The following is a 72,089-nucleotide window of genomic DNA, read 5'->3' as shown; positions in this document are numbered from 1 at the left end:
GTCAGGAAAGATATAAAAAAGCCAGATCAGGGCACCTAGGTGGCTCAGTCAGTTAAGGGTCTGCCTTCAGCTCAAGTCATGATCCCAGGACCCTGGGATTGAGCCCAGCATACTAGCCTTGGGCTCCCTGCTCAGCGGGGAGTCTGCTTCTCCCTCTCCCTATGCCCCTCCCCTGGCTTGTGCTTTCTCTCTCTCAAATAAATAAATAAAATCTTAAAAAGCCAGATCTTTCTAGAGATGAAAGCTTTAAGGCCTGAGGTAAAAAATACAGAGTGGGATTAAAAGAAGATTCTATATATTACAAATGAAAATATAATTAAACTTGAATACATAGCTGTGGAAAATATTCAAAATGAAGAAGGGCATCGGAGAACTAAAACTTTTACACCATACCACTACATTAAAAATGCATATGGCTTTAATAGATACATGACTAGCTTTTAATTTTATAACTATAGTACATATATAGACAAATCAGGAAGAATCCATTTATTTACTTATTTTTAATGTGTAATAGGCTGAATTTGTTCAACTTAGGCTCTCCTTTATAAAAATGAGACCCAGAAGGATTTTCTAAATCCCTTTTTTGTTTTGAATCATTTTAAGCTCATTATGATTGTTTTTCCTGCTCAGAAACTGTTTACCTGAGCCTATGTTAACAACCCTTTCTTCTCTGAAAACAGTCTAATTACTGTAGTGAGGATTTTTCACCAGCCACCACATACTGCATCTAGAAGTGCTAGAACAATAATTCAAGGCGACTGATTGGCAGTAACTGCTATCAAATTAGCATTTCCATGGGAGTCAGCATCAGTTATCCTCATTAGACATTATCCTCATCTGAGAGTTTCTGAACTGTTTTTCAATACAAGCCAAAGCACTCAGAATGCAATAAAACAAAAGAAACTTTGTCTGAATACTGTATTAAGACAGAAGCAAAGATCTTACTTGTATTTTTTCACCCTGTACAGTTCTTTAAACTGTAAGAGGTGAAACAGAACAGATTCTTTGTGTGTTAGACATTACCTCTTCTAGAGGGATGATTTAAATTCAGCATATTTAATAACACATACATTGAATTGAGAAAAAATAAGTTTTGAAGGTGATTAATGAATTGTCAATACATCTGTCATAAGAAAACACATCTTGTTAGGGTTAGATAAGAGCATACATTAAATGGCAAGAAGTAACACCTTATGATAAGAAATGAAAGTAGACTGCTTGTATTTTAAAATTTTTGTAATTCAAAACAAAAATGTGTCAATATTTTAACGCTGAGTGTAAAAGTGAAAATGGAATTTAGATACAATCTAGTGAAAATATTTAGTTTTGGGAAACTAAAACCAGAGATATTCTTGATTTATCCAGTGTTATATCATCACATACAAAGAAATTAGGACTATAAAGTGGGTATCTAAACTTATATCTTAGTGTTCCTCTCATTTCCAAGCATACCCCTAGCCCCACATCCAGTGGTCTTCACAATGCCTAGTATTCTCTTCTATTTGTTTTGGCTTCTTTTAAACTGGGTTTAATAATAAACTGCAGAATCACCTGATTTAAGATTTTGAGTCAATTAGTGTTTAGAACTTCCCCACTCTTCAAAATCAGTTTTATGTGATGTCAAACATCTTGATGAACTGTTTTTTTAATCTTCTAACTATATAGTACATGGCCATACTGTAACCCCTAAACATACATCATGTAGTTAATATCTGACTACAAATATTAAGTATTTGTAGTAACCAAAGTTGCAATTCAGTATAGGGAAGAGAATTCTGAATCAAATATAACTATAATAAGAGTTTATGAAATTTGATTGCAATTTTTATATGTTATCTTGGACAGTGACACTTTGTCCATTAAATAGATACATTGACCTGAATTGTATTCAAATGAAGCTAACATGTATTACATACATATACCATATATACCACACACTGAGTTAGTTTCAAAACCACTGAAAGTAACCACAATGTTTCTGATATACACCTTATATTATAAAATAACAAGAGAAAAATTATACTTGAAAAATTGCCTAGACTAATTGCTCCAGTTTTTTGGGTTTTTTTTAAACTGGAAATTTCCAACTTAGATTATTGGAGGTCTTAGTGTCACCTCAAGAGTAACACATCCATATTAAATATTTGCTTGGAAATACTTCATTTTAACCTGTTTAAATAATAAATGGAAATTCCTCTACTTCGATCACTGTATCTAGAATTCTGATTTTTTTTTTTTTTAATTTTATTTATTTATTTGAGAGAGAGAATGAGATACAGAGAGCATGAGAGGGGGGAGGGTCAGAGGGAGAAGCAGACTCCCTGCCGAGCAGGGAGCCCGATGTGGGACTCGATCCCGGGACTCCGGGATCATGACCTGAGCCGAAGGCAGTCGCTTAACCAACTGAGCCACCCAGGCGCCCCTAGAATTCTGATTTTTAAATAACATTTTTCTCACTTTTATAGTAATTTTCTTTAACCACCAAGTTCAAAAACCTCCCTAATATGTCATAATATGTGAAATATTTTTTTCTTCTTAAAGCAAAATACACATAATTTTATCTATGCTGTAATCATTTTCTTATCACATGTATGTATAGATAACCACTGAAGGGGATAAATAAAAATTTCCAGAGATAGCTTACTAGAAAGATAGAAGTCTGCTTGGTGTTTTGTTTTGGTTTAATATTTTAAGTTCTCATTTTTATCACTGTGGTTCCCATTTTTATGTCCATAGTATAAAGGAAAAGAGATGTTTTTGATTCATAAGTGACTCTGCTGGTTCTTTATTACCTCCATAGTTTTCTAACCAGGCTATCCCTCCAATTGGGCTAAAATAAAGCTGAAATATTTATGTTAGTACTTCAACTGTTATGATCTAATTCACCTGATTTTGATATAAATAAATGTGGCCACCTTTTTTTTTTTCCTTTTGCAATTAATTGCTAATCACCTGCCTACTCTTAATAACAGAAAATCCATTATTGCTGCCGTAAATTGTTATACAATAATTCTTGGATTTACTCCATCAAAAGGAGTAAACCTTGTTTCTGTAAGCCAGGCGGACAGATCTTTATGTTGCTGTGACAATGGCCCTGAAAATGGATCTGGCAAATTCTGATTTGATGTCTTCTGGCCTACTGCTTCCTTGCTGTTCTTGCATCTTCACATGTCTACACCGATTATACTGACATCTCACATTTTGGCTCACAATTTTGCAACCTTTGAATATAATTTGACTGAAAGCTGAATGAGTCAAGAAAGCAGACAAACAACAAGGTAACTCCAAGAGAATTAGACTATGGAAAACAGTAAAGAAACGATAACAAATTAGAGAGACATAGGAAGGAATGTGGGATTGACACTGATATAATGAACTGCAGAGGAAAACAGTAATTAACATTTCAAAATATTTTCCTAACCCATTTATTCTCTTCATTGACTAATATGACAATTCTAGTTCAGATAGTCCAATCTCCTTTCAATTGAATCCGCTATGCTCATTTTGTTCACCAAAGAAATTCTTCCCATAGAAAATCCTTACCACCTCTACTACTTCTATGCTTTCTTAGGTGTGCAGAAGTTTTAGAAAACACTGTTCACTTAAAATTCTTAGAAAACATTAAATAGTACCATGGATTGAGAAAGTAAAAAAATAAATAAAAATTTATCCAATTTAACACAGTATTTAATTATTCTATTAGTTGAAAGAAAATGTTAATAAACACAGAAAGGAAAAGTGAGAAAAAACAAATCTCTGTGCTCAAGGAATATATAATCTGGTAAGGAAGGTAAGAAACAAATATATTACAATAATTATATTTATGGGTGTCATGATTAAAAAAACAACAAAATAATATCAATATTCAATAGAAAGGGAATTATTTCTGCTTGAATAATTATGAAACAACCATAATTTGAGGTAGTTTATGAATTAAAAAATGATTTTTATATACCAGCATAAGGATTTTTTAATGAAGAAGAAACAAGACATCTATTTAAAAGTTAGTGTGCATTCAAAGGGCACACTGATAACATACTTAATTGTTCTTGATAAAAAATGGAAGGCAAGATACATTACTTAGGATAAATATAAAAGTATACCACTGACATACAGAAGTATTTGTGGGAAACCAAAAACCTAAATTAATTAATGGGAGATTAGAAATTTATCAAGAAGATATAATTATTACAGGTGATGACTTTATACAAGGTAGTCTAAATATAAGATTACCATTTATTAGCAAGGGCTTCCAAAACAAAATACCACAGAGTGAATGGCTTAAACAACTAAAATTTATTTTTTCAAAGTTCTGGACTCTGGAAGTCCTATATCAAGGTGTCTCTAGTTTGGATTTCTTCAAAGATCTCTCTCTTTGGCTTGCAGATGACTGCTTTCAGATTTTATCCACGTTTGTCCTCTGTGTGTGTGTGTGTGTACTCTCCTACTGCCTCATTATCTTTTTATATTGACACCAGACCCATTAAATTAGGGCCCCACCTTTGTGACTTTATTTAACTTTAATTATCTCTTTAAAGGCTCTGTCTCTAAAAATAGTCACATTGGGGATTAGGGCTTTAGCCTATGATTTTAGAGGAAGGGGCACAATTCTGTCCCATGACATCTATTATACAGATTTTTCTGAAAACAGAGTGGATGGTGATATGTAGGAATACAGGGAGCAGAGGGAATGGAATTGATGTACCCCAGATTTGGTGGGAGAGTAAAAATCAGAAAAGAGAAGGGACAGCAGAATCTCAAATAATTCTTAGGCTTCTGCTTGCATGAGTAGAAGGGCCATTTATAAATGTATGAATTTTAATATGTCATCAATTGTGAAATACGATATACTATAAAGTTTCAAAAAAAAAGATGTTATATTCTTTTTTTTTTTTTAAAGATTTTATTTATTTATTTGACAGAGAGAGACACAGCGAGAGAGAGAGCACAAGCAGGGGGAGTGGGAGAGGGAGAAGCAGGCTTCCCGCCCAGCAGGGAGCCCGATGCGGGGCTCGATCCCAGGACCCTGGGATCATGACCTGAGCTGAAGGCAGACGCTTAACGACTGAGCCACCCAGGCGCCCCAAAGATGTTATATTCTTAAAATAAAAAGAACTAACTAAGGATATGTGGACACAAAGACTAGATCACTTCAGATCAACTGTATTTTCTTTTATGGAAGTTTACTGAGCTATTAGTTTGGAGAAACTTTTTGGGTACCATACATCTGGATTTCAGAAAGGCATTTCAGAAGGTCTAACATAAGGTCATAGGAACAAAGAGTCATTTTGTTGGAAGGCAGGGCATTTGTGTGGAGTTGTCAATGGTTGATCATGTTCAGAAAGAGCTATAATTACTGAAAAATCTGTCAAGAGAGAAAACAGATTCTAGTAGCATGCAACAGAGGTTTTAGCCTCTGCTCTGTTTTACATTTTTATCAATGACTTAGATGATTAAAATTGCAGACAACACAAAACTGGAAGTAATAGCTATTATGTTGGATGACAGGCAGATGCAAATAAGAAACAAAGGATATCAAATGTCCTGTGACAGTTACATCTGAAAATCAACACAATGTATCAAAGTAGATTTATACAAAGTCACCCGAAAGGCAGGCAAGGTCTTAGCCTTCCAAGACTTAGTTGTAATTTGGCTGACTGCATGATCTTATTTCAAAAAGAATATGTCCTCTTTTTGTGTATAATGAGAACTTTTAAGATTTATTCTCTTAGCAACTTTTAAATATGCAGTACAGTATTACTGACTATAATCACCATGCTGTGGCACTTGAGTGGCTCAGTCACTTAAGCATATGACTCTTGATTTCAGCTCAGGTCATGATCTCAAGGTTGTGGGATTGAGCCCTGCATCAAGCTCTGTGCTCAGCCTGAGGTCTGCTTGTCCCTTTCCCTCTGCTCCTTTCCTGTTCATGCTCTCTCTCTCTCTCTCACTCTCTCTCTCAAATAAATGATAAATAAATAAATAAATAATAAACAAAATCTTTAAAAAAATCACCATGCTGTATATTACATACCCATGACTTACTTATTTTATCATGAAGTTTGTACCTCTAGATCTCCTTTGTCCATTTTGTCTACCTCCAACCCCTACCCCTACTCAGTTTATATGAGTTTTGATTTGTTTGTTCACTTATGTTTTTAGACTGCACATGTAAGTGAAATTATATGGTATTTGTCTTTCTTTGTCTGACTTATTTCACTTAGCGTAAGACCTTCAAGGTCCATCCATATGGTTGAAAATAGCAAGATTTCATTTTTTATGGCTGAGTAGTATTCCATTATATAAAAAATTGTGATTTTGTATAATGACAGGTGGTAACTAAACTTATTGTGGTGATTATTTCTCAATGAATGCAAATATTGAATTAATATGCTGTATACCTAAGATTAATATATTATATATTATACTTTATTAAAAAATATGTCAAGTATGAAGTATCAATCATGAGTAAAAGAAGAGTCACAGAGGCAAACACTGACTGTTAGCATTCTAGCCCTGCTCAGGAGAGAATCTTAGTTAATGGGTTTCAAATATTCATATTCCATTAGCAAGATGATTATTAGTAATATGTTAATAAACATGTTATCCTGATACCACCAAGTATGAGATTCATCTATATTTGACCTTATAAAATGCTGTCAAAACAACCTTCTATTGAAACAGTTTGCTACTGTTTTCCATTATGGCTCTGCCTATAGGAAGAGACTGAGTCACTAATACCAAGTCAAAGATTCCCTTTTTAAGAGTTATATACTTTTTTGACTAAATTGTTTTTCTGATTTTATAGATCAGTTTTAAGAGCTTGATTACATTATTTCACAAGTGAAAGATGGATCTATTCTGGGTGTAATTATACAATCAGTTTTCTGACCCTGCCAATATGAGGGTCAGATCCTGTTCCATGGTAAATTCATGAATATATGAGCACCATAATGAGAGGCGTCTTGAAGACAAGCTCTGGCCATTTCCAGGAGACATACCATTCAACACAGCATTGACATTTACTATTCAAGATCAGCATTTGCTTTAGTTTTTAAATTCCAGCATGTATTCAGAATCAACTATAGAAAAAATAGTGACAGTAATCCACATCAACACACATGGAAAGGGCTTAAAGATTTTTTTGGATGACAAGATAAACAGTAACACACAACATGAAAGAGAAAAAAATATTTTTTAAGATTTTACTTTTAAGAACAGTAGAATTGATGTATACAGATAAAAGAATATAATAGATCTTATGTTTTTAATACTTGTATCATAGTATGTAGTTCTAGTGAAATATTTTTAGAAAGATAGTAAATTAAATACTATTAAGAATGGGGCAGTTAGAATGGTAAGAGAAATTTAACATATATATTTAAAATATATTGCTATAAAATAAGATTAAATACATGCAAAATGTATAAGGAATAAAACATACACATGTATACCCGTCACTTTGCTTATTTTACATTGCTAATACTGCTAAAGTCCCTTCCCTGATCTATTTCCTCTAGTTCCTTCACAGAAATTTTTTCTATCCAAATTTTATGTTTATGATTCTGATTCATCTTCCATAACCTTGCTCTATACATATGCATTTATAAGGATACAATGATGTTATTTTGTGTGTTTCTAAACTTTAAAGAAGTTAAGCCAATGATGTATATCCTCAGCAACTTAATTCATTCCAAGAAAAATTACGTTTGTAAAATTCATAAGTGTTAATACGTGCTGTGTTATTTTATTCATATTCACTTCTGTGCAGTATCTCATTATATGAACATATAATGAATATATGAATATAATCTATTTATTATTCTCTGTCAATAGATATATACGTAGGTTTCCCCACACACTTTTTTTCTTATTACAAACAATGCTACAAACACTTATGTATGTGTGTTCTGTGTGATTTAAGTTTCCCTAGTGTATACACAGGAACAGAATGGCTGGCTCACAGATTATACACATCTTTGACTTTACTACATTTTGCTAAGCATCTTCTAATGTGTATTCATAGTAGGTACTCTAACCACAAATAAATATGGTTACTGTTTGACATTTTCACCAATACTTGATATTGTATTCTGTCATTGTAAGCAGTTGTTTGAATTTGTAATTACATGATTACTAATGGGGTTGAACATCTTAAAAATGTCTTTTTTTTAATTACTATTATTTTTTATTATGTTATGTTAATCACCATACATTACATCATTAGTTTTTGATGTAGTGTTCCATGATTCATTGTTTGCATGTAACAATTTATAACTTTTAGGGAAGTAGACAGAGTAGGAGGATTTTCATCTCCCCACGGATACAATAGGTAACAGCTACATTAGTGTAAAAATGATTTGAAGACTGGCAGAACAAACTCTCCACAGCTAAATGTAGAGAAAAGGCCACATCAAAGAGGGTAGGAAGGATGGTGATGTGGTCTTGAGCTACACGGACCTTTGGAACTGTCCACAGGAGGGAGAGATGTGGAGGTGCTAGATGAGGGAAGGACAGACTCCCGTGTTAAGTACCCCAGGCACAAGGGACACATCCAGGGAAGAAAAATCCCCATAACATTTGGATTTGAAATCAGAAGGGCCTAATAATCAGTGGGACTTAACACCTGGAACTTTAAAAATCAGAGGCTCATTTTGGGAGAGCCAGAGGGCAGAGTCCCCCATCTTAAAGAGACAGCACCACAAACAGCTCAGCTGAGATACCACATAGAAGCAGCAGGTGGAAAATGCCTGGAGTATACTCAAAGCATATTTATTTACTAATTTTCAGAGATTGTGTTGGAGAGTCAGGGACTTTTGGGAGACTTCTCTAAGATGAAAAATGCTGGCAGGCACAGCTTCCCTCCCTCCCCCCCAGCAGAGATACATAGGCACCTGCAGGAACCAGCACACCACCAACACTCTCCACCTAACTTGCTAACAGTGTGTCCCACTACTGAAGTCTTCTCAGGATCCCCTACCTCCAACATAGCAGGTCTCAACAGGAGCTTTCCCAGGCAGCTCCAGGTTCCCTCCTGCAATGAACGAGCAGATCTTGCTGGCACCACTCACCGGGCCCCATGTTCTTCTGTAGAACTGCCCCCTCCAATATGCCCTTGGCTGGAGCCCATCCAGAGGGGGCCATAAGCCTGACAGTGTACAATCAGCCCTGACAGAGGCCGGCACCAGTCCAAAGTAACTCATGCTCCAGAGAGAGGGGAAGAAAACCACACACACTAGTCCAACTGTGGCTCCAGCAGTGGGCTGGACATAGATATTTGGTCTGACTGCAGGCCCTGCCCATCAATGAAAGCTTTTCATGGGACAACACAGGAAAAGCACCATGGAGTTCAGTGTTATTGCATCTCTGGCAAATGCTTGGTGTGACTAAACTCAAGCACAAGGCAGCTCCAGACTGGCCAACTAAAAACACAGGAACCAAATCCTACCTACAACAGCCAAAGACAGCCATTGCAAATGACTGGACTGAAGGCAAATGTAGCTCAGCCACAACAGTAACACACATGCAACACACATAGGAAATACCCCTAAAGTGCCAGGTTCTGGTGAACAGGGAACATTGCACTGCAGGACACTAAAGCACCTCTTCTTCAAGACCACTACTTTCAAGAGCAGGAGACATAGCTGCCTCTCCTAACACATAGAAACAGGCATAGAAAGTTAGACAAAATGAGGAGACAGAAGAATATGTCCCATGTAAAAGAACAGGAAAAAATCACAACAAGAGAGCTAAATGACATTGAGATAAGTACTATGTCTAATAAAGACTTTAAAGTAATGATCGTAAATATACTCACCAGACTTAGAAAAGACTGGAGTCTCGGGGAGACTTCCAATGGAGATAGATGATATAGAAAAGGATCAAGCACAGATGAAGAGCTCAATAACTGAAATACACTAGAATGAATAAGTAGTAGACTAGAGGAACCAGAAGAACAGATCAGCAACCTGGAAGAAGAGCATTGGAAAGCAATCAGGCTAACCTAGAGAGAGGAAAAATATAGATAGATAGAGAGATAGATAGATAGATAGATGATAGATAGATAGACAGATAGATAGATGACTGATTGATGATAGATAGATAGATAGATAGATAGATAGATAGATAGATAGACAGATAGATAGACAGACTAAGGCAACTCAGCACAACCATCAAGTGTAGTAACATTTGCATGATAGGGACCTTGCTGGCACGGAGAAGGAGAAGAGGGAGAAAAGAGGGCTAAAAATTTATTTGAAGAAGTAACAGCTGAAAACTTCTCAAATCTGGGGAAGGAAACTGAAATCCAGACCCAGGAGGCACAGAGCCCTCAACAAAATCAACCCAAGAAGGTCACTGGCCATAGCAATATTTTCCTAGGTAGGTCTCCTGAGGCAAGGGAAACAAAAGCAAAAATAAAATATTGGGACCACATCAAAATAAAACTTCTGCAAAGCAAAGGAAACAATCATCAAAACTAAAAGACAACTTACTGAATGAGAGAAGATATTTGCAAATGACACATCCAATAAAGGATTAGTACCCCAAATATATAAAGAACTGATGCATCTCATACATCTCAACACCAAAAAACCCAAATAATCCAATTAAAAATGGGCAGAAGACATGAACTGACATTTCTCTAAAGCAGATGTACAGATGACCAACAGACATATGAAAAGATGCTCAACATCAGTAATTATCAGGGAAATGCAAACCAAAACTATAATGAGTTATAACCTCACACTTTTAAGAATGGCTGAAATCAGGGGCGCCACTTGGGTGATGCAATCGGGTAAGCATCTGACTCTTGGTTTTGGCTCAGGTCATGATCTCAGGGTTGTGAGATCGAGCCCCAGGTCATCTCCATGCTCAGTGCAGAGTCTGCTTAAGTTTCTCTCTCCCTCTCCCTCTGCCCCTCCCCTCCACAGTCACTCTTTCTCACTCTCTCTCTCTCTCTCTCTAAAATAAATAAATAAATCTAAAAAAAAAAAAAAAAAGAATGGCTAAAATCAAAAACACAAACAAAAAGTGTTGGTGAGTATGTGGAGAAAAAGGAAGCCTGGTGCACTGCTGTTAAGAATGCAAACTGAGGCAGCCACTGTGGAAAATAGTATGGAGGTTCCTCAAAAATTAAAAATAGAATCACACCATATGATTTAGTAATTGCACTACTGGATATTTACCCAAAGAATGAAAAAGCACTAATTTGAAAGGATATATGCACCCTTATTTTTATTCAAGCATTATTTGAATTAACCAAATTATGGAAGCAGCCCAAGTGTCCATCAATAGATGAATGGATAAAGAAAAGGTGGTACACACACACACACACACACAGAAGAATATTAATGAGCCATAAAAAAGACTGAAAGCTTACCATTTGTAACAATGTGGATGGACCTAGAGAGTATAATGCTAAGTCAAATAAGTCAGTCAGAGAAAGACAAACACCATATGATTTTACTCTTATGTGGAATTTAAGAAACAAAGCAAATGAACAAAGAAAAAGGGGACAAACCAAAAATCAGACTCTTAACTATAGAGAACAAATTGATGGTTACCAGAGGGCAGGTAGGTGGGGAAGTATGAGTGATATAGATGAAGGAGATTAAGAGTACACTTCCCAGGATGAGCACTGAGTAAGGTATAGAATTATTGAACTAGTGTATTGCACACCTGAAACTAATATAACACTGTGAGTTAAGTATACTGGAATTAAAATTTATTTCTTTAAGTTTTTATTTAAATTCCAGTTAGTTAACATACAGTGTAATATTAGTTTCAGTTGTGCAATACAATGATTCAACACTTCCATACAACACCCAGTACTCATGACAAGTATATTCCTTAATACTGGAATTAAAATAAAAAAAAAAAATAATTTGTTTTATAAATCTTTGATGTTTTGTTTTTTTGTATAGCTTTCTTCCTTTCTGATTGTTATTTCTTAATGATATGATGTATTATTTATGCATACTATATATTACACCTTTGCCATTTTTTTACGTTATCAGGTTTAAAGTTTTTATTTTTTGTTTTTATTATTTTTCACGTTTCCATTTTTTAAAAATAAACTTTTTATATTTCAATAAACTTAGATTTACAGAAAAGCACAGAGTGTTCCTATATAACCCTCATCCAATCAACCCACTTTTAACATTTCACATTACTATGGTGTATTTGTCAAACTAGAAAACTGATATTGATGTATCACTATGCCATACATTATTTTTTTTAAGGTTTTATTGATTTTTCAGAGAGAGAGAGAGTACAAGCAGGGGGAGCAACAAGCAGAGCAGGCAGAGGGAGAAGCAGGCTCCCCGCTGAGCAAGGAGCCTGATGCAGGGATCAATCCCAGGACCCTGGGATCATGACCTGAGCCAAAGGCAGACACTTAACCACTGAGCCACCAGGCATCCCTATACCATACATTATTTAGATTTCACCAGTTTTTCTATCATTTGGATTTTACCAGTTTTTCCATCAATGCCCTCTTTCTGCATCAAGATCCAATCCAGAGTACCACCTTTGTATTTCATCATATCTCCCCAGTCTCCTCTGGCCTGTGAAAATTTCTCAGTCTTTCTTTATAGTTTCTGACTTTAACAGTCATGAAGAAAACTGATTAGGTATCTGTAGAATGTTCCTCAATATTGGTTTGTCTGTTTTTCTCATGATTAGACTAAGTTATTGACTTTTACAAAGAAATGAAGTACCCTTCTCATCACAAGATATCAGGTATATATGATATCATATGATATAGGTGTTAACTGTAGTTATTTAATTTAGTGGCATTTGCCAAATTCCTCCATTGCAAAGTTACTAATATTTCTTTTCCTTTCCCTATTCTTTTATTTCAAAGTCATTAATCTAGTCTATCCTCAAGGAGGATGAGTGAGTGAGAATTAAACTTCACCTCATATACAAGGAAGTACATAAACATAATATTTGGAATTATTATGTAAGAAGATTTATCTTTCTCCTCCATTTATTGACTCAATTATTTATTTATCATTATGGACATGAATATTTATTTTCTACTTTGGGTTATGATCCAATACTATGTTATGTTTTTTGTGCAAGCTGTTCCAGCTTTGGCCACTGACAGCTTTTCCAAGCTGGTTCCTGCGTCTCTATGGCATATATCATCCTTATGTCTTATGAACACTTCTCTAATTTCTGGTCTGACAAGATACTCCAGGGTGCCATTGTGTACTTTACTTAATCCATTATTAGATTCAGTCATTTTTCCAAGGTGTTCTGTTTTTTGACTGGAAATAGTATTTAGAAATAAAAATCTTAGTAATGATTGTGCTCATTTCCACTGCATTGCTTCTAGGTCCTCTCAGCAGAATTAGTATTATATGTATGTATACAATCCCATGAATATGCATTTGAATGCTCATTTCTGTAGCTATCTATCTCTAAATGCATTTAGTTAAATATGAGTTCAGATTTATTTCTCCAGCCCAGTACTACAGGGATCATTCTAGAATGTCTCTCTTGTTTATCTAAATTCTCCCCCCAACAGTGAGAAATCTGATTCCAGAGATTAAATTTTACTTCTTTCTAAAATGATTGTCAACTGTATTTTATGCCAAGTTTCAATATATGCTAGAGTCTGCTTCTGGGTTCCCTATTTTATTCCTTTGGTTTATTTGTTTAGCCCTTTGCCAATACCACACTGTTTTGCTTACTATAACTTTATAATAATTTGTGACATCTTACACTACAAAGTTTATGCCTTGTTATGCTTTTCTATAAATATCTTGCCTAATCCTGGTCATTGGAACCTCTGTATGAACTTTATAATTATGCATCTAGTTCTCTGAAAAAAACACATCACAATTTGTATATTTGAATACAATTGGGATGCTTAATATGTTGAGTTTTTCTATTCATGAATGCATCTTTCCTTTTATTTGAGCATTCTTTAATGTCATTTAATATTATTACATTTTTTCATAAATTGTATGCTTATTTTCTGTTGTATTTATTGTTAAATACCTTATTTTGTGTGATAAATGACAACTACTTATATATTTTCTAACTCTTGCTGGCTTATAACGAAGATTGATTTTGTTTTTATTAATCATGTGTCCAAAAACCTTGCTAAACTTGTTTATTTTTTCTCCATAGATCATTTTATATTATTCAAATAGTGACTGTCTTTAGTTTGGATTATAATGGCTACAACTTTTAGTAGAATGTTGAATAGAAAATAATATAGAATGTTAGGTTTCATTTCTGGTTTTCTAAGGTGTACTTGAAATGTCACCATTAAATATTAAAATAAGTGTATGCATGCATTTTGAATTCATGCATAGCATAATTTTGTAAAAACAAAGGTTACACATATTCTTTATCAGGTAAATGCATTATCTATCTATTGTTGGTTTGCTAATAAACCTTTTTAAAAATAATAGGATTCATTTATATAGAAATATTACACTGACATGATCATAAAGATTTTCTCCCTTACTCTATTATTTCAAAAATCACATGTGCAGGTTTTATCATTATATTAATTGATTTTCTTCCATTACTGGAATACTCACAACATGTTCATAAAGCACAATTATTTTATATAGTTGTATATTTAGTTTGCTTATGTTTAGGATTTCTTATTTAAGCATACAATTTATATTATATGGTAAAATTTATCTTATACTCATTTTCTGATTTAAGTAATAAAATATATTATAGTTTCAAAAATACATTGTAAACTATTTCTTTTTATCCTATTTTCTGGAATAATTTAAAAATAATCACTGTTACCAGTTTTTTGAATGTCTGATAAACTCTTAAAAACATCTGTGTTGTGGCGCCTGGGTGGCTCAGTCGTTAAGCGTCTGCCTTCGGCTCAGGTCATGATCCCGGAGTCCTGGGATCGAGCCCCGCATCGGGCTCCCTGCTCTGCGGGAAGCCTGCTTCTCCCTCTCCCACTCCCCCTGCTTGTGTTCTCTCTCGCGCTGTGTATCTCTCTCTGTCAAATAAATAAACAAAATCTTTAAAAAAAAAAAAAAAAAAAAAACATCTGTGTTAGTGAATTTGATGGATGGATTTTAAACTAATGATTAAATTTCTATAAGAATCACAAGACAATTCAGTGTTTCTATTTTTATACTGAGTATTATTAACTACTTATATTTTTCTAAAAGATGTTTGATTTTTCTTGATTTTCAAATGTATTATTTCTTTGATTACATTTTAATATTTGTATTATGTAATACTTGGGCCCCTATCTCATTATTATTGTTACTAATATTAATTTGTCTCAATATTTTTTTTGTCTCAATATTTCTTGATTTGAATTGCTGATGGTTTGTCTATTCAATTAGTTCTTTTCCCCCAGATACAACTTTTTATTACATTTTAACTTTCTATTTTCTTTGTTTTATACTACAATTAGAATTTGTATTTTTAAAAGTACTCTTCTCCCCAATTTTGCATTTATTATGCGAAATCAACCACACAGACAAAAAAACCTACTCTTTAATTTTGATACTTAGTCGATTAATTTTATCCTTTCTTAATTGTGAGTAAAGATACCTTAATGATTTTAATCTCTTTCCTACTGCAATGTTGTCCACATCTCTTACATTTGGTAATAATGTAAAACTTCTTATGCCTAGTGATTTTGATGAAGAGCTCTTAAACTACTGCATATGTTGCATTATAAACTTTCCTAAATATTTAAGAAATCATTTATCATTTCTTCTTTGACTCACAAGTCATTTAAAAGCAAGTTTTTATATTTCTAAATATATTTTGTTTCTATTTTTGTTGTTGTTACCATTATTGATTATTTATTTGCACTGTGAGAAAATATAGTCTGATTCTTTAAAATTTATTCAGATGTGCCTAGTAAGTAGTCAATTCTTTTAATTTCAACTTCTATAGTTGAAATGGAAGTACTCTACATGCCTTCCAAACCAAGTTCTTTTCACTTGATCTTTCAACTCTTTTATGTATTTACTGGTTTTGTATCCACTTGATCTCTAAACTACTCAGAAATATTTTTTTAAAATTCCTAATAAGTTTGTGACTATTAGAATTTCCACTTGTGTTAACCATCAGTTTTTGCTTGTGTATATATATATATTTTTTATTTTTATTTATTTATTTGAGAGAGCGAGCGAGCAAGAGAGAGTGAGAGAGCACAAGCAAGGGGAGCTGCAGAGGGAAAGGGAGAAGCAGGCTTCCCATTGAGCAGGGAGTCCAACACAGGGGCTGGATCCCACGACCCTGGGATCATGACTTGAGCTGAAGGCAGACACTTAACCTACTGAGCCACTCAGGTGCCCCTGCTTTGTATATATTTTAAGTATAATTTTTATTAAAGTAAAACAAAATATACATTTCATATGTACATACTTAAATAAACACAAAAAGTTGTTAACCGTAAACACAGAAGGGAACAGACTATACCACTACCACAGAAACCTACTCAATCATTTTAGAAAATAATCACTACCCTGATTTCCACTATCAGAGATTATTTTTATTTGTTTAATGAAAGGCACAGATTATGTTGTCTTCTGTCTCAATATAACATGTTTGTGAGACTCATCCACATGTGTTGTACCAATAACTTGTTTATTTTTAATTCTGTATATTATTCCAACAGTAAAACAGATTGATATATCACAGTGTATTTATCTATTCTTTTGTTGAGGATAACAGCTTTTGGCTTGTATGTATAATGCTGTTATAAACATTCCTTTAAATGCCCTTTTGTACACATATTAATACATTTCTGTTGGGTTTCTCTTTAGGTAGTTACTGGGCCATTGGTTATGAAAATGTTAAAATTTAATAAATAATGTCAATCAGCTTCTGAAAGTGATTTTACCAAATTACCTTTCTATCAGTAATATGTAGGGATTCTCATTATTCTCCATCTTCAGTGATAGTTGGCACCATCAATCTTTTAATTTCAAGCCTTCTGATGGGTGATTTTTGATTTCCTTTAGTTTTTCTTCTTTATTTCCCTGAAGATTAATGATGTTGAGCAATTTCCAAATATATATTAACTTCTTAGATATTACATTTAAATTTTTCATTTGTGTTTCAAATTTTTCATTTTTTCACTGATTTAAAGGAGACCTTGATACATTCTTGTTAGGAATTTTTATTGAGTAAATGTGCTACAAATAATTTATATTACTCTGTGGCCCATTTCATGCCATTTTATGATGCTCTTAGTGATATCTTTGATGAATTAATATTTCAAATAATATTTTTCTCCAGTGTCCCATATATTAAAAATCAAGTATCCTTATGTTTGTGCTTTTGTTTCTGGAAACTAATCTGTATGCATTATTTAAAACTATGCTATATGGTGCATATACTTTTGAAATTATCATTTTATAATAATGATAATATAATGAAAATTTCAAATGTTCTTTTAATAATCTTATGACATTTTTTAACTTTTATTTTTATATCACAGTGCCCTTTACATTGTCATGAATATTTTGCTATGAATGTATAACCACCTTGGTTAAAAAACACTTTAAAAAATACTTCTATATGCTTCTCTTCCATTTTTTAAATATCCTGATGCACCTAACATAGTAAAAAATACTTCTATATTCTTCTCTTCAGTTTTTTAAATATTCTGATGCACCTAACATAGGAATATCTAAATATATAAAGCAAATATTTACAGACCTAAAAGGAAAAATAGACAGCAATACAATAATAATAGGAGACTTCAATATCTCACCTCTAATAATGAACAGATCATTCAGACATGAAATCAATAAGAAAATATTGGACTTAAACTACCTGTTAGACCAGATGGACTTAGATATTTACAGAACATTTCATCCAACAGAAGCAGAATACATTTTTTTCTCAAGTGCACATGGAACATTCTCTGGGATAGATCATGGGTTAAGCCACAGAATGTCTTAACAAATTTAAGATGAAAATCATATCAAGCCTCTCTACACCCACAAAGGTAAGAAACTAGAAATCAATTACAAGAAGAAAACTGGAAATTTCACAGATGTGGAGATTAAACTACATGTTGCTGAACAACTAATACAACAAAGAAGAAATCAAAAAAGAGACCAAAAAATAACTTGAGACAAATAAAAATGGAAATACAACATACCAGAACTTACAGTATGTAGCACATCAGTATTAACAGAAAAGTTTATAGTGATAAACATCTAATTAAGAAACTAGCAAGAGCTCAAATAAACAGTATAACTTTACACTTCAAGGAACTAGAAAAAGAATGACAAACAAAACCCAAATTTAGTAGAGGAAGGAAATGACAAAGACTAGAATTGGAATAATGAAATAGACTAGAAAGACAATGGAAAATATCAATGAAACTAAGAGCTCATTGTTTGAAAATACAATAAAAATAGACAAACCTTTAACAAGAAAAAAAAAGGAAACTCAAAAATCAGAAAGGAAAGGAGAAATTATAATTGTACCACAGAAATACAGTGGATCATGAGAGATGACTATGAACTATTATATGCCTATAAATTTGACAAACGAGAAGAAAGGGATAAATTTCTAGAAATGTATAACCTCCCAAGACTGAATCATGAAGAAATAGCAAATCTGTACAAATTACTAGTAATGAGACTGAATCAGAAACAACCACCTCCCAATAAACAAAATTCCAGGATCACATGGCTTCACTAGTGAATTCTACCAAACTTTTCAGGAGGAGTTAATGCCAATCCTTTTCAAACTCTTCCAAAAAGTAGAAGAGGAGGGAACACTTCCAAACTTACTTTATGAGGCCAGCATTACCCTGATCCTGATACCAAAACCAGACAAAAACACCAAGCAAAAAGAAAATTACAGGCCAATATCCCTATTGAACATAGATGCAAAAATCCTCAACAAAATATTAGCAAACTAAATTTAAAAATATGCTAAAAAGATCATATATTATGGTCAAGTGAGATTTATTCCAGAGATCAAAAGATGGTTCAACATACACAAATCAATCAATGTGATACATTACATTAAAAAAGTGAAATATAAAAATCATATGATCATCTCAATAGCAAAAAAAAAGTATTTGACAAAAGTCAACATCCAGTCATGATAAAAATCTCTCAATGAATGGGTACAGAAGGAACATACTTCAACATAATAAACACCATATGATAAACCCAGAGCTAACATCATACTCAGGGGTGAAAAGAAGATGTGTGTATACACACACACACACACACACACACACACACACAAACACACACACACACAATGGAATATTGTTCAGCTATGAGAAAGGAAATCCTGCTCTTTGGGACAACATGGATGGATTTGGGGAATCTTATAACTTCCAACCATTTTGTATTTTATGTCTTCTTTCTAGAATCAGTTTCCAGTTTTCTAATTCTTCCTCTATTGATGAAGTATGATTTGTTAATTCATTATTTCTGAAAAGGCCTTTGCCTCATTCTCATAACTGAATGTTGTGTTTTTTTATCCCAGGTGTAGAGTTTTAAGCTTATAGTTATTTTCTCTTAACACTCAGATTTTATTTCAGCATTTTCTATTGATGTTGCAAATTCTCACGTTAATATAATTATTGTTTATTTGTATATAATGACTTCTCTGTTTTTAAGACATGTTTGTTTTAATGCATTTTGGGCAGTTTTAAAATACACTTTGTTGTAGATTTCTTTTTATATATTCTTCCTAGGTTTTTGTGTGCTTTCGGAATTTGGGGATTAATGACTTATCAGTTGTGGAAAATTCTTAGTCATTTTCTCACTGACTATGACTTCTCTATTTTCATCTATCCTTGAGCAATCAAATTAGACCCATGATAAATATTCTTATTTGTCCTCCATACTTCTTTATTCTTCTTATATATTTTCCTTCTTTCTGTTTACTGAATTTCTGGTTAAATTTTTCACATTGGTCTTTTCTGTTGACTAATTTTCTCTTTAGCTCTGTTTAGGTTGTATTAACTCCATCTGTTGAGTTTTTCTTTCTCTTTTTTATCTCTCTCTCTCATATATAACAGTTTGCAGAAACATTGTGATAGTTTTATAAATCTTGTTTGATCCTGTTGATAGTCTTTTATTTCTGGGTCTTATTTTATTTTTTTTACATTTTATATATGAGTATTTTACAATCAAGTTTTCAGTAATTTCCTTCTCTGCAACCCACTAGAATTTAATTTTGTCTTTTGGAATTTTGAGGTGCTAGATTTAAGGTGAATTATTCAAGGCAGAATATGTATTTGTTTCAGACAGCACTCTTAGGTTCTACCAATCAGGAATTATTTTAAATTTATATCTCATATTAAGGTATCTTACCCAAGTATGTAGGGCAAGTTTGTAGTTTGAGAACCTATTTATATTTACCAATTACAGGGTAGAATTCTTTTATCCTACTTAGAATGTAAAACAATAATTTAACAGATTGGCTTTGTGTAGAGCTTTTTTTTTTTTCTCTCCCACAGCTTATAGTTTCACAGGTAATGGAAGCTCTACCAGGTTGTGGTTTTATATGAAAATCTTGGTTCTTGGTTTCTAGTTCCCTTTTGATAAGGCTTAATTTCCTTTCTGAAATCCCCCACAGGACATAAAAATCCATGACTTTCAGTTTTACAATTAGGGCATGTCCTCAGGGCAGCTCAGAATTTGTTCACACTTATCACAGTGATTTCCATTTTATTTGTGTCTGCAGAAGATTTCCTTCATTTGTTTTATTTTTTTTTAATAAACTTAGCCAGTACTTAAAAGGATTTTTTTCCCTACTATGAATGATTATGTTTGATGAAGCAGGAAAGCTTCTCATAATATTCTTACAATAATATTTCTATATCCTAAAGATATTTCATATGTAGGAAATTTGTCATTTCCTCTGGTATTTTAGCTTAGGGAAAATATGGAGCTGGGATGGGAAGTGATGATATGTCTTTTTTGTCTCGTTTAATTTTTTAAAAAAAATTATTTATTTTATATATATATATATATACACACATACACACACACACAAATATATATATATATGTATGTATGTATGTTTGTATATGGAGAGAGAGAGAGAGAGGAGGAGCAGATGGAGAGGGACAAACAGACTCTGTGCTGAGTGCAGAGCCCAATGCAGGGCTCCATCCCACCGCCCATGCCTAGATCCCATGACTCTGAGATCATGACTTGAGCCAAAATCAAGAGTCCACCATTTAACCAACTGAGCCACCCAGGCACCCTTAATTTTTTTATTATAAAAAAACTTAAACATATATAAAAGTAGAAGGAATTGTATAGCAAATGTCTGTGTACCCATTATGCAGCTGCAACAATTATCTTATTGCTAATTTTGTTTTCTCTACCCTCACCTAGTCCTCCTGGGCCTAAGTATTTGAAGGAAATCTGAAATATTTAATCCACATATATTTCAGTATGCATCTCTATGAACAAAGTATCCTCTTTAAACAAACAAATAAAAACAGCCAAACATACCCATATTATCATTATGCACTCTTTTTGTAAACTTGTGCTAGAGAGATTCAATCTATCTGTATGCTGCAACATGGACCAAATAGCAATAACAATACAAAATTAGATATGCCAACACTCTAAAGGAGTATTTTCTCATAATTAGAACTTTTCCAGAATTAAATGTGCTACACTGTAAGTTTGTAGGTTTTTGATTATTGGATTCCCACCTGTCAGCATTACATGGGTAGGGATTAATTATTTGTCTAATATTCTTTACCTGATACTCTACTACCTTCACAGGGTAACCTAATGAGCCAAGTTGATGGTAAAGGTGAGATTATATATTCTGCATGTGAAGTACATTCTTAAAGATCTTAAATTAGATGTCATTTGTACCAATTATAATCCTTTCTGATTTTGACTCTTAGTTATTTCGTGTAGGAATTAAATGGTCATGGTTGGGATTTCAAATTTGAAAAATAACCTATGAAGATGTTCTTCCGTTCTACAATACGTATATTCTAATTCTAAGAAATTAGTCCTACGCCCATGTGTATCTGCTTGACAAATATTTCTCATGTGTAGTCTGTATGAAAACTTTTATTCTGTCTTGAGCAAATTTGGCTCAATCAGTGTTCTCAATTACCATATAAGTTTTAATGTAATGTATAACATCAAAACAAGTTCTATCTCCCCCATTTTAGTTCATTTTTTTGTGATTATTCATTTTCTTTAAAGGAATGTGTGTTGAATGAGGAACAAGTGAGGTGTAATTATTATGTTGCTATGCCACATAACTCACATGATCTTTATAAGTTTACCATTCTAAACACTAGTCCAGCAATCCAGCTTTATTATTATAAATGTATATCTATATAAACACATATAGATATAGTTGCATCCTTTATAAGACACTAATCTGTTTCATCCTTTAGATGTCATGTTTTGCACTTACACCCTTTAGCAATTTTGTTTCATCCAAATTTCCCTTTCCTTAAGTATCAAGATAGTTTCAATGCCTGTCATTTCACAATCATTCCTCATTTTACTTGAGCATTTTAACAACTGACCACTCCTAAAACATCAAATTTATCACTATGTGCTATATGTCACAGCCATACTCACAGCTATATCATTGACTCATGTAACTCTTAACCCAAATTCCATTCATATTTTACCCATCTTTCAATATCTGGGTAAGGTCCCCTTTTCGCCAAGAAATTGATGTCTATCCATTCAACCATTACCAGTCCCTATTTTCTGAATTCTTATTATCCCTACTTTATGATCCACTTTTTGAGCTTTCTTTGTATTGTTTTTTAGTTGATACTGTTTATATCTAAAACTTTTAAAGGAACTGTAAGTTTGTTAAGAAACGGATTATCAGGTGCCTGGGTGGTTCAGTAGGTTAGGTCTCTGCCTTCCGCTCAGGTCATGATCCCATGACCTGATTCTCCCTCTCCCTCTGCCTGCTGCTTTCCTTACTTGTGCTCTTTCTCTCTCTGTCAAATAAATAAAATCTTTAAAAAAGAGAAAAAAGAATGAAAAAAACATATTATCTGTTTTCTTACCTATACCTCCTACCAATATTCCTACAAGTGACTTTAAAAGTACTCTATAAGATAGATAGTAATAAATACTTATTGAATTACATTGGCCTAAGTGGTTAATAACTTTCTCAATAATAAAGTCATTTTTCACCAACTTCACTCAACTTTGCTGACATAGGTAAACTTTCCTATTTAGACAATGAAAATTTATTTATGCATATGCCATTTAACTCACAGTGATCAATACAGATTTAATTGAAGTGAGAAAGGGAATTTGAAAGACAGAAATAACTAAATTGAATGTAAAATTTCTGGCAGTACTTCTAACAGTTGTTCCTCCTAATTTCCTTTAAAATTACTGTTAGACTTTTTTTTACTACAATAAACTGCACGATTTCCACAAACATTCAGAAATGTGTATTTTCATTTGATCCTGAAATTAAGCTAAACTCTTTATCATTTTTTATATACAAAAAACATATTGGGCCCATTAAGATTAGTAATGAGAATTGATTTTACAGGGTATAATTTGAATTTTATGCATGTCATTCTAACTGGGCTAATGAAATTATTTTGGTTGCCAGAAGCATTTCAGTCTGGCTATCTGGAGTGCATCATCTTACATGAGCTGCCAGAAATAAAAGCATTCATTTGCACTTCTAGACAGAAAATGTGGGTGTCTACAGGCTGCCATACAGAACTAGAGAAACCAATTGGACAATAAAAACCTTTAAAGTATCTCTCCAGATGGCTAAGCTGCTGTTCCTTCACGTGGAACTTCAACACCCTACTTTAGGTGATGGCATTTTTGCCTGTGTATGAAAATTCTGAAGAAACGTTTAGAATTCAACGAACTGTACTCAGCTTTGCTGGTAATCAGTATTTTTAGCATGATTTTTGGAGGTGTAATATTTATCATACCCCTGATGATAGGAATATACAAGTTTCTTCAAGTAACTGTGTAAACATGAGCTTTCTTTACAAACAGAAGCAAATATCTGTGTCACACAAAGGAAGAAAAATGGCAAAGAGACACTAACATTAACAAGCTTGATATTCTATTGACAGTCAATAGCTTTTTTTTTTTTAACACAGGAATGAATCAAAGGCACATCTCTTATGTTTTGCATGATAAAAATCATTTGGGTGTCATTATAGCTTTTAGAAAAAATGACTAAATGAGTATACAAATGTTACTCTCAGAGACTGTTGTCATGAAATGGCAGCCAATAGCTTCTGGATATATTAGATTTTATTGGTATTGTACAGATGTGTATAATTACTGTTTTGCTTTGCTTGAATAGAAGCCATCTGTTTATCTTAAGATGATTAGAAAATATAACAGACTCAGTCTCTTAAGCAGCAAAAATCTGAAGTGCATCTATCTATCAATCTATCTACCTATCTATCTATCCATTTCATGAGATTTAAGCGACCACTATGAATGGTCATCCCTGGACAACTAAACTGTGAAAAACCTTGAACTATGCAGAATACTGACATTAATAGTAAATTTTTTTTTTCCTAAAAAAGGCTGCATTAAATGCATTTTGCTAACATTTTAGATTAAATATGGGTTTTTTTCTACTTGTAAATTGAACAGATCAATTTATTCAATGTTATTATACATTAATGGTTCATTCTACTGATTTTTTTGCATCTATTGAGGCAAAATCTTGTCTTGTTTCAATCTCTTAATGTGGTGGGCTCCATTAGTCTGTTTTTCAATACTGATGCTTGAATTTGTAAAATATGTATATATATAGTCTGATATATGCTTTTTATTTTTTATTTACTTTTAAAGATTTATTTATTTATTTGAGAGAGAGCATGTATGAGTGGGAGGGGCAGAGGGAGAGGGAGAGAGAGAATCTCAAGCAGACTTCACTCTGGGTGCATCCCACATGAGGCTCGATCTCACGATCCTGAGATCATGACCTGAACCAACACAGAGTCAGAAGCTTAACTAACTGTGCCATGCAGGCACCCCTGATAGATGCTTTTTAAAACATTGTTTGTTCTCAGTATCTATTGCTCCATAACAAAGTAGCCCATAAGATTAAACAAAAAGTATTTTGCTGTATTTTAAAATTTTGTAGGTCAAGAATTTGGGGAATATTCTACTTACTAATTCTCTTACTCCAAGACGTGTCAACAAACAGCTTGGTGATACTCATTTGGTGGAGGGATTAAACTTGAAGTCTAAGTTGGTTTAGCACAATCACATTCTGGCCTCTGGTAGAGATAATTACAAAGTTGGAGTTCCATTGAGGAACCTATACTTAGTCCTCTGTGTCTTGGGCTTTGTTAGAGCATGGCAGCTTCAGAGTAGATGGACTTCTTATATAGCTGTTCAAGGCCCCAAAAGAGCAACAGTAGAAACTGTTAGTGTTTTCAGAGACTAGGCTAATAACTGCCTAGCGTCACTTGATGATACTCTATGGGTCAACCAAGTCATTAAAACCAAGCCATTTTCAAGAGAGATTAATGAGATTCCACTTTGAGTATGAGAAACATCAATTAATTTATAGCCATATTTTATCCTCCGTAGGGCTGAAGGCAGATTGCCTATATTTTCGCGCATTTTTTGCATGTATTTTAACGAGTGAGTTTGGTTCTCCTCCATCATCATCTTAAACATGTATTGAATAGGGGCGCCTGGGTGGCTCAGTCGTTGGGCGTCTGCCTTCGGCTCAGGTCATGATTCCAGGTCCTGGGATCGAGCCCCGCATCGGGCTCCCTGCTCGGCGGGAAGCCTGCTTCTCCCTCTCCCACTCCCCCTGCTTGTGTTCCCTCTCTCGCTGTGTCTCTCTCTGTCAAATAAATAAATAAAAATCTTTAAAAAAAAAAAAACAACACATGTATTGAATAGCTTTTCTATATATGTCTATGTGATTGATTACAAATTTTTATACTGCTTCAACAGTTTACATATTTATGGGAGCATACTGAGACATCTACTATGATTATAACTTTATACTTGAGTTTTTTATTACATATTTTTGGGCCTTGCTTTGTGTGTATAAAACTTCACGATTTTTTAAATCTTCTTATGGAATGCTTCTTTTATCATTATTAGCCATTTTGTTATCTTTTAATATTTTACTTAAATTATTTTTTATAATTTCATTTGGATAATTCTACTTTCTTTTGGTTGCCATTTGATATATATGCTTCTTCAACATTTATTTTAACTGTCTTAAAAGATGTATATAGGGTGATGCTTAGGTGGCACCGTCGGTTAAACATCTGCCTTCGTCTCAGGTCATGATCCCCGGGTCCAGGGATGGAGTTCCTCATTGGGCTCCTTGCTCGGTGGGGAGCCTGCTTCTCCCTCTGCCTGCCTCCCTCTCTCTCTCACACAAATAAATAAATAAAATCTTAAAAGAAAATATGTATATAGGTATAATAGTTTATAATTAATTGTTTATAGTTTAAATATTATAATTTATATATAATTTATATATTATAGTTTATTTATAATTGTTTATTAATAAATTTAATTGTTCTGAACATATGACTTAAAATTATATTTATATTTAACATCCTTTAACCTAATTTTCTCTTTTTCATTGAAATCTTTTATTGTATTTTAAAGTTTTCTATATGCTATCCTAGTTTTTTCTGTGCATTTGGAAGCCACATGTATTTTTAATTTATTTTTGGATGTCCATAAATATTTAACATCAGTACTGAATTGTAACTATTTCTAACAAGGTCTGACTTTCTTCAACATATTGATTTCTGTCTCTTGAAATAAGAAACTCCTTAGCATTTTTATTCACTCAACACCTTTCTTCCCATTTCCCCTTTCTATCTTCTTTGTTAGAGTTTTCTAAACATTAGTTTCACATTTTCTAGGGTACAACATTTAGCTACATTTAATTTTCTTTTCTTTTACATTCACTGGTTAAACTTACCAACATTTTCTGTCAATATCTGAGTTCAGCACTTTTTGTATCTCATTCCTTCCTTTGTATGCATTTTTTCTTGTGAAATTGTCATTTTGTTTTTCTTTCAGTAAATATCTGTGTCATTACAAAGATTCTTTATTTCTTTTAATAATGAATGACTAACTCAATTTAGAATTCTAGACTGACAATTATTTTTCCTTCCTTTTATGTTTATTTTTATTGTATTTTGCCATTTAGTTTTGATTAAAGAACACTTTCAGGGCAACTGTCATCCTCTATATATTCTGTGTTTTGCCTGCACTATTTTTAACATTCCTTTTTATCCTTGAACGGTCACCTTTCACTCACATGTATCCATATTAGAAGTTCTTTTCCTTGTTTAGCACTTGAAATGTATCTTAGTTTGAGGACCTAAGGTACCAAGTTTCTGTGGTCTTTTTTTTTTTTTTTTTTTTTAGAAATTTCTATTAAACATTTAAAGATACCTCTTCATTTGCATTCATAGATTTTAATTTGACTTTTACTTGTTTAACATATACCTTCTTCTGTCTTGCATCTTAATTTTTCAACATCATGCCATTCTCATTGGAACATCTTAATTGCTCTTGATAGTCAACTGATATTTTTGCATGTATTTCTACCTTTTTTGCAGAAATTAACTTCTATCCCTGTTTTCCTTCTTTTTGAAGAAACCAAAAATACTCAAGTTTATTTCAGACTAATATTTGTAATTTATATGGAAGCATATATATTCTAGTTTTTGTCCATCTTACTTAAAATTAGGTATCTTTATATACTAACCACTGTTGAATTTCTTTGTGTGAAATTGTATTTTGATCATTTTTTCATTACTCTCTCTATATATACGTTTATTCCATCCAGCATTTTTTTTTTTTTTTTCAGTTAGTTCTTCCTTTGTGGCCTCCTGTCCAAAAAATAGGTCTTTAATCTTGGTATGGGCTGATGCTATGTGCTTATTTTGGGGATGTAGAGAATCTATTCTTCAGAACAGCAGGTGGCCTGGCTCACTCTCTGGTCAAGGGTTTGTGAATTTCTCTTCCCATCTGCCTGGACTATAGTTTCATAAAAGCTTTAGTTCTGGACAAAGGTCAGCATCAGCTTTATGAAGCCCTCTTTTTGAAGCTAGGGGGTAGAAATGACCTACACACTTGACCTCTAGTTTTCATCTATGAGCCTGACTCTAGTCATTTTCAAGTTTTCAATGGAGGTCTTTTTTTTTCCCATGGTTGTCTTGCAAGAACAGAACTTCTGGCAACTCCCACCTGCTTCCAGATCAAGAGTACCATAGGCTGTGGTTTCAGCCCTGCTCTTTGCTCTGCTCTCTATTTTAGTTTTGGTTTTGATACTGAGAGATCTCATTTGGGAGACAGGACTTTTGCGTTTTTATTTTCTCTTTTATCTATGACTTCTATAATTTAGAATAGAAAAGGGATGCTTAAAAGTTACAATGTTGTCATCAGTGGGAATTGAAATTTAAATCACATAAATTATATAATTACTAATTAAAATATTTCATTCCCAATCTTTATGTAGTTTGCTTCATAGAATCATAGAGGAGATAATTGATAAAATGCTGTGTAATACTTTTTACTTTGAGATACAACAAAAAGTACATTTTACCTTGTTTTAAATTTCTATCAAAGTAATGTGAGTCTGAGTAAGCATATACATAAACTATATATATAATATATATTATATATTTTTTATATTTTATTTATTTTATATTTATGTTTATATATAAATATATTTTATTTATATATTAAATATAAAATTATAAAATATAATATATTAAAATAAAATATAAATACATTTATTTATATATTTATACTATTATATATTATATTATATATTTATATATTATATATAATTTTATAATACACATTATAAAATTATAAAATGTAAAATATTATAAATTATATTTTATATTTATGTTTGTATGTTTATATATTATTATTTATTTTATTTATTATATATATTATATATACATCAAAAGGCACAATGTTGAGGGAAATAATTAGAAATGTAGTTAAGTTTTATATGATGCCATGGTTCAGTTTCAGTCAAGAAGAAAAAAGGTTGATGCTGAGTATCTGAGTATGGGCATTGGGCTCTGGAAGATGATTACAGAGAGTGAAGAACATACACATAGATAGCTGCTGTCCTAAAGGACAGACTTTGGCCAATTGTGCTAGATTCATAGGATAACCCATGTCCTCCTCATTTGCTGAGTACCTCCCAATCCAAAGAAACCATAGCTCCATGGAATCTTGGAAGGTTCTCATTAAAATGTCAGAGCCTCATCAAACTAGATCTCTGAATGGCTGCGTGTAAGACAAAACCCCACTATGTTCGCCTGCCAAATGCTTTTATGTGAACAATAAACTTTAATTTCAGACATTCTACATACTTATATTATTTGTTATAGCAGTTAGTCTGCATTAATATTTTACTCTATAGTACCAATCATAATTAATACATAGAACACAATGTTAAGCATTTGTCTAAACTACCATTTACATATAATTTTTAATAGACTTTACTTTTTAGAGCTGTTTTAGGTAGCAGCAAAATTGAGAAGGTACAGAGATTCCCCATATATCCCTTTTTTAAAAAAAGAATAAATTATTTTACATGCAGTATCCCTAATTATGTCAATTATCCATTTTCAATAAATTTGCATACTCATAAACCACAAAATTAACTAAACAAAAACAGTTTATGTTCAGGTCCCATATTCTATTTCTAAAAGGTATTAAAATGAACACAACTTACATAATACATATCTAACTAGTAGACTAAATGAAGACCAATGCCTCTTTAGTACTAAAAGCATGTCTTGTGGGTTTCCTCCAACTCATTAATATATGCCTAATTTACAACTTTGATGGCAGTAAAAGCAGCTATGAATACATTTAGAAAGTGACACAAGATAGGAAAAGATTTTAGTAAGTTACATGTGAGGCTTATTAACTCATCTACATATTCAATAAAGTGTACTGAGTATGATCTAGATACTGAAATAGGAATGACAGAAGAACATGAAGATGAAGAATGACTTAAGTGATAATCATATAAGGACATTCAACTGGGCATCAAAACAGCTTAAGACTAGGCAGAGTTATAACGGTTGCGTGTAAGACAAACCCCGCTATGTTCACCTGCCAAATGCTTTTATGTGAACAAGAAATAAACTTTAGTTTCAGACTTCCTACATACTTACATTGTTTCAGTTCTTACATTTTTAAATCCATTTCCAGTTAATTTTTGTGTATGGTATAAGGGTCCAAATTTATTCATTTGCTGGTAGATACACAGTTTTCCCAGCACTTCTTATTAAAGAGAGTATCCCTTCTCCATTGTATATTCTTGGTTCCTTTTTCAGAGGTTAGCCAACTGTGTATGTGTGAGTTTATTTTTATACTCTCTATTCTGTTCCATTGGTCTATGTATCTGTTTTTATGCCAGTAGTATACTGTTTTGATTATTACAGCTTTGTAATACAGTGAAAGAAAGTGTGAAGCCTCCAATTTTGTTCTTTCTCAAGATTGCTTTGGTTATTTAGGGTCTTTGTGATATCATAGGAAGAACAACAAAAAGGTAACTGTAAGGTGATGGATGTATTAACCTGATTTCATAATGTGTATTAAATCATCATGTTGCACACCCTATTAAAATGTCCATATGCCTTTAGGTTTAGAAGTTCAGTAACTGGGAGGAAGATGTTATCAGGATGAGTAAGGAAGATTTTAGAAAGGGAGTTTCTGTTTTTGTTTTCTTTTGTTTTTTTGCAATTTGTCATTTAATATCTAACTTCTGTCAAATGGCTCATTTACATCTGTGGGAACGTGTAGGGTAATAAACTTAAAACACTGGAAACAACTTCCTCATGTAAAATTTTCACAAAATAATTTGGATTAAAAATAAAATTTAGGGGCACCTGGGTGGGTCAGTTGGTTAAGTGTCTGACTCTTGATTTTGGCTCCAGTCATGATCTCAGGGTGGTGAGATCCTGGAGCCTGCTTAAGCTTCTCTCTCTCTCTCTCTCTCTCTTCCTCTGCCCCTTCCCCTGCTTGTGCTCTCTTCTCTCTCTCTGTCTCTTGAAATAAATAAATACAATTTAAAAAAAATAAAAAATAAAATTTAGAGTAAGACAGTCTTTTCTAAAAAAAGTATGTTTCAATTTGGATATACTGCATATCTAAGAGGGAAGAGGGAAGGAATGTAGAACTTCCTGAAGAGAAAGACTCCAAATTTATCTTAGAGGTGGTAGTTAAAGCAAATTAGATTTGGTTAATTATGGAGTATACAAACAACAAAAGAGAATGGAATGTGGAGCCAGTAATCCATGTATAAATTTATATTCTAGATATATCTCCTAGTTCATATTACATATGACTTACTTAATCTTATTTTTAATGTTTGCTTTGGAGTAAATAAATAGCTAGGTGTTTTTATATTCCCTTGTGAATTTCTTTGAATTCTATGGCATAAATATTTAAGTAAATCTAAACTTTATCATAGTATACATATAGAAATTTCTCAGCTTAACTGGAGTATTAATTTATGATGTAGTTATTATTTTTATAATATTTTAGAAGCTTATTTTCTCTTCTGGTTTTTCAAAGAAGAGGAACCAATTAACAGATTTTGTTTGTAACCTAATACAATTATTTTTCATACACCTAAAGACTACACAATTATATCAACATCAAATCACTCTCAATATAAATTGTCAGTTTGGATTGCTACAAATTGTGCTGATGGATTCATAACTACATCTTAAGTATGCATAACATACTTCACTGAATGTTAGTTGTTTTCATTCTTATTTTAGATAAACAAATTTTACATCTAATCAAACATCTGAAAAAAATGCAATCATCTATTTCTAAATTCTAAATAAGGTGGCAAATTTTTTGGAGATTTGGACTTAAAATTTACATGGCTTTGAATTATATTCATTATAAAATTTAATCATTTGAATTAATTTTGAAAATATATTTGGAAATGTTGGGGTTACTTGCAATTTTCTAGTCAATATTTTTATGCTTAGATGTTTTAATATAATACACTTTTTAGGGCACTGCTCAATCATTATAATGTTATAATTATGATTTTAAAACTACAAACTATTTGGGTGCCTGGGTGGCTCAGTTGGTTGGGCATCTGACTTGATTTAAGCTCAGGTCCTGAGATAGAATCCCCATGTTGGGTTCTGTGCTCAATGGGGAGTCGGTTTGGGATTCCCCCTCTGCCACTCCCCCCCACTCTCTCTCTCTCTCCAAATAAATAAATAAGACATAAATAAGTAATAAAAAAGTTAAATTTATAAAAACAAACAAAATCAAACAAAAACAAAAACCTACAAATTATTGTTTTCAATACTTAAATTGCTGTCATAAATCTATTAGACCTGCTAGGAACAGAACCTGTTACTGTGTTGAGATCATGAAAGGCTGTTATATTAACATATATGAGTATTATATATATTAATATATATAAATAACATATAAATTAATATATTTATTAATAAGCTGGCATTTATGAATTCTGCCAGGACAACATTAACTTGAAGTGAGCTGTTCTGCTTTAAATGTATATTAAAGACAGAGAAGTAGCTTTTCTGTTTTTTTTTCAATATACAATTTTGCTTTTCTCTATACATGTGGATTATATTAAAGATTTATCTTTGTTTTAAAATGGTCAAATTAAAATTGATGCCTGAATTTTCTATCTAATATTTAAGCAAATGTACATAAGAAAGTTCCTCTGAATATCAGACAAACACCATAAGCGAATTACAAACTGATATTAATAAACAACAAATCCTCAACATGTCTGATACTGGATTTAAATATAAAGTTAACAGAAATGTATGCGATATTTACTCACCTTAAAGATTAAAATGAAAACTATAAACAATTACATTTTTATTAACTTCAGATAGTCAATCATTTGCATAATTTTATTCTTAAATATTATTATAATTTAAAATGACAATGTGGATAAAAACTAGAAAAAGATTAATTTCTTATTTCTTTGGAATAATAAATGGGACAAGGTAGCACCATATTAGGATAGTTACTTTAAATACATGTTGCGATCTTTACCCAGTTGAAACTATGAATCAGAAATGTGCTGATACAAATTGCAGGTCATTTAAATATCCAAGCTTCTAATTATTTAAGTTTCATATTTGGTAGTCAGTGGTCAAATAGGAAAATTTTTTTTCAAGCAAACAAAAATGTTTCTTTTTTTATTCAAAATATTCTGTTTAAGAACCAGAGCAAGAAGCAATTTTATTATAAACTGCATGGTTTGGGAAGGATTCCTTTATTTCATTTACAGGCCATTTGTTGGTCTGCCTTTATCAGTCTTATTTGAGCACCAGTTGTACTTGGGGTTTTAAAAAATGTTCTACATAAGGATATACATGATAAAGCAACCTACTCTCAAAAAATTCATAGTATAACAAGGGAGGTAATTATATGTACAATTATTTAAAACACGCTCTGAGAGAGATGGGTATATGGTATATAAAAGCTCAGGGGAAGAGTCACCTCTCTTTGACTAGGATCAGTTGAATGGATATTAGAGAAGTTTCTGTAGTGGATGTATATTCAAGGATTCTTAAAGGATGGGAATGAACTTGTTAGACCACAAATATCTATCAGGGACATGTAAGAACCAGGAGGAGGGAAAGAAATTCACATATTTTGTGAGTTGCAAAAGTTTGACATTGCTCAAAAATGGTTCATGGGGTAAGGAGAGTGACTGCATCATGCAAGATCAGACAAATAGGCATTCACTAGTTTGATTTTTATCACAGAAATGTAATTTGAGGAAAACTGGAATTGATTTGCTTACACATCCTTGGGAGGTAGTCATTTCCTTCTTTCTCATTTTTTTTAAGGAAATGTGTTTTATTACCTATTGCTGCATAAAATGACTCCAAAACAAGGGGCTCATTTTTATTTGCTCAGGATTATTTGGATCAGAAATATAGGCAGGATTCAGCCTGGTGGTTCATGACTAGAAGTCATTTACTTGGTTGTGCTATGTTAAAAAAATCCAAAGTCCTTACTCAAAAGCCTGGTACCACAGTGGTTTTCCATAGAGCCTCTGTTTCTTTCTGGTTTAGACTTTCTCACAACATGAAGGTCTCAAGATAGATGATTTCTTACATGACATCTGGTTTTTAAGAGGCACTTTACTAAACACTCATGTTGGGAAGCTTTACATATCTTAAGGTCAGTGCCTTCCATAACTTATACCCATTGATTAGAGTTTTGTCCTTTGGAAATTACAGATCGAGTCATACTGATAATGACTACAGATTTTGGGTGAGGTCAAGATTCTGAATATGTAAATATGAGTGATGATGATGCTTCTGGTTCACAAATAACACTTGGAGTGGCAAGGTCCTAGACTCCCTGCTTACCTCAACTTAATACATTTTAGTTCTACAGTATACTTCTTAAACAGTGATACTTGGAACTAAATACAATAGAATCCACAAGGCTTTAGTGAGTAGTTTAATAATTCTATTACCTACATTATATCCATATCTGCTAGAGTGATAAGGTTTCAATTCTTCTTTGACAACCTTAGAAGATTTGAAGGAGTCCCCAAAAGTGTGAGTGTGTATACATGCATTCTGAGAATATATGTATATATATATAAATTCGTTCTGAGAATATAGCTGTATATAATGTAATGGTAGAGACTGGTATTAATTACTGATATTAGAAATGGCATCACTGCAATTAAATTAGTAAGCAACGGGACTACCTTATAACTTTTGCCCAAACAAGACAAAATCCTCTGAGAAGCTGATAAAGAATGTTAGTATCAGGAAACAAACCAGATGTCAGCTTCTCCCCTGATATAAATTCAAGAACCATTAAGACTCTCCAGAAAATAGAAGACTGACTCTGGATAACAAAGGATCATCCATTACTGAGTACCCACATTTTTGAAAGTCCTCATCTGCTCTCCTAACAAAACTGTAACCATTTCCTAGAGCATTCTTCCTAAAAATCATGTGTCTGCTAGTCACCCATCTCCTTTGTGCACTTGAACTTTTGCTTAAAATCTTTGCTGCTGAGTCTTAGACTCCCAAATTAGATCATCCACATTTTGCCAACAACATCACAAAAGGCACTCAATCTCTATCATGGCTATGGTCTCCAATGGCTTTTCTCACTTTTGTATCAGGAGCTGTCAGAATTATCTCCAGAATATGTTCTCTTGTATCCTATAGTTTCCTTTCGTTCATGAGAAATGTCAAAAGTAAAAGGCAAACATTTATAAGATCCTCTGATTCTAGAAAATGAAAGATCAAGCCAAAATACTGGTAGTTAAATTCTTCACAGCACTTGAAGTTTCACAATGTATTTTCTTTATTATGTACAGACTTTTTGGTATGTTAGTAACCTGCATTAGGAGAACAGAGTCTATATTTTCCATCTCTATTGAAATTTTATTTCAGCCTTCTGCCCTTGTGTTTCCTTTATTTTGCACCTTACAATCTGCTCTGCTATGTAACATTCCCTTTCTTGATATTTTTACTTTTTTTCTGAGCAACCCAGTTTTCAAAATCATGCACTGATTTTTGTTTCCTAACTCTGAGTTCATAAAAATATTAATAGACTCCACTGGAATTTGAAAGTAGAAGTATGCTTTTTTATATACCTTGTTTGGCACTGTTATCTGTGATTTCCATCTGGCATGCAGCTATCCTACAAATATTTCACTGTACAACACAGCAGCTGGTTATATGAGTGGACAGTGTCATAATATTCTTGGATGGTGGGACAGTAAGAACAGAGAAAAGGGGCAGGGTAAGAAGAATTATTATAAATGAATGTTTTAAGGTTCTTTTAAAATTTAATACTTAAATATCAATAACTTCTTTAATAACATCCAATATATATACATTATTTTTAAATAACACAAATATATTTAGAAATGCATGCATTACATGCCTATTGTGTTTCTACATAATTTTGTATCTAACTATCTAATCAGGATATTAATTAAATATAAAGCTTAACAAATATCTTCCACTCTCTTACCTTCCTTACCTCTAATGTAAAGGATTCTGCTCTTTAGGTGCCTAAGAGTTCATGGTGATTGCAATGATTTGTCTAGTACTGGGCAGTATTTTCCCACATTTATACAATTATACAAGACTTTAGAAATATTTTAACATATAGTTATAAGTGTTCCTAGTGATAAACTCCTTGCAGGAGAAGTGGTCTTCCTATGATGTGTTCTAATGTCTATGTCTTTATTTCTCCATCTTCCTGCTAACACAAATGCTGAATCTATTTTCCATTTCTTCAGAGTACTGCTCTGGAACAAGTCTTTAGCTAGCTGCCCTGCTTTGATACATTTTTAGAGATGATGTTGCAGGAAGTGTTAATGTTTAGAAAATTATGTTTTAATTGATTATCTCTAATTTTTCTTTCTTTCACTCTTTTTTTGGTGGTGGTTCTCTTGAGGATAGATGTTGGAAGGTACTTTTGTAGATTAAAGCATGTTGTCAAGTCATTAAAAGCCTAACTAAAGTTAGTGTTTTTCATGCATTTAAATCTGAACCTCCAGTTGCAATCTGATCTTGATAGGCATCTTTGTCTCACTCAATCTTTAAAAAAATCCTAAGATATAGTTATTACTATGATCATACAATGTAAACATAATACCCACACTCTCCCAGCTAGGATAGGTTGAGCCAAGATTCTGACCCTACCCTCCATCCTGACACTCTTATCTCCTGACTCTCTCCAGGTCACTTCATACAGAGTGGTAACATTCAAATGTACCTTTCTTGGTGTGAAAACTTCCTTACCAACTCGAAGACTCCATTTTTTTATGTTAATGGGCTTCACAAACTTAAATTATTTGAGCCAGAATTCTTTACTGGATATATGCAGCAACCTAATCTTTCTATTTTAGAATATGACAGTTTCATTTATCCAGTTGTTCAAGGCAAAGATGGTAGAGTATTTTCTTTCTCTTCTGCCTCATATAAAAACTATCAGCAAGTCCTCTCAACTTCATGTTTAAAATATAACCATCGTCCAACCATTTCTCATTACCATCTATAACTTAAGGTACCTTAAATTCAAAATATTTGAAGCTTTTTTATTTTGCTTCATACATCTAAACAGTAGGATTCCACTTAACTGAATGGAAAATTTTGTATTGAATATACAAGAATATACCTGGGTACATTACTTAATTTTATGTAGTACCTGTCATCTTAGAGAATTAGTAATTTCTGTGAGGGGGAGAAAGGTAATTCCAGAGACATTTTCTGTCATATTTGTAAAATACAATATCTTCTGAAATTTTCTCTCTTAGGATGGGACTTGGAATGTATTACATTCTTAGAAAAAAAGTCATAGTTAGGGAGTCATTTTTACCTTCAAAAATTGCAGCACAGAATAAGATCATAGATTGATGATATAAAGGCAACTTCCACTTAAGGGTGACTGATGAAAGAAGTAACCTTTGTTCCTTCCTACCCCTCAATGTAAGTAGTTTTGAAAAATCCACTGCCATAACTTTTCTGTGATTTTCTTTTTGTGTGGTTCTCAAATTAACAATTTTAAGCTTATTTATTAAACTGTATATACAAAAAACAATAATTGTGTATGTTTATTATTTGATGAATTAAAGTAAAAAGTGAAGTTTTAGGTAACCACCACACAGGCTAATAAATAGAAAATTACTGGTACGACGGAAGCCCACCTACTAAGCCCTTTCTTTCTTTTTTTAAGATTTTATTTATTTATTTGTCAGAGAGAGAGAGCACAAGCATGGAGAGCGGCAGGCAGAGGGAGAAACAGGCTCCTCTCTGAGCAAGGAGCCTGATGCGGGACTTAATCCTAGGACACTGTGATCATGACCTGAGCTGAAGGCATATGCCCAACTGAGCCATCCAGGCGTCCCTACTGATCCCTTTCAATGACTACACTTCCTCTTCTTTCCTAAGATAACCACCATGCAGAATAGTAACACAGCATCATTTTGCTGTGTTGGACTTTGTCTAATTGAAATATATGTGAAGTATTGTCTTGTTCCTTTTGCTCATATACAGGAAATATGAGTCTTACACTTGTAAATTATAACCAAATAAAGAGGCAACAGCTGAATCAGATACCTTTCATTTATGCAAATATTGAAGCAGGATAAACCAGAGGAGTAGTGAACACAATTTCAAACAAATTAAGATCTAGCAAAGTTAAGAAACATTGTTTACTTGTTTTTTTAATGTCAGATTTGTTATTGCCTTAATCTATGATTCCTCAAAATTTTAATGACATACCAATAACTAGCTATAAATATCTCATAGACCTTATTATTCTCTACTGCCCTACCCTCTTCATTACCCTCTTCATTACCTATATATTTGCATTTACTTGTTAATTCTGCTTATTTTTTTATATCAACTAGACTATACAATTTTTAAGGACAGGATTTATCTTCAAAATGTAAATACCTAACATAGTGCTTGGCATTTTGTAGCTATTCAAACAATATTTGTGTTAATGAATTAAGTGACGTTATTCTCTGCATAGCATTTGTATGTTTTCACCTTGTTAATATCTTGTTGCAAGACTTAGTCAAAATATATATTTTACAGCAATAAAACAAATATGTTTCTTCAGTGAACTTGTTATTTGAAGTATAACATATAAACAGAAAAGTGAACAAATTATGAGCGTATAACTCAAATTTTCAGAACGTGAACTGACTTATGTAATTGACATTCAGATTAAACACAGACTACAACCAACACTTTAGGAGCCCCTCATATCCTTTTCCACCCCCGCCTTTCACAGGTAACAACTATCCTGCAATCTAATACCATAATTTTGTCAGCTTCATTTTATAGAGAAAAAATTAATTTTAGAGAAGTGACTTAGGAAAGTTAGGGCTAGTGGGTGGTGGGGTCAGCAAGGCTAGTAGGCTGGGACAATGACCCTAGCTGGATATATTTTTATCAAGTAAGAGTCTCAGTATTCCAGTGGAATATGAAGGTACTATAACTGGCTGCAGATGGAGGGAGGTGGTGAGGATAAAAAGCAGAAGAAAGGTTGGGAAGTATAGGAGACATGCCAGTAGGTACCCAAGAGCTGCAGGAGTGGAAAAGATGTGGCCATGTGGAAACTGGAGAAGGACTGGACCAGTTTCCTAATGCACTATACAGGCATCCTTGAGTAAATTACAAGGATTTCCTTCTTGGGTCATTTCCCCACACCACCTCCATTCTTTTCAGCTCATTTTAGACTTGACGGCTAGAGATGGTGGAAGCAGAGTGGTTGAGGGGATGCTCAATGTGTAAAAGCATGTATGATTTATAGTTACAAGTAGTTGTAGTTTATTCATTTTTTGTTGCCTTATACTGCTCCCATTGTGTGGTGGTATCACACATTCATGCATCTATTTTACTGCTGATAATGTTAAGGGTATATCTCATTGTTTGCTATTAAGATGATGACATACATTCAATTAATTCTGTTTTGGTGTAATATATTATCCTTAGAAAGGCAATTGCTGGGTTACAAAGGATGAGCGTGTTTAGTTTTAGTAGATCCTGCCAAATAGTTTTCCAAATTGATTATAGCATTTTATACTTCTATCATCAGTGTATGAGAATTCTCATTTCTCTAAGTCATTTTGTCAGTTTCTAATTTAAGTCATTATTAAGATGTAATAGTATCAAATTGTGGTTACAATTTATACTTTTATAACATAAATTTTAACAGCATTTATGTTTCTTAACAATTTTGCTATCACTGGTAAAATGCACTTCTAATTTTTTGCCCTTTTTCTTCCATCTTGAAAATTATGAATAGATTTTATCTGCCATTTGTACAATCTAGAAAAGTCCTTTATTATATAAGTTGCAAATATTTCTAGCATTTGGTACACTACCTTTAACTCTTTGATGGACCCATACTCTTAAGTCTGATGTAGTCCAGTTTGTCAAACTTCTCCTTTCTGATAGTATATCATATATCCTGCTATAGAAATGGTTTCCTACCTCAAGACCATGCTTTTCTTGCATTGTTTTCTAGAAGTTTTATTTTACTTTCATACTGAGATCTATAATCTAACTGAAATTGATACATGTGTAAAGAATAAATAAGGATTCATTTGGTTTCACAATATATTCAACTGAAGTAACACCAGTTACTGAAAACCATTTTAAATCTGTATGCCATCTTCATAATTTCAATGTCCCTTTACATGTGAGTCTATATTTGAACACTGTTTTCACTGATCTAATTTTTTATCCTTGTGTCAATACTACAATGTGTTCAGTACTGTTGTGTCATAAAAAAAAAAAAAACCACATTTGGAGTGTAAGTCCTTCTGGATTTTCTTCTTCTTCCTCCTCCTCCCCTTCCCATTATCATTCTCCTTTTCCTGGTCTTCAAGATTACCTTGGCTATTTTTGAACTTGGAATTTTTAAATTTTGTATACATTTATATATGTTTTAGAGTAAAAGCTTTGATGCCAATAACCACACCAATCCTCAAAATCAATTATTATTTTGATAGATATTTCATTGTATCTACACATCAGTTGAGAAAAATGACGTTTTCAACATAAAGCCTTCATTCTTGGAACATAATATATTCTTCTGCTTATGTTAAATTTTGGAATAACTATCAATAATGCTTATAGTTTTCTGTGTAAAGGTCTCCAGATATTTTGTTAGGGAAATGATTACTTATTATGTGATTTTTTTAATGATATTGTATATTTTTTACATTTTATTCTTTGCTTATTGCTGGTATATAGCAATATAAATAGCTACCTTAAAGTACCCTTGATAACCTTACTAAGTTTATTAATCCACCTTTAAATTATTTTGTAATTTCATCATGCACAATAAAAGAATGTCATCTGCAGTTAATTAAGTTATTTTGTTCCTTAAAATCCTTGTATATTTCATTTATTTATTTTTTTTTGGCAGCGGTAAGGACCTTTAGCCTAATAGAAGTATTGATGGTGGCAATGTATGTCTTCTTTCCAATCATAGTAGAAAACTTCTATTATTTTACAATAAGTATAATATTTGCTACAGGAATTTTTCTAGATACTGTAATTCATATCTTGAATTTCATGATTTGTTTTGGAATTTATTGAAATAATCATATAATTGACCATTTTTTTAAAATCTCAAAAATTAAATCAACTGTACCAATTAGATTAGGTGTAATATATATTGCTTGATTGCATTTGCTAATATTTTCACTAGAATGTTTGCAACTGTTTATTGTATTTTTCTATAAATTGTTCAGTTTTACCTAAATTTTAAAATTTCTGGGATAAAATATTTTATAATATTCTGATATTTTTTAATGTGTATGAAGTCTACAGTGAAATTTTATTTTTCATTCCTGAATTTTGCAAATTGTGCCTTCCCTAACTTTTCTTTAACCAGTCTTACCAGAGATTTAGCAATTTTGTTACCAAATTGAGAGACTAAATTGAGTTTTTTCATTGTTAATATTCTTTATTGAAGCTACATTTCTTATATTTATTTGTTTGTGTTTATATTTTTATTTTTATTTTCATTGAAATTAATTTGCTGCTCTAATTTTGAGATGGATGCTTTATTCACTAATTCAGACTTTATTTTCTATTATATGCATTTATGTATATAATACTTATGTGTGTGTGTGTATATATATATATATATATACATAAATATCCTTTAAGTGCAGCTTTATCTACCACGTGTTTTTTTTTTTTTAAGATTTTATTTATTTGACAGAGAGAGACACAGCGAGAGAGGGAACACAAGCAGGGGGAGTGGGAAAGGGAGAAGCACGCTTCCCGCTGAGTACGGAGCCCGATGTGGGGCTCGATCCCATGACCCTGGGATCATGACCTGAGCCGAAGGCAGACGCTTAACGACTGAGGCACCCAGGCACCCCCACATGTGTTTTATAAGTTGTATTTTATTAAAAATGTTCAAAATACTTAACTTTAATTTTAACAATGACATTTAGATGAGCAGATCTACATTTCCAAATGAATAAAGATTTCTCTTCCAGTTCTTTTAAAAATATGATTTAGAGATTAATTTCCCTGTGAAAAGAATATCTACTCTGTAATTCTTCAACATTTATTGAGACTTGCTTTGTGACAAGAATTCTTTACAAAATGAATTCAGTAGTTTTGGATATTGTTTGTGTGTAGTCACTTAGCATTTAGATTTTCTTTATCATGTTTTCTTAATCTCTATATTCTTTGTTTTTTTATGATTTGTTAGGCATATTAAATATGAATATTTTATTACTTTAGTTTTTACTTTATATATTTTAAGATTTAGTTATTTGTGAAATTTTATCTGCATATTTTCTTCTATGTCTAGTTTATTTTCCTTGTCATTGTCATTTACATCTAATCAATTATTAAAGCTATTGATTATTTAATCTCAAGGATTTTATTTACTTCTTTAAAATCACCTGATTTTATAAAATTTCTATTCTCTGCTGAAAATTTTCAGATTGTCTTTTAATCCCTTGATCATATTAGCCAGTTGTTTTAAAATATTTGTCTAATATACCTAGTATCTTGGACCCTTTGATATTGTCCAATTATTTTCTTTTTGTTGTTTGGTTATTTTAAATAAGTGTGGGATATTTTGTATTAAGAATTCTGTGGATAATTTGAGGCACTCATTATATAGACTTCCTACACAGACAGTTTACTGAAAGAAATTAAGGGAACAATGTCTTAATCAAAAAGAACCTGCACTGATGTTATGCTGAATTTTGGAATCTGTGAGAACTATACTGTTTCCATTTCACTTTTACTTTTAGCTTGTAGTTCAATAGAGATCACAACTGATAACATATGGCATTTACAAGAGCTTCTCAAACTTGCCAGGCCTGATGTCCAATTTTGTCTTCTAGATTTTATAATTGGTAACTATTTGGTTTGGCTTCTCACCCTCTCAGCTGCCTGTTCTTGATTAGCAAATGCCTCAAAATGAAAAGAGGTGGGCGCCTGGGTGGCTCAGTCGTTAAGCGTCTGCCTTCGGCTCAGGTCATGATCCCGGGGTCCTGGGATCGAGGCCGGCATCGGGCTCCCTGCTCCGCGGGAAGCCTGCTTCTCCCTCTCCCACTCCCCCGGCTTGTGTTCCCTCTCTCGCTATCTCTCTCTGTCAAATAAATAAATTAAAAAAAAAAATCTTTAAAAAAAAAAATAAATTATGTATTTAAAAAAAAATGAAAAGAGGTAACAATTATCAGGTCATATTTCTGGGGTTCTTTCCCCAAAAGTGGTTGATGCCTCCTCAAATCATTTCTGTCTTGGCTGTTCTCCAAAATCTTACACAAATCAACTTCATTATTACATTTTTCTGAATTTTTAGTTTTTCATAAAGATATAATTGTCCAAAACAGCAAATGTTGACCACTAGTGAAAGAGGAATCTGTGAATATTTTAAGTTATTGTATAAACAAATATATGTGCATTTTATACATAATTATGTAGTAATAAACATTTTAAGGTTGCCATTAAAACAAGTTGTTTTTTCTTCTTGGATTTGAAATTATCCAAAAATAAATCTAGTTAACCTGAATTAAAATAGAAAGTATTGTCTAGTTAGTGTCTGTTATAATGTGGCAGGTATTTCACAAAATAAATGAGTTATGATCTACTGAGTAGGGGCGCCTGGGTGGCTCAGTCCTTAAGCGTCTGCCTTTGGCTCAGGTCATGATCCCAGGGTCCTGGGATCGAGCCCCGCATCGGGCTCCCTGCTCTGAGGGAAGCCTGCTTCTCCCTCTCCCACTTCCCCTGCTTGTGTTCCCTCTCTCGCTGTGTCTCTCTCTGTCAAATAAATAAAATCTTTAAAAAAAAAAAAAAAAAAAAGATCTACTGAGTAGTTACTATGAGCTAAGCATGTGTTATAATCTCTGTATTTAATTCCTCCCTACCCCAACTGATCACTTTGAGTAGAAATCCATTTATCTAGTACATCTATTTCAGGTTAAGAACCCTGTAAAAGATCAAACCACTAGTAAGTTATAGAACTAGTACTTATAGTTGGAAGTAGCTCTAGATTCCATGGTCTTCACTCATATTATTCTGTTTCAACTGAGATATTTAAGAAATTGTATAAGAATTTAAAATTATTTAGTTCTAAAATAAGTATTTTAGAAAAATACAAGCTATCTAGTAAAGCTCTTCAAGTAACTGAAAACATCGTACAATCCATTCACTCTAATCCTCTAATAATCCAGAGAGTTTGTATTATAAATTTCAATTTAAAGTTGAGAAATATTTGTTAAAATGTATATTTTCAGGTGTCACCTCAGAATTACTTAATCAGATTCTCTGGCAGTGTGGTATAAGAATTCGAATTTTTAATACAGTTGATGTATATGCACATTCAAGTTTAAGGAACACTGTATATGAAAAATATTTCTAAACAAAAATTTGTCATTCTATATACTTTATTATATTTAAACCATAATTGAAAAGGTAGAGATAAATCCCTGGATGACTATTATGTAAAACAAGCAGTTTTTACTGATTTTATCACTGTTGAGATTTTAAAGACAGTTGCTCAACCTGATTTTTATGAATCCAGAGAGAATGATTTAAATACACCTTCTGCCAGGCACCTGGGTGGCTCAGTCGTTAAACGTCTGACTTCGGCTCAGGTCATGATCCCAGGGTCCTGGGATCGAGTCCCACATCACGCTCCCTGCTCAGCAGGAAACCTGCTTCTCCCTCTCCCACTTCCCCTGCTTGTGTTCCTGCTCTCGCTATCTCTCTCTCTGTCAAATAAATAAAATCTTTAAATAAATAAATAAACAAATGCACCTTCTGCCTCTATAAAAGAGCAAATCTATTTTCCCAGAAATATTTCATCAACTTTCATGGACTTTGGCTCATCCAAAACGGCTGCCTGGAATCAACTGAACTCAAGACTTTGAGAGCTCCTATTACATAAAGCAACCATAATGTCAAGTTAGTCCAAACTTAAAAATACATATATTGGTGGAGAAATCTTATCTGAGACACTCAAAAGATGACCAAAATTTGCCTTATCTGTAATTATAACTCAGGAGAATATAAAGTAGGGCAAGATTCAAAACAATCATTCAGAGACCATTTGAATTTATAAATGGATTTTAATTAGTTATACTAATCTCAAAGTTATCAATATGTTTTAGCAATAGTAAGAAAATTTCCTGGTTAGACTGATGCATTTCCTTTATCTTTAATTTGCAAAATGGCTCAACAATTTGTTTTTCCTCCTTGGGAAATACTTTCAATACATGCTGATGACAGAAACTTACTTTATAAATTTAATAACCAAGGACTTACACAAATTCTCATTAAAAGATAAACCTCCATTCCTTTGCATCCCAAAGTTTTCATCAAAACTTTAAACTGATGTCTTTTAAAATCAAAACTGTCCAAATTGATAATAGAATTTAATCTTGACCAAAAATTCTATCCCTATCTCTAATGATGTTATCAACATACTGTAAATTTTAATTATATAATAAGATGTCCCATGAGTCTTATATTGACTTCCCCATTGTCAGACTCTGTTACATTCTGATCTTCAAACTAAATTTCTCATATACACATATACATATACCACAGAAACACTTCCAACAGAGATTCACCAGATACAACTTTATATGGCATACAGTTAGAATATTGATTTTCATTGAGAAAAGGTACCATGAAAACAAGCCTTAGAACTGCATTGAAAAGGATAATTTCTTTAACTGTATGCCCTGCTCTTATACTCCACACCCCCAAGGATTAATGCTACCCTGTATAAATGTGCTAACCAATTTAGAACTTGGATATTCATTCACACAAAAGATTTAACCCTGAAATCCAGTAAACTACCTTAAAAAGCAACACATTTCCAAAAGCAGATACCAACTACAAAAATTTATGAATCAAGAATATGACAGTAGGTTCTAAACAGCTTCCTCCCAAGATCTTTAGTTGATTTTTATAATTACATATACGTGTTTGTCTTTTTCTTCCCTTATCCTTACTATTTCCCTTGTGTTATTCCTAAATATTTAGACTATAAAAATTACCACTGTATTTTTCCCTTCTCTCAACTCTTTTGCCCCTTTAAACTTTTTGACATCTCTGATTCACATTCTCAAACAATCCAATTGCTGTCATACTTTCCAACTGTTGACTTTGTTCCAGGCTTTGTTCTGATATCATTAGGTAAACCCTAGGCTCCCACAGTTAACAGGACTAATTTTTTTAGAATCTCAAAGGAACTGAGTGGGGCACTAAAGAATGGGACATCGGGCTAATAATACAGGCTATGAACAAATTGCTTTCTTATAAAACCATGAATTTGTCTTCTATGATAAAGCTAACAAATCCAGATAGTAATTTGAACCAATATTTTTTTATTTTACTATATTTCATTATAGTCCCTGAGACTATATTTTTTGTGTGATCAATTAGCCCTAACATGTTTGCTTACCTCATCAAAACATGGAATATACTTTCTATGGCCATCTTGCCTTTCAAGAATTCAAATTCCCTATTTTTTCATATGTTATTAAGAGCCTAATGTGATTTATGACTGGGTTTCACTAATTTATAAGGCCTTCTCATCTAGACTAAAAGATTTGCTCTATAATTTCTGATTATTGTTCAGATATCATATGAAACAGCTTGAGCTTTACATGTCTGATGTATTAGTCCATAAAATAAAACACAAAAACAAAAACGAGTAAACACTTTTCAAAAGTAGATCAATTAAGTATTCACTTAGGAAAAAAGGCTTGTTGGTTATTAAAATTTGGCCAAATTAACATATGGGATTAATTGTTTTAGGATGGGTGTTGGCAAACTGAAAACAAAAACTGGTGAAGAAGGAGTTTCCACATGTTACCTAAGTTGTTTTTGATTCTGTAAATAATTCTTCCTCTGCTGTCTGATGTACAGTTGCTTAAACGTTAATTTCCACTGATAATTCTAAGCTGTCATTCAGCAGATGACATTTCAAAAAGAGATAGTAGCCTTTATAGTCATTTTGGTTCCTGTGGGAACTGGGTTTTACCCAAAAGACAGACAGAAGTTAGTATGAGAAAAACGGTGTATCTTTGTTTAACTAGTGGAAATGCTAACAGAAGTGTACCAATTGCCATGACCCAGGGATAGAAAGAATATGAACCATTTGCAGTTGAAATCACAGGTTTAAGAAACACCCAGAGAAAATTGAAACCATTTTCCCTAATAACTGCATCAATCTGTTTTAGGGCACACTGTTATTTCTCATGGTTTTCAGCCAATCGTTTTACCAAAGAATAAGAAATAAAAATAAATGTAAAAACAAAAGAGAACACATCTCATTATAAACTGAAAAGTAGTTTATAAATTCTGTTTTGCCTTTGCTCAGTTATTACATAAATGATGAATTTATATTATATATGAATTCAGCTGTACATCTTAATAAAAACATTCTGACTTAGTTTTTGAAAAGTTGAATCTGTGCTTGTCAAGCTTCTAAAGTTAATTTCAATTAACATGAAACATAGAAGGTAGAGGACTCATTTGAATGACACCAGAAAAAATGAAAAATATAGATACAAAATATGGGACATTCCAAAAGAATTGACCTAGCTTTTGTAATAATCAGTAGTAGAAAGTAAAAACAATAAAGCAGACACCATTCCACATCAAGAGACTTAACTCATATAATGACCAAATAACGTGCCTACCTTATATTGGTTCTGATTTAAACCAATCTTAGAAAGATCATTATTGAGACTAATCAGGGCCACTTAATTATGGTTTGGGTATCAACTGCCAGCAAAGAAGTATTGTTAATATTTAAGTGTTCTGATAATTGTTGTATTTGGGTTATATTGGGGTTACCTTTACACGGCTTCCACTGCTCTTGAATATAATAGACAATTTTCATGATTATTTTAACTAAAAGATAAGAACATAATTGTCTCCTTCCTCTTAAAATATTCAATAGCTCTTCATGAACTGTAGTGAAAATTTCAGACTGCTTTATTTTCAAATAAAGCACTTCATCAAATAGAAATTTTTACTTTTCTAAATTTACTACTCACCCTTAGTCACACAACTCAAACCAAATTACTTGAAGTTTTAGACACAGTCATATTACAACTATGTGCCTTTGCATTACTATCTGTCTGGCACGCCTTCATCTACTATGGAAAAAACACTGATCAAGAGCATGTGTCAGGACTAGTATAGTCTTAACTGCAAGGGAAGTGGTCTCTTACTGGGTAATTGAAAAATTAATACTTGGTATAGAGAAAGAATGTTAGATAATCATTACAGGAGAAGTTTTTTAAAAGTCTGGTTAAAGACTTTAGATCAAGTGAGGCATTGACAGCTGTGCAGATGGGTGGAGCCAACTAATGCCTCTGTTTAGGTACACTTTTTCATTTACCTATGTTAACATAACTAGCAAATGCTTAACCTACCAAGATTTACATTGACTTAAGATGTTTGCTTCCTCCCTGCCCCCGCCTACCAACAATTTGATAGATCTTTTCTTCATACTCCCATAGCCTTCTGCTTGTCACAGGATACCTTATTTGTTAATTTCTTTATTCTCTTTGGTGAGATTATTTGAAGGTCTGGATAATTTCTAATGATGACTTATAGCCTTGCACCTAGCACAATATCTGGCTTACTGTACCTACTAAATAGGCATATGGGGAATTTGTTCTGAATTAAAGAATTATTTGGAGGAGAGTAAGAGTATGAAGTATATAGAAACTTTAAGAAAAATCTGGGTCTATTAAAATGTTAATTTTCAGTAAATGAATTGATGATTAAAATATTTTGCATATGTACTTCTTCAGGTAGTGAATGGCTTTGCTATTCTTTTTTTAAGTATGTTTTTTAAAGATTTATTTATTTATTTGAAAGAGAGAGACAGAGAGAGAAAGGGACAGGGAGACAGAGAGAGGGAGAAAGAGAGAGACGAAGGGATCAGGGGAGGGGCATAGGAATAGAGAGATAAACAGACTCCCTGCTCAACCGGGAGGCTGTCTTGGGGCTCATCCCAGGACCCTACGATCATGACCTGAGCCAAAATCACGAGTCAAAAGCTTAACCAACTGAGCCATCCAGACACCCGTGCTATTCTTTTTTTTTTTTTTTAATTTTTTTTAGATTTTTATTTATTTATTTGACAGAGAGAGAACACAAGCAGGGGGAGCAGAAGGCAGAGGGAGAAACAGGCTCTCCAATGAGCAGGGAGCCCGATGTGGGGCTCCATCCCAGGACCCTGAGATCATGACCTGAGCTGAAGGCAGATGCTTAACTGACTGAGCCAAAGATAATCAACACTGCTGACTCCAAAAACTGGTCCTAGGTTTTTGCATATTTTATTGCTTAAACATTTCAAAAGTACAGTCATTAGTATACATCAGTTCCTGGTTTCAATATCAAAGTCTTTGATAATGCTAAGTCTTTCAGTTGTAAAATTTCCCCAGGGGATTGGAAATACATTCTTATGATGGCTTCTTGATTTTTTTTTTTTTTTTAAATTAAAACCTGGTTCTTATTTATTTATTTTTAATTTAAATTCAATTAGCCAACATATAGTACATCATTAGTTTCAGATGTAGTGTTCAATAACTTATCAGTTGTGTATAACACCCAGTGCTCATCCCATCACGTGCCCTCCTTATTGCCCATCACCCAACTACTCCATCCTCCCACCGACCTCCCTTCCAGCAACCCCAGTTTGTTTCCTATAATTAAGAGTCTCTCATTGTTTGTCTCCCTCTCTGATGACTTCCCATTCAGTTTCCCTCCCCTCCCCTATGATTCTTATCTTTTATTGTATCCTCAAGCAAAGACCAAAAAGGAGATTAAATAGAAATAAAACCTACCAGAGAGAGTACTTTACTTCATTGATAATAGGTAATATGATAGACAGAATTAAACAGGGCCTACAACTCTTGTCTATCTGACTGGTAGGCTTAGAGAAATTAATTTCAAACCAATCAGATACCACATTTTCAAAGCTAGGGGAATGTAAAGGAAACTGCTTATGGTTCCCATCCGGAGAATTTTTAGAAGGAAATAGCTTTGTAAATAGAAAATAATTGTTTATAAAGTATCAGAAAAATTCTCAAAGCAATTGATAATGGGACAGAAAAAAAATAGTATATACTTGCTAAGTATTGTCTTATAGGATGTTTAAGGCTTAAATGACTGAATACAGCAATTACGTGATACGGGAAGTAGCAGGAGCTTCATTTTTAGACAAAGAAACTGAGGTACATATAGACAAAGTGACTTGTTCAAGTGAATGATTGGTGGGTCTGAGTTTCAAACCAAGCATTCATACTCTAGATCCTTTCATCTGAATTACTATTTTATATAATACAGACTGTCAGTTAATCTCCATAATTGTGAATAAAATCCATAAAACCAATTAAGTGTTTAGCTTGAGAGTGATATGGAAAGGATCCTTAATGTGCTTTAATTATATGACCAATTTTTACAAACATAAAAATTCTCAGAGGATGTTAATATAACCAAATTATATTTACTTGTCTCTCCCTCTTCTACTTATAGTTCAAATTCTATCTAAATTTCATTATGTAACCTAAATGCTATATCATAATTTGTTACGCATAAGTCCTCTCTCTGCTTTATGCTATTGTAGCACTTTATTTTTTTAAAGATTTTATTTATTTATTTGAGAAAAACAGAGAGAGAGAGAGAGAGAGGGAGAGAGCACCCGAGCAGGGGGAGGGGCAGAGGGAAAGAATCTCAAGCAGATTCCATGCTGAGTGCAGAGCCCCATGCGGGGCTTGATCTCACAACCTTGAGATGATTACCTGAGCTAAAACCAAGAGTCAGACACTCAACTGACTGAGCCACCCAGGCGCCCCATATAGCACTTTTTCCGTAACTTTTTTATGAAACATAATGCCTTCGATGTCATTTACATATCCAGATTCCCACTCTTCAACGTGCTAGATGTGTAAGCTTCATCTTGCCCCTCTGAGTCCCAATTTTTCTCATGTTTACATAAAAGTATATAGTCTGATTATGTAAGATTACTAAATATGATAGTTTATAGAGAGTATACTACACAGAGTCCAAAACACCAAAAGGACTGAATAAATGATGTTTTCCTTTTTTCTTTCATTAATTTAAGAATTAGAAGACTTGTTTCTGATCTTTGTCAATGCTATTAGAACTTGGGCATTCACATACATTTCATATACCTGATCTCCTACCTTTATGCATTCAATCAATATCTATTAGAGCTCTGTAATGTACAAGACTTTTAAAAACTCATTTGTATACAAATGAGACAAGGATATGATTACATACAAACCTTCATGGGACATGGTTCTTCTCTTTAAGTCTAGATTCAGTTCAAATGAATTGTGATAGCTTACCAAAATGTATATTAGGCAAACAATATAAAGTGAAGAAATAAAAGTAGTTGAAAAATAATACCAAATAATAACAAACAGGAAATAGCCTGGTATAGAGAATACAAATTGAAATTCTGTATCCATTATATGGATATACATTATGTGTCTTAGCTCAGATTGCTGTAACAAAGTATCATAAATGTCTCCTGCTTAAACCACACAGTCTATTTCTTACAGTTTTAGAAGCTGAAGAGTCTAAGGATCAAAGTATCAGCAGATTTAGTTCTTGGTCAGGACTCTTTCCCTGGCTTATAGACAATGGTTTCTCCCTGTGTGCTCACATGGCTTTTTCTTGGTGTGAGCACAAGGAGAGTGAGCTCTCATGTCTCTCTTTTTTTTTTGTATTTTGTAAGGCATCAATTCTAGCATAAGAGTCCTGTCCTTATGACTTAATCTCATCCTAATTACTCCCCCAAAGCCTCAGTCTCCAAAAACTATCACATTAAGGATTAGGGCTTCAACAAATTAATCTGGAGTGGGACACATACATTCAGACTTTAGCCTTAAGTTCCTTAGCGATAGTTCCAGAAGCTGACCAAAGAGAGAAATTCAATCACTTACATATCTGACATTAAAAAAAAAGCAAAGCAAAAGCTGCACAGTACTGATTATTTTGATTCTTACTGAAGTTAAATACCTTTTGTGCTCACTCATGAAAAGAATGAAGTGGTATGTAGTAAACAATGACCTCCAAAACATCAGTACAATCAATATAATGACAAGTTTCCTTAGGCAATTTTTTTAAAGTTTCCTTAAAATGGGCTATGATATAATGTGTGATGAGAGTTTAATAATTGCAATTCTATGCCGAACCAGTCTTAACCTTAGGTAAATTACTTTCTTTCTGTGACTCATTTCTCCCATCTTTAAAAGGAAGAAGTTGGGCTAGATAATTTCTTAGGCCTTTTCAGCTCAAAATAAATTGAATAAATTTTGTGTAATTAACTTGCCACAGTTGCTCCCCTATGTCAACATGTATTCAATGAAAAGGGTTCTGGCAGTCTGGCATTATGCCATTATTTTTCAAAGTATTTTGGCCACAAAATCACTTCCTCAAAATAAATTTAATTCCTATCTCAGGGAAATAGATGGAGAGATAGAAGGAGGGCCGGTCTGGTTGTAAGTGCAGTGGAAGTCCCAGAACTCAGTTTCTCCCACTACCTTATAGCTCAGCAGAACTGCCTCTGAGCTCATTCTTCTGAACAGCTGGGACTCCAGAAACAGGCTGGGAAATAACTGTACTGCAGGAAACACACAGGCTTTGAAATCAGCCACTCATTCCCAGTTTCAAATTCTGATGGTCACATTCACCCAGGATTTGTGATGCCTACAACCTGGGAGGTTCTCTTCTAAGGAAAAGAATACAAAAACATAAATACAATTTATGGATCTCAGAAGGGGTTGGATCTGAAAGGAGTTCTGAAGCTTAGGTGAATGACGGAAGATGATTTGCTTCATGAATCTAAACCTCAGTTTCCTCAGCTGCCAAATCAATTGAGGAAAATATTTCTTGAAGGTGACTATGAGAATAAATTAGATAATGTTTGTAAAGCATCTAGACAAGAGGCAAGAAAAACAATAAATATGAATTATACTATATTTGTGTTAAGGTTATGTAAAACACTCATTGTACCAGACAACATTAAACAGACAAAAAATTTAGTCAAGAGGGTGGGTTAGTGAAAAAATACTGGAGAACATGATGGAGGAGATTGGTCAATGTGATTAAGCTGTGTTTGCTAACTGGTACTTATTAAAGTTAGGCTTCTACCTCCCACAGAAGCTGAGGGATAAGAGTGTTTTAGCCTTCCCACTGAACAATTCAGAAATTATGACTAATAATGTTATAATGCTGTCTAATGCAAGCAAAGCAGAACTAGGACATATCATAAACAGCACAGGCATTGACAAATTTTAACTTTAATATTTCTGAAATATTTATATTAATATTTTACTCATATAAATAACCTATGGATGGTTAAACATCACTCATTTGACAATGTTTCTAATTCAGTGCAATGTATCAAATAGACCTACTTATTTTAAAGATTCTCCTTTTACAAGGTAAAAGAATAAATCTTTTGTGATTCACCAAGGACCTTCAAGACTTTCAAAGTCAGTTTGGATCAAGAAAATTTCATTTAGAATTCTGTTTTGGGAGGGCAAATATCAGAGGTTATCAAAAATGTCAAAAGATTTGGACAATGGCTAAAAATTTTCTAAGTTATAAAAAAATAAAATAAAAGGGATGGTGGGTCACTAAGAAACAATACTTAGCTACCTACTTAACCAAAGTGTCAAAGGATTTTAAAAGCAAATATAGGTGGTAACATAATTGAAACAACTTTCCCTCTTTCAAAGGTGAAAAGACCTTGTTCACTTAAATAATCAAATACATGATAAGGTCAACACAAAACACAGTAAGTTATTCTGATAATCCACAATCCTACCTTTTAGGAAAATTACTCAGAATGTAAAGAAAAATCTTTTACAATCTCTTATTGAGAGAAAACCTATAATCCAAGAAAATTTTGTCATTTTAATAGAGAGAAAACACAATTGTAGTTTGCATTAATACACTAGTGACACTAAAGGTTATTAAAGAAAATTAACCCATCGAATCTTATAACTAGTTTTGAATACACAAAATAAGATTCCATTTCTGCAAACCTATGACTAGTTCTACCCATCATGTTTTGTCCTACATTTTTTAATTCTCACTGTGGAATAGCCAGTCAGTTTGCTTTAGGATAAAATTACCTTTTTTTTTTCCCTTAACAAAAACACATCCTACATATCTTGCATACTTTTCTTTAACGGATCCTATACTCCTAATATACTTTGCATACAAAATTATTTCTCTTTGCTCCATTTTAGTAGTTTCATTTAGATATATTGATTATAATTTTAACTACACATAGTTTATGTTTTACAGAGAAAACAAATAGATACTCCTGAACAGTTTTATCAGGATTCTGTAGCAGACTAGGAAAATTTCTGAATATAGCATCTCACAATTTTTATAGGTAAAGTGCATGCTTTCTTATGGTACAATTTCTCAATATTGCAACAACACGTTTATTAACAGACCCAATATAATAAGCCTCTCCTATCAGAAAAACAAGAAAAACGTATATAAACTTAAATTTATGCCTAATAATATTACAGTAGATCATGTTACTTAGAAATGTTCTAGGGATGTCTGTGTGGCTCAGTCAGTTAAGCGTCTGCCTTCACCTCAGGTCATGATCCCAGGCTCCTGGGATCAGTCCCGCATTGGGCTTCTTGCTTAGTGGGGAGTCTGCTTCTCCCTCTGCCTGCTGCCCCCCACCCCCGCTTGTGCTCTCTTTTTCTCTCTCTGACAAATAAATAAATAAAATCTTTAAAAAAAAAAGAAATGATCTAGATATTTGATGGATATTACTTAATTTAGCATAAGTCTAATGCTATGTTAAGATTTTGTAAACTATTTTTAAGCAGAGATATAAAACATAATGATTGAATTGGAATTCAATCAATTCAATGTTTGGCATTACTAAATTAGACTAAAATCATGGAGATCTCAAAGAAAAAATACTCAAAATACCAAAGAACCAAAGTTCAACCAAATGAGATCTCATTAACAATAGTAACACTGTCAGGATGGCTAAAATTAACACAGGAAACAACAGATGTTGGTGAGGATGTGGAGAAAGGGGAGCCCTCTCACACTGTTGGTGGGAATGCAAACTGATGCAGCCACTGTGGAAAACAGTATGGAGGTCCTCAAAAAAGTTAAAAATGGAACTACCCTATGACCCAGCAATAACACTACTGGGTATTTACCCAAAGAATACAAAAATACTGATTTGAAGGGGCACATGCATGCCAATGTTTATAGCAGCATTATCTACAATAGCCAAATAGCCAAATCAATCCATGGACTGATGAATGGATAAAGTAGATATGGTGTGTGTATAGATAGATAGATAGATAGATAGATAGATAGATAGATAGATGATAGATAGATAGATGATAGATAATGGGATATTACTCGGCCATCAAAAATAATGAAATCTCGCCATTTGCAACAATGTGGTTGGAGCTAGAGTGTATTATATTAAGCGAAATAAGTCAGTCACGAAAGACAGATACCACATGATTTCACTCATATGTGAAATTCAAGAAATGAAACAGATGAGCATAGGGGAAGGGAAAAATAAGAGAGGGAAGCAAACTATAAGAGATTCCTTTTTTAAAGAAAATTATTTATTTATTTGAGAGCAAGAGAGAGAGAGAGCGTGTGTGGAGGGAGGAGTAGAGGAGGATAGAATGGGAGGGAGAAAGAATCTTAAGCAGACTCAGTGCTAAGGGTGGAGCCCAACACAGGGCTTGATCTCATGACCCTGAGATCATGAGCTGAGTTGAAACCAAGAGTCAGACACTGAACCAACTGAGCCACCCAGGCACCCCAAGAGACTCTTAACTATAGAGAATAAACTGAAGGTTGCTGGAGGGGAAGTGGGTGGGGGATGGGCTAAATGGCTGATGGGTATTAAGGAGGGCACTTGTGTTGAGCACTGGGTGTTATATATAAGTGCTGAATCACTAAATTCTACTCCTGAAACCAGTATTACATTGTATGTTAACTAACTAGAATTTAAATAAAAATTTGAAGAAAAATAAAAAACAAAAACAAACACCAAACAAAAGTATTAATGTCAATTCCTTACCATGCTTCAACATTTGCATGTCCACAACACTGGATCAGAAAATTCACTAATGGTGATTTTCGCTAATGGTTCCTGAATCAATCACTCATGAGTGAAGAAAAGCTTTAACATTGTACACCATTAGATACCATGCACCCTGGATGAGAAGCTCTGGGGGGTCCAAAGATGACTCCAGTCCAAGTTACAGCACGAGAACTACCATAGAAAATATGCATCAAAGTTAAATAGGCAAAGTAATAGAGGAGAAAGTTCGAGCTATACTTCATCGAAACAAATGGCCAGAGGTTTTTTATAAGTCCTGGGATAAGCTAGTGGGAATATACTGAAGGGCAGTAGTGGGGAGACTGGTCAATGTGATAAGGCCATCTGCGTTTGCTAAATGGCATTTATCGAAGTTAGACTCTTACCCTCCTACAAACTGGGAGATAGAGTCACAATCTCCTTGGATGATAATTCAAAGGATGTCTCCCAGGTTTTAGACATTCCTGGATCTGGCAAGAATCTGTGAGATCTATATACATTTTAAGGGTCAGAGAAAGAGTTTACAATTACATGTTTTCTACAGCGAGTGCTCTAAGAAAAGGATGGCCAGGGTCTAGGGTTAAGGAAGATATGTATCTAAGGTTTAGTCAAGCTGAGGGGAGTGTTAAGGCTGTCTTGATCAGTTAATATGAATCATCCACAGCATCAAAAGTAAGCATGTCATAAATCATCCTTAACTGAAGCAAATACAATTTCTTAAAAGAAAAAAAAATCACTCGTGTTGTATATCTTTCTTTTTCTAATTGTAGATCATAATTGCTCAAAAATGATTTATCAAATGAAAGAACTAGTCTCAAATCATCAAGAACCCAGAAAGGAGATTCAGATTCTAGAGGGAAATCAATATAACTAAAGGACACAAGATTACAAAATTTAGAAGAGGAGTAAGGCTTTAAATAAAGGTCAAAGAGAAAAGAAATAGGAGAGCACCATTATTTAGGCTCACAATACATAGGCAACTGGAAACGAAGTAAAGTAGAAAAGAGAATACTTGAGGGGCTTAAACTTTTGTATGAACTTAGTAAAATTTCCTCAACTGATTAAACAAGAGAAGGAAGAATTGGTTCATGCCTAGATCTCAGGCTTCCCTTGGACGTAAGTAAAGTATGTGTCCCAAAATTTTTAAATTGTTCCAATTTAATTTATTTCAAATTTTTATGAAAGTTCTCTTATCAATGAATTAATATGGCATTTTGCCCAATTGCTGAGATCTTGATTTTTTTAAACACTATAAACCACCAAGTTTTTCACTACCTCACATTTGTAAACCAAATGATTTTATAACTCATTAAGTATCTTGTGTTAAACAAGTTCTTGTATTTAAGTATATTAACACCACAGAGTTAATTTCCTAGAGAAAAACACAATGCATGTCATTGTTGACTCATGACAGATAGTTGATTTGTCAATTATTAATTATACTTTGCTCTGGAAGGTCTTTATATATACACATATATATATTACACATGTTTAATTGGTTAGCATTTTTATAGTCAAACAATTTTAAAGGACTAGGGAATATGATGGAGTAAAAAAACCTGACAATGCAGCCTGCATGCTGAAGTTTATTTGAATCTAATGTTAATAAATTATTTCTAGGCCATGAAAGTTTTTCATATCAAGAAAAGATGTCATCTATTATGTATAAATAATGAGTACAGCTCATCTTGCCTTTGATTTATTTTTGAAAATCTTAGAGAAATGCCCATAATCTGCTGGAACACAACCATAAAAAACTTCAGAAACTGAAAAAGTAAAATTGAAAACTTAGTTACTTGGTGTTTGTTATGCTGCATACAATATATCAAATATTTCCAATTTTATTTTTAAATACATGTTTCCAAAATATTCCTTTTATGAGCATGCATTAAGATCTGAAAAGAATTGGCAAGTACATTAGTATAAAACTAACCACTAAAACATATCATACATAGGAGAAATGTGCAGTTATTAGATCAATATAAGCAGTGGAGAGTGCCACACTAAATACAGTAAGCTATGAGAATATTTGATATTATCTGTGCTATAATTCCAAATTTCTTTACCTCATAGCTTGAGAACAGAGAACATTCAGAGACTTCCCTGAGAGATAAGAGAGTGTATCTTTAAAGATTTTTTCACCTTGGGGGCGCCTGGGTGGCTCAGTCGGTTAAGCGGCTGCCTTCGGCTCAGGTCATGATCCCAGGGTACTGGGATCGAGCCCCGCATCGGGCTCCCTGCTCGGCGGAGAGCCTGCTTCTCCCTCTCCCTCTGTCTGCCGCTCTGCCTACTTGTGCTCTCTCTCTCTCTGTTAAATAAATAAAAATCTAAAAAAAAAAAAAAAAGATTTTTTCACCCCTACTTGGAAATTTGCTGTGTCTACACTGCCAGGAGTTATTTGTCTACACTGCCTTTACTTTTGTTTTCTACACACATAGATGATTTCACTGTTACTGATCCCAATTAATTTTTGTTATGGGTACTTGTTTCAGTTGGAGATCGCTCTTATTTCTTTGATATCTTCTCCAAAATCATCCACAACACCACCACCACCACCAATGTGTATACAGTCTGTGTATTTGGCAACTGGGTGCACTAGAAATGTTGAAAAATTAGCATGTTGGGTCAGGTCCATGATTGATATATATACTTTAATGTTTTGTTTCTGATAGTTACATTAGGAATTAAGTTTTGTAAAATTATTTCCCCATTGAGTCTCCCCAGTATGGCTGACTTTTGCACTGAGCATCGCCACGCCCTGTGAGGACTGGTTTCATTTGTGATGGGCAGTATAAAGTTGGTGGAAGCTGTTAAGGACCTAAAGCTGTTCTGTGTTCTATGGAAACCAAGGCAGGAAGAATAATCCCTTTTGGATCCCATAAAGGATCACCAGAGCAGTAATACCTCAAAGAGAATTTATGGAAAAAAGATTTTTTTAATTGTTGTCTCCTTATTCCCTGGGTCACAGATGTAAGTCTACTAGAGCTGGAGCCATGGATAAATGCAAGTTATAGACAATTGCTTCTTCCAAAAATCACACTAATAATCGTCCTATAGGTTAAGCTATTATTTGTTTTTATCTGCTTCCCTGATTTTCTCTTAGAATGTATTCTCTGCAAGTAAGCTACCCAGTTTTTCATGCAAACTGATTCAAATCACTAGGCCATCAGTGAGGTTCACATAAACTTCCATTTTTACCTGTGGAATCAATTTAGGGTCAAGCTAAAATACCCCTACTGAAATTTAAAAAAAAAATTTACACAAGTTAACTTCTGATTAAAATGACCCATCTTGTAGAATAGCACTCAGAATTCCTATGCTTAAATATGGGTAGTAAACTTTTGTCTTTACTCATTAACTTTCTTTCTTTATTTTCTTCCCATAAACTGATTGTGGATATAACCATCACTTACCTTTTAGCCCTCCCTGCAAGTGAAATAAATTATTCTATATTATTCATATTTGCATTCTAAAGCTATATGTAAATCATAACTCATTCAGGTAGGGAATAAATGGAATTAGCTCTAGGTGAAATCATTTCCCTTTCTATGCTCTGAGTGCTATGCAAATATGAACTTCTTTGCTTTTTATGTAAAGTGAACTTGGGACTCACTGATGGCTATCTAATAATATGTGGCAGAATTGTGGCTGAACCCAGGCAGTGTGACTCCAGAGACCTCTTAACCCCTGCACTACGCTACCTTGTTCTTGCTTTCAGCTAGCCTAGAAATTAAGAACTTCCTTGAAGTACTGGTGGAAAGTTTTTTTCTTTTCCCATGCATACTGTTAGATCCTCCCTTCATGAAGAAGGGTGACTTATTTTATTAATATAGAACAAAAATGGACATGTATTAGTCTCCCCTTATCATAAGTATATTAGAAGTCACCAGCATATTTAATTTGCTCTTTGTCTCTGGTCTACTTTGGCAGACCCAGATTATCAGTGTAAGACCTCATTCTCCTCAAGATTGGCCATAATGTCCAGACCTGAAGGTTGAAGTGGATTCAAGTTCAAGTCATGCTCTTTAACTCAGTTTCAAATAAAGCTAACATTTCTCACCAGTTCACATTTGTGCGCATTATTCAACTGCTTCAAAACTAAGTTTTGATTGTAGTGTGATTAATTTCTACCATTATTCCACTATGCTAACAATTAATGAAAGCTTACTATGGATCTCTCAAATATGTTTTACATAATTTAGATACAGCAACACTATGATACAGGTGTTAATATATCCATTTTCTTTATAAAGAAACTTAATTTCTGACAATTTAAATACCTTGACAAAGTTAAGATTATATCTAGTGAATAATAGAGTAATGTTCTTTTCATAGTCTCACACTCTTCATGTTTTGTTTGAATCAAAATAATAAGTAGCCGATGGCCTATCAGAAGCTCTATGGAGTGTTTAATACACCACCCTCAAAATTAGAAGCTTGTATAAAATTGTATTGTTGATTCTCGCCTTTATTTCATTTTTCTTCTCCAAGGTGTAATATTACGTGAGGAACTCTCCAAAGACTAAACATCCTTGGAGAGTATTGCCTTAGCTGTGTGAAAGTCAGATTAAATAAAGACAATGTAGAAATGTTATAATCAATGGAACAGAATTATTTAATTCTCTTTTTCCAGTTGGTTTCAGCTATTGAAGTAATTTTGCCAGTGCTGTCTTCCTTTGAGTAATATGTATTATAGTAACAGAATTGTCTTTGACCCACAATACCAGAGGGGAAAATATAGAAGGTTTAACACATGTGTGTGAGCACACATATACATACACAATATTAAACTGATTTATAAAAAGTTTTCATTTCTGGGGTGCTTTAGTTTTTCATATTGTTTTGGATCAGTGGTATATTTCCACATGCAAATGTTCTAAGACATTTAAAATTTTAAATGTCCAGGGATTCTATGGTCATATAATCTATACTACTTGTGGAAATTGTTTTTACGTAAGAAAAATATTCTTTTTCTAAAAAACAAAAACAAAAACAAAATACAAAACAAAAAACCCTTTACAGTGAAAAGCTGAAAGCTTTTCCTTTAAAATTAGGAAAAAAGGCAAGAATGCCCACCATTCCCACTTTTATTCAACACAGTATTTGAAGCCTTAGCCAGAGCATTTAGGTAGGAAAAGGAAATAATAGGCATCCAAATTGGAAAGGAAAAAGTAATACTATCTATTTGCAAATGACATGACACTATATATACCAAACCCTAAAGTCTACACCAACAAACCATTAGAATAAATCAGTAAAGTTGAGGGATACAAAAATCAATATACAAAAATCTGTTGAGTTTCTATACACTGATAAGAGACTATCAGAAAAAAATAAAACAATCCCATTTACAACTGCATCAAAAAGAAAAAAAAAATACCTAGGCATAAATTTAACCAAGAAGGTAAAAGACCTATATAGTGAAAACTATAAGACATTAATGAAAAAATAGAAGATACAAGTAAATAAAAAGACATTCCATATTCTTGGATTACAAAAACATTCTTAAAATGCCCATACTACCTAAAACAATCTATTGATTCAATGCAATCCCTATCAAAATTCCAATGGCATTTTTCACAAAAACAGAAAAAATTTTTATGAAACCAGAGAAGATCCCTAATAACCAAAGTGATCTCGAAGAAAAGAAAGAACAAAGCTGGAAGCTTCACATGCCCTGATTTCAAATTCTATTACAAAGGTATAGTAATCAAAACAGTATGGTATTAGCATAAAAACAGACATACAGATCAATGAAACAGAATAGAGCACCCAGAAATAAATTCATGCATATACGGTCAGTTTATGACAAAGAAGCCAAGAACATAAAATGGAGAAAAAACAGTCTCTTTAGTAAATAGTGTTAGGAAAACTGAATAGCCACACGCAAAAGAATGAAACTTTACCACTATCTTACACCATACACAAAAATTAACGAAAATGAATTAAAGATGTGAACATAAAGACTTGAAACTGTAAGATTTGTGCAAGAAAACAGAGATGGTAATGTCCTTGACATTGATCTTGGTGATGATTTTCTGAATTTGACACCAGAAGCAAAAACAACAAAAGCAAAAATAAACAAGTAGGACTACATCAAAGTAAAAAGCTTCTACAAAGTGAAGAAAACCATCAACAAAATGAAAAGGTGAGGTGCAGCCCTGTTGGTAAAGCACGTAACTCTTCATCTTGGGGTCGTAAGTTCAAGCCCATGTTAGCTGTAGTGATTAAAAAAATATTTTAAAAAAATGAAAAGGCAACCTTTTGAATAGGAGAAAATATTTTTAAAACACGTATCTCATGAGGGGTTAATAACCAAAATATGTAAATATACAGAACTCCAAAATAAGTTTTAAAAAACCCTCATATAACTGAAGAGTGAGATAGAGAGAGAGAGAGAGAGAAAAGTAAAAGAAAAAAAGAAAAAAAATCAGATTTAAAAAATGGGCAGGATCCGAATAGACATTTTTTTCAAAGAATACATATAGATGGCCAACAGGTAATGAAAAGATGCTCAACATTCATCAGAGAAATGCAAATTAAAACCACAATGAAATATTACCTCACACCTTTTAGAATGAGTATTATTAAAAGGACTAAAAAGACAAGAGATAAGTGTTGGTGAGGAAGTAGGGAAAAGGAAACCCTTGTTTATTGTTGGTGGGAATGTTAATTGGAGCAGCCATTTTGGAAAATAGTATGTAGGATCCTAAAAAAAAAAAAAAAAATTAAAAAATAGAACTACCATATCATCCAGCAATTCTGCATTTGGGTATTTAAAGAAAACAAAACCAGGGGCGCCTGGGTGGCTCAGTCGTTAAGCGTCTGCCTTCAGCTCAGGTCATGATCCCAGGGTCCTGGGATCGAGTCCCACATCGGGCTCCCTGCTCGGCGGGAAGCCTGCTTCTCCCTCTCCCACTCCCCCTGCTTGTGTTCCCTCTCTCGCTGTGTCTCTGTCAAATAAATAAATAAAATCTTTAAAAAAAAAAAAAAAAAAAAGAAAACAAAACCACTAATTTGAAAAGAAATATGCACCCCCATGTTGATTGTAGCATTATTTACAATACCCAAGATAGGGAAACAATCTAAGTGTCCATCAATGGATGAATGGATAAAGAAAATGTGGTATATATACACAATAGAATTTTATTTAGCCATTAAAAAAAAGAAATGCTCACCATCTTGCCATTTGTGACAACATGGATGGACTTTAAGGTCATTATGCTAAATATGTCAGAGAAAGAAAAATGCTGTATGATCCCACTTAATGTGAAATCTAAAAAGATAAAATAAAAATGAACAACGACAACAACAAGCTCATAGATACAGAGAGCAGATTGGTGATTGCCAGAGGCAGACATGGAAAAAATGGGTGAAGGAGTCAAAAGGCACAAACTTCCAGTTTTAAAATAAGTAAGTGATGGGGATGTAATTAACAACATGGTGACTACAGTTAATAATACTATATTGCATGTTTGAAAGTTGCCAAGAGAATAGATCTTAAAAGTTCTCATCATAAGAAGAAAAATTAACTATATAATGTGATGAATGTTAACTAGACTTATTGTGATCATTTCACAATGTATACAAATATCAAATCATTATTTTGTACACCTGAAACTAATGTTAATGTCAACGTACCTCAGTTAAAAAACAAAACAAAACAAAAAAAAACTTTACCAGATAATTCTGTTATATTAAATTCCAGTTAGGAATAATGTTCTAAAGCCCAAGTAAACTCCACTCTGATGTAGCTTATACTCTTTCTTAGAGATTCATATCAGATTTTGGGAAGCAAATTTCACTAACTTCTCCTGGCGAATAAACTAAGATACTGGTTTTTGAGTCACATAAATAAAGGTTTGATTCTGACTCCACTATTGACACCAAAGTGATCCTGAGTATTTTAAATAAACTTTTAAGCTCTCTTTTCACCAAAATTGAGGTCAAGATGCCTGGATGTATTATGATTATTAATTTTAATAGACATAACAGAGGTATATTTTGGGTGCTGAAAAATGTGACTTGTAAATATTGCTTAAATTTTATTGTGTAAAATGATTAGGATTGCATAGATGGACACTGAAGAGGGTGTGTGCTATGGTGAGCGCTGTGAATTGTGTAAGACTGATGAATCAGAGACCTGTACCCCTAAAATAAATAATACATTATATATTAATAAAAAAAATAAAAAGTAAAAAGTAAAAAAAAAAAAAAAAACTACAAAATTTGGGATGCTTTACATATACAACCAATGAACATATACATTTTGAACAGAGTCCCAGACTTCTGTGTAATGGACATAGAATGCCCACTCTGCACATGTCTGTAGAAATGGCAGTATCTGCTATTAGCACAAATTTGCCAACAGTTCTCACATTGTATCAAGTTACTTTGTTTTAAATATAGTCTGGAAAAATGAGCTTCGTGGTGAATCAATGTCATAGTGACTATCTCCTAACTCCTAAATTTAGGTTCTACCATTCTCAAAGCATGCCCTAGTTATGCTCCATCTCAGATATAAGAAGTCAGCTGTTAGAGCACAGCTAAGTACACTCCTAGAATACAAAACCATTGTTTTTCATTTTTTTATCTCCATTAGAATGCAGTGTTTAAAAGTATGGAGCTTGAGATCAAATAGCCTGGGCTTGTATTACTTTAATCTTTGTGTCTCTTTAGTTTTGGAGAACTAAATTGACACATTTTATCTTGAAAGACAGGGTGGTGACACCTACCTCAATATGTACTTTGAAGACACCTTGGAAATCAAATTCTGATTGAATGAATAGAGAATAAATGAATGTATTTCATGAGTAACTCTGAAACAACGGTTTTTTATGGTTTCTCAGGCTTAGCTCTGAGCACAGTCATAAGATAATTGTGTAGGCATTTATGTAATGTGACAGAACTTTCCGCCTCATATAGTCATATATGGAGATGACAACAGTATTGCAGAGAAATGTCTTTATGTTTCTAACCCCTAATAAACCATTCAATACTTCCCCCCATTGTTCCTTTCAATATTAGTTTTCTTTTAATATCACAGTAGTTGCTAGTTCAATTACAAAAGTTCCTTTTTAATATAGCAAATGTTTTATTTCCCTAGATATCATAATATAGAGGCATAAATAATTTCAGCATTAATACAAAACATTTATTGAGCCTCACTATGGGCAATGCTTACATGTGACAGGTACTTAACAGTGATGGATTTGATCCCACAGGAAGTTAATTAAGTTATTCAGGCACTGGGTTTCTATTTGGAAAGTTTCCCTAAAAGCTCTCTTGTAATAGCTAATTGTGCTTCTATTTTATATTACTTGACAGCCATGGCTGATGTTTATTCTGCACCTGGTTTTCCACCACATGTATCACAATAATAATTCTCGTGACTTATAGCAAATATATCTTTATAATTGTTAGTAGGATAAGACAGCATTCTTGTGAGGAGAGAAATCCAATGTTTTTTCAGAGAAATAAAGTCAAGTTATTTCTACATTAATAATTTGGGAAGTAGAGTAAGATGCCATAGATTTATCTAATAATTTGGGGTTACAAAGTAGATTTAAATTCTTTAGCAGATCAAATGTAAATAAATACAACTTTTCCCCTAGCTAACAAGGAAGCTCACAGGGACCTGAATATTTCAGAGATCGAATTTTTTTTATCTTCTGGACTTATTTTGATTAAAATAAAATCTCTTGTCCTATTGTATGTTATGTGGCATTTCATCTGGATGTCACATAAATAATGTAGAAAGCACTGAGACAAATTTCTAGGAAAGTAGATACTTGGAGAAGTAAACAGAGTTCTTCAATCAGTAACTATGCCAGGTGCAGCACTAAATATTCACTTAGTACAGACACTCAACGTCATAAGTAAACTACAGAATGTTAAGTTCTATACAGCTGTCTCCCATTCTCCCCATTCAGAAAGGAACATTTGACTATTTCACATTATCTTTGTTTAAATTTAAAAGCTGTATGACAGGGCACGGAATTTTACTTTATATTGTTTCATTTAATATTCACATTTTGTTAGCATGTTTTAGTTTCTATTATTTTTATTGTAAATTGAGTGAAAAATGAGAAATAACTCTGTGTAATAAATTTTAGCATACACTATCATTACAGTAATTATTTTGCTATTGTTTCATTTTAGATAATTCTAACCATAGTTCTGAGGAACCCTTACTTTCTACAATGTTCAAGTTAAAGGCAGCATTCTAATCCAACACTGTAAATCTATATTATACTCTCAATAGGATTTTACTTTATTTTTGATATCTTTTAAGTTATCTCCATTAACATATTTCTTGAATCATGGAATTAAGAGCTGGAACTCTACTGAAATAACTTTTGTACAATGTTTTCCATATGGAATGGTGACATCGTTTATTCACTATTAGGTATTTTTCACTATAATCAGATTGCATCTCTTCATCGACATTTACCTGGATTTATTTATAGTTTCCAACCCAGGAGTATATGAAATGGCAATTTTGATGTAGAAACATCCCTTTGGCAGAACTGGACCTTTCATCTTTTCTATTTATACCTTCTCCCTTGGTCACCTCACCCCATCTCCTGGAATTAAAGGCTGAAATGAACCCATGTGCTGACAGCATTCAAGTTTGTATCATTATTCCAGGTCTTCCTCCCAAACCCAGACTTAAGTTGGAGCTGCCTACTCGTTATCCCTACTCACATGAGACTGGACATCTCAAACTCTGTGTGCCCAGCCTGAACCTGCTTTTCTTGCTAAACATCCTCCACTTTTAATCTGTCTCATTTCAGGTACTAGCAGTACTTTCCAGTTGCTTAAACTAAAATTGGTACCATTTGTAACTCCTCTCTCTCACACTGCACATTTAGTCTCTGTAAAACCAATTTGTTCAACTTTCAAAATGCTCTGTAACCAGGAACTGATCATTTTAGCATTTCCACTGCTACCACCAAATTTTACATATTTAAGGTTAATGGAAGAAACTTCAAAGAGTTTTCCTGCTTCTACCATTGCCCCTACATTCTATTCTTGATTAGCCATTCAAAAGACCTATTGACATGAAAGCCATGGCATATCACCGCCTTGCCCAAAATCCTGAAGTGGCTCCCCATTTAACTTAGTTATGGGACTTACAAGGCTCTCCATAACAAAGTCCCTATTCTCTTACCACTCATCCCATCCTCCTCTCAGGTATATAAACATAGGCTTCCTCTATACTCCAGGAACCTGTTGGGCTTATGCCTGCCTGCCTTTAGGACTTTACTCTAGCTATTCCCTCTGCAGGATCACTCAATCCATAGATAGGGATATGGCTGACTGTCCCATCTTAGTCTTTGCTCCTATGTCACTTTCTCCATGAGGCCTACCCTGACCATCCTATTTCATGTGCCTTCCCTGTTAATTCATTACATATCCCTGATCCTTACCTGGCTCTTTTTATAGTGCTTATCACTGTCCGAAATTGTATGTTATACCTATTTTATTTTGTTAATTCTGCTATCTGCATTAAAATTGAAGCTATTTAAGTTCAATAACAACAGATAACGTCAGGTATCATCCTTGGTTTGTTCTCTAATGTATCCAAGTGCCTTGTCAAATGCTTGGTAGCTAGCAGGTGCATAGTAAACATTTTTTGAATGAATAGGTTTCCAATGTACCTTAAAACATGCAGCCTGAGTTTAGCCTGTAGCTAAATATTACACTTAATTTGTTCATGATATTAAATTGCTATTTTAACACTCCCAATTTGTACAAAAATCAAGAATGCTTTAGATACTCTGAGAATTCAAGTCTTGTACATCTTACTATCTCATTCATACTATTTTTTTAATTCCCCTTCAGCAAAAGTGAACACTCATTATCTCCTTTTCATTGCAGTCATAGTCAAAGTTTATTCATGATATAATATTTCTTTCTTTTCCCCATTTTTAAAAGGTTTTATTTAAATTCCAGTTACTTAACGTACAGTACTGTAATATTAGTGTCAGATGTACAATGTAGCCATTATTTTTCTTGAAAGGACTTCCTCCCCATCTTCAGTTCTTTTGTATATTTAACCTCATATGCTATTTCTCCCTAATTGTTCCAGAAAATTGCATGACTTATCTCTGCATTAATAATTTTCTGCTTTAATTCTGTTTTAATTCCTTTTAGAATATGAAAGCAACACTTATCTTCCTAAGTTTATCTTATATAGCTGTGCTAATTTATGATTCAACATAATCAGTTCATAAATGTGAATGTCTTCTTTCAATAAATTATTCTAGATTATAGAAACATCTGGTTAGAACTCAGTAGAATCAATTTTCAGCATCACATTCCCAAAGTTATGGGTATGATTCCCTGATTCATTCTGTGTAAAAAGTATGCCCTTGAGTGCAGTTATGGAAGACAAAGTACTGGTGTCAGTGGTATCCTTGCCGAATGTCATTATAATCAGCAGCAATGACACAATGAAAGTGTAACTGGCAGTAAACCATGAGCCACATCAATTACATTTGAAAGTAAAATATTTCCAGTAATGAAATATATTAGTTCGCAGTGGAGTTACTGAAATACTGGAAAAGGAGATTCCACCTACTCTGGTGCATCTCAGGAATTTCTGTATTCCTGCTGCTGGTATATTTGCTTCCTGCCTTAAATATTTTGTTCTCTAAAAATGATGGCAGTGCTGACAGTTCTCTCTTCATTCTTTGCTTTAAGAATATCTCAGATAATGGATATGAGGTTCCTAACTAACATTTCACACTAGCATTTCATTTATGGACAAGAATCTGTCAGATATGAGTCTAATAAGACATTCAAATAGAGACGTGTTCCAAGTGTAACCAATACCTTCAGGTGGTAGAACTTTCACACAAGCAATTTCAATCTTATCTAAAGATAAGTTTAACATCTTTATGAATTTGAAGTTTACATTATGTGGGTAAAGGAATTTATCTCTCCATAGATTTGTGTAACAGGAATCTAATATAATAGATAGTATGCTACAAAATTTAGTGCTTTTTAGCTATAGTAATCTTGACTAGCTTCATGCTAATTAAGTAGACCTTTTTCTTTTTAAGTAGACCTTTTGATAGTGGGTTACATATAATCATGTGTTGGTGAAAATTTTAAGTTAGATAGGTATATTTTATTAACCTAATTATCTTTTTTTTTAAGATTTTATTTATTTATTTATTTATTTGAGAGAGAGAGAATGAGAGAGAGCACATGAGAGGGGGGAGGGTGTGAGGGAGAAGCAGACTCCCTGCCAAGCAGGGAGCCCGATGCGGGACTCGATCCAGGGACTCCAGGATCATGACCTGAGCCGAAGGCAGTCGCTTAACCAACTGAGCCACCCAGGCGCCCTAACCTAATTATCTTATACAGTATTTATTAATTTCTATGTATTGAAGTGGAGAAGAATATATTATAATTAGGGCTATTTTTAGTCAAAATTATGACATAACCTTTGTGTTTTTGTCAATGTAGTATTTCTCTGTGTCTTTTGATCTCTTTCTCCAAATGTGTACAAACTTGTGACTCAAACCTTTATCCAAGATACTCTTGCTTCAGAGTGTGTATGTAATGATAAAGTCTTTTTAAAATAAACTTCTACCTTTTTCTGTATCTATGACTTTATACATCATTTTTCCTCTCTATCTCTTCTGTACCAATAAATTAAAAGTAACTCACAAGAAATATCTTGAATGTACAAGTAAGTACATTCAGTATACTGAAACTTTGATATAAAACTTGATTGAAATAATATCCAAAAGATCAATTTCTAAATGATTGAGTTTTCTTCTTTATTGAAGTAGGTTGATACAAGAAGAAACTGTAAGTTTACAGATTGTCATTACTGTAGAATTTGGGCAGGACACATACACATTCAGAATTCTGTTCTTCCTACAGCTCCATGAGGGAACAATATGCAGAGTAGAGCAAGAAAATACAGGGTCAGCTTTGTAGTCCTTTGTTAGAAATGGGTCCAATGTGAAATTTCCAGATGCAATATAGAATCATTTTCTTGTGCAAGAAAGTTCTAAGATTCCATGACCAAAGCAGACCCAGAGAATGTGGAAAACAAACAAAAGGTCTGGGATTGTGCAAACCACAATGGGAAAAAGGACCACATTTGTCAGGTGCATAGAAGGAATGATAAAGAAAAAGCAGCAGTTCCAATGCCCATGGAATGTGGAGACTAGCTCAAGTGTGGCTACTGTCTGCTTGTTCCTCTACTCTGTGCTAGGATAGAAGAAAGCAAGCATCCAGAAAAGTGGGGGTGCAGGGGTAGGAGGGTGGGAATTCCTGAAAGCCTAGAAAAAAGACTAGTGCCCTAACCACTGAATTCATATATTATCATGGATATTTTAATGGAACTAAACAATATTCTCAACCTTTTTATCTCTGCCATTTCTAGTTCATACTTTCAACATTTTTCAATTGGGTTAACTGCAAAAGCTTCATAATGGACTCCAGTGTGCCCCCCCGCATTACACTGACATCAGAATAATTTCATTTTTATTCTTAACTTTTGCTACTTTTTCCTCTAGCCAAAGGCATTTATTCTTCTTATAGTAAATCTCATTGTATCTAAATATGATAAAGGAAATCAAACATGGTAAAAAAAATTAAAAATTCTGACATAATTAGTGGTGGCATTTTGATACATTTGAGTGTTCTATACATATTTTTGCACAATTGATATCTGACCATATAATTGTGCACTGTTTATTTATTCTGCAAATATTTACTTAGCTCTTAGAATGTGGCAGATATTGTTCCTGACACCAAGAATATAGCACTGAAAAAACAAATTTCCTGTTCTCATGGAGCTTGTACTCCAGTATGTGAGACAGGCAGTAAACAATAAATAAATGAATAAACCACAACAGAATGCAAAGAAAATAACACCATCATAAGGTAAAAGAGTGTTGGGCATTGTGGGGGGTGGAGCAAAAGAGGTTCTATGTTAGTATTACTGAGGAAGATCTCATGATAGTGTGACATAAGTTCAGAGATATAAATATTGGGAGCATTTTCCATGTTATTAAAATTGCAATGCCTATTTTAATGGTTACACAGTATTCCTTTATATGTACTTGCAGTTACATTTAACTAGACCCTACTATTTAAATTTTAGGTTAACCTTTCTGTAATATAAATGGACTGCAGCCAGCATGAACAATATAAGATTTGCTCAGATTTCTACTATTTCTATAAGGATAGACATTTAAATGTAGAATTGCCATGACAAAGTTTAATATTTTTAATGATATAGTAGCCAATACTGGTCTGCTTTTCAGAATGCACGTAATAGATTGTTTCTGGGAGTATATGCCATTGTTCAACTCCTTATATGCAAGCCAATACTGCTTATTACTATTCCATGCTTATTAATTGGAAAGAAAAAAGAACAGGTTTTTGCTCTTTTAATTGCTGTTTCCCTGATTACTAGTTTAAGTAACCATGTGAAGCAACTTTTCTCCCCTCTGGTTTGTAGTTTCTATTCAGGTGTTCAAGTGCCAATGGATCGATCAGTTATTTATTCTCTTCACCCTTACCCTTATGCTTACTTACTCCTAGTAAGTAGCCTGTCATTATTGCACAATAGTTTAGAATTTTTTTTTCTTCAGCAAAAATAAGCTCTGCAAATAAAATTTTATGCCTCAAGGGTAGAAATAACTTCAGTGTGGTTGAAGGGGCTCAAGGATAAATGATCACACCTCTTGCCAGCCACCTAACATCTAGTGAATTTAATGGTTTCCCCAAATTTTTTTTAAGTGGTCCACAGGAAAATGTGTACATTTCTTGAAAATTTTTGTTTACTACACTCTAGCCATAGACATCAATTGCAATTTCCTCATATAACCATAATTTCACTTACTTTCCTTGCCTTTTTCCTTCTATAGAGAAAGCACACTTCCTGCATGGTCCACTTCA

This window comes from Halichoerus grypus, chromosome 4, assembly GCF_964656455.1.
Source record: "Halichoerus grypus chromosome 4, mHalGry1.hap1.1, whole genome shotgun sequence".
NCBI classification, from domain to species: Eukaryota; Metazoa; Chordata; class Mammalia; order Carnivora; family Phocidae; genus Halichoerus; species Halichoerus grypus.
This window is presented reverse-complemented; position numbering follows the sequence as displayed.